This window comes from Euprymna scolopes, chromosome 40 (genome assembly GCF_053919585.1).
Source record: "Euprymna scolopes isolate OS-2025 chromosome 40, ASM5391958v1, whole genome shotgun sequence".
NCBI lineage: Eukaryota > Metazoa > Mollusca > Cephalopoda > Sepiida > Sepiolidae > Euprymna > Euprymna scolopes.
Window position 1 is genome coordinate 35,040,031 of NC_136521.1, and position 72,089 is coordinate 35,112,119.

At 33.3% G+C, this 72,089-nt stretch overlaps 2 protein-coding genes and 1 pseudogene across 3 annotated transcripts in view; 1 reads left to right on the forward strand and 2 right to left on the reverse strand.

The window, feature by feature from the left end:
- Positions 1 to 2,734: 2,734 nt before the first annotated feature.
- Positions 2,735 to 23,762, forward strand: LOC145265489 (uncharacterized). Of its 2 annotated transcripts, XM_080121366.1 has the most exons (3): positions 2,735 to 2,870; positions 11,761 to 11,810; positions 23,326 to 23,762. In XM_080121366.1, the coding sequence occupies exons 2-3, from the start codon at positions 11,799 to 11,801 to the stop codon at positions 23,689 to 23,691; spliced, it is 378 nt and encodes a 125-aa protein (XP_079977492.1). In that variant the 5' UTR covers positions 2,735 to 2,870; positions 11,761 to 11,798; the 3' UTR covers positions 23,692 to 23,762. The 2 variants fall into 2 exon arrangements, with proteins under 2 accessions (XP_079977492.1, XP_079977493.1); XM_080121367.1 differs by lacking the exons at positions 2,735 to 2,870; positions 11,761 to 11,810 and adding an exon at positions 22,822 to 22,949.
- On the reverse strand, positions 16,779 to 16,916 carry LOC145265882 (U2 spliceosomal RNA; annotated as a pseudogene).
- A 15,016-nt stretch (positions 23,763 to 38,778) lies between the features above and the next one.
- Positions 38,779 to 72,089, reverse strand: part of LOC145265488 (mesoderm-specific transcript protein-like) — a 63,980-nt gene continuing 30,669 nt past the window's right edge. Inside the window, exons 5-12 of the mRNA XM_080121365.1 lie at positions 71,004 to 71,134; positions 67,291 to 67,343; positions 63,974 to 64,014; positions 59,073 to 59,140; positions 56,261 to 56,359; positions 53,169 to 53,245; positions 49,735 to 49,795; positions 38,779 to 39,049 (exon numbers count right to left, since the gene is read on the reverse strand). Of these exons, the coding sequence (XP_079977491.1) occupies positions 38,926 to 39,049; positions 49,735 to 49,795; positions 53,169 to 53,245; positions 56,261 to 56,359; positions 59,073 to 59,140; positions 63,974 to 64,014; positions 67,291 to 67,343; positions 71,004 to 71,134 (654 nt within the window). The 3' untranslated portion in view covers positions 38,779 to 38,925. The remainder of the gene's footprint in view (positions 39,050 to 49,734; positions 49,796 to 53,168; positions 53,246 to 56,260; positions 56,360 to 59,072; positions 59,141 to 63,973; positions 64,015 to 67,290; positions 67,344 to 71,003; positions 71,135 to 72,089) is intronic.

The window sequence follows — 72,089 nt, forward strand, 5'->3', positions numbered from 1 at the left end:
TATTTATATACATATATATATGTATATATATATTTATATACATATATATGTATATATATATTTATATATATATATATGTATATATATATATTTATATACATATATATATGTATATATATATTTATATACATATATATGTATATATATATTTATATACATATATATGTATATATATATATTTATATACATATATATATGTATATATATATATATATTTATATACATATATATATGCATTTGGCAGTCAGCTATGCGAAGGTGTTCTCAGGGACCAGTAGTAGATAGAGAGAGAAAGAGTGAGAATGTGTACGTACGGTCTTTTAACTTTTTGTCCCACATAGTAGCAAATGGCGTGAGGTACGCGCAGTCAGTTCGAAAGCTGGTCCTAAAAGGATTGGAAACAGCTTGTCTCTTCCGTTAATAGGTGTTTCGGGTCGTCTTTTGCGCATGTGTGAATTTCCTTTGAAAGGAAGTGACGTCGTCCATCCGTGTGCGCGTGTGTGAGTACATGTGTGTACGTTAGCGTGTGTGTATATACACGTGAATGTGAGTGTATGTACGCGAACGTGAATAGATGTACGTGTGTGGACGTGGGCGCGTATGTTTGTGTGCGCGTATGTATGTGTGCGCGTATGTATGCGACAAGTAATATAGCTTGAAATGTGAACGCTGTTTGTGTGAGACTAGGAAAGGTTCGCGCAGTGCAACTTTGGCTTCAGGAAGTGTTGTGAAACTTCATCAGCATCTAACCACTAAACTAAGTGTCACCAGTTGTTGTAAAAAAAACTCCACTTTTTATTGCAAATCACGGCCTAGTCGAGAAACGGGTCGTTCTTATTGAAGGGAAGATAATACTTCATAACAGCATTTCTTTTGGTTGTCATTCAATTTGTGAGGCACTTATTTATCAAGTGCTTTTGTGCTTCCAATCTCTCTCAGGAAATCGTCATATACGTTATGTCTAATTCAGAAGCAAGTTGTACGTAGATAGGCTTCGACTAAGGCTCTTAATGGATCGTTGTTAACATCCGATGACCTAACACTACACTCATCATCTTAAACCATCATTGTGCTGTGTATTCAGTCGCGGTTCCTGGGCCAAATGCTTTTTTGATATCGCGAGATGTTTCAACAGCTTTTTGGCCTAGCTTGAATTGAAATAAGAAAATTGTTCAAATTTGCTTCTTATACGTCTTATTCAACGTTCTGAAAAGAAGACATAATTGTTTTAAAAACGATTATAATTTAAACGATTAGATAGAGCGAAAAACGTTCTATAAAATGATACATAAATTAAAGATATTATAACGAAAACTTATTTGAAAATACATCATTTGAAATCAAAATTAAAAATTCTGCAAAAACCTTCCTGTCAACCAAATACATATCTTCCGTTTTCATAATATTTCTTAGGACTAGGACTTCTCCAGAATGTTCTTTTAGATGCGGCAAACTTTAAAATAAAATAAATTACAGAACAAAGATTAATTTTTGGCATTTATAATTTACATACATTTTCGAGCATACTCCCCTCCCCCATGGCTCACACGTATATGGTATAATCTAGAGGTCCAATTTTTACAAACTCTACACATTAAATAAGATGTCATTCAATTTGTGAGGCACTTATTTATCAATGCAATAACACGTCGAATGTTGTCTTTCAAGTGGTCTATTGTGTTTGGTTTATCAATGTAGACATGGGACTTTACATATCCCCCTCCCCAATAATAGTTGCCAAATCTGCAATTAAAGAAAATGGAGTTTTCAGTTTAAAGTTTGCCGCCTCTAAAAAAGTACCTTATATTTTGGTCCTTGGACCATATGATAGAAAAGTTCACAACACTCGTCTACCTGTACCTAAAACTAAACGAAAGTTTCTTTCCGAGAGCTGCCCCCTCTGTGGAACACAATACTTTGGGGCTGCTTCCCAGCAGACTACAATATGATTGTTTTCAAGTCCAACGTAAACAAGTTTCTGTTGAGCCGTCCTCGTAAATAATAAATTTCTACCCAAATTTCTCCCATTATCGTTTATCACAGTGTTCACTCATTAAACCTTACCCTCGAGCTGCCTCTGGACCTTGATAAGCGATGACTCCTTTGTAAAAGAAAAGAAAAAATACTGTAGGGTTGATCGTTAAGGGATTATCCGCTTTTAAAAACAGAAAATAGTTGTTAAGAAAAGCATTATTTAAACTGAAGCAGAAACATGGCCGTTTTCAAGTCTAATGTGAACAAGTTCTTGTTCAGCTGTCCGTGTGAATAAATAATTTCTACTCAATATCTACCGTTACTAATCATTATGGTGTTCACTCATTGACTCTTATCCTTGAGTGGCCTTTGAGTCTTGATAAGCAGTGATCCGGATCCGTAGTTTAAAAATTTTTTCGTCATGAATGTAATAGAATTTCGTAAATAATATGGGGATTACTTTAGTGCTCGTCTAATCAGTAGAAGGTGTGATCATGAATTACATTGTCTGGTTTCACAGTCTGTATATTTTTATCTGGGGGAGGGGCATATAATAAAAAAATTGCTCGATTCTGGGGTAGATGTTAGTGTGAGATTATGTCATGCCAGGCCACCGACGGCAGGTGAGAGGAGAGGGTATTGGGAGGGCCAGCTTTTTACTTACCTTGCTGACGTCACATGACACACAATACAACCGAATATACATATTGGTCTATAAATAAGATGCCGATGCTAACACCTTGCTGAAACATATCAGGTAACACGAATTCTGATCATAGAAGGTTTCTTGTTCAGCTAAATATCAACATTTACCCTCACATTCAAAATAAACAAAGGGACGCAAAACAAATGCAGCGTAAATAGGACGCTGGTTTCTACAACGTAATTATTTATTTGTAAGTATAAATATTTTATTTGCTTTCTATGACATTATTATTTGTCATATTTTATATTTTTTATATTCTTTATGTATCGATATAAAAAAGAAATGTTTTTTTATCATTTATACACGAGGAAAACACACACATACACACACATATATTCAGCATTGTTCTCTTGAATTTTTCATTTACAATTTGTATCTTTGTACTTTAAATTGATGTATGTATGTATGTATATATGTTTGTGTTATATATATATATATATATATATATATATATATATACTGTTTTTAAAATATGATTATCCACTGACACGTGTTTTGTCGTCTACAACTCATCAGAGTGGCTGAATCTAGCGAGATTCGAAATCCGGATCTCGCTAGATTCAGCCACTCTGATGAGTCGTAGACGACAAAACACGTGTCGGTGGATAATTATATTTTAAAAACAATATATATATAACGCTCCCCATGTGGCAGTACCAAATTGGTTAAAGGGAAAATTATTCCCAACTCGTATTTAGGTAAAAATGCACTTTCGTAAATAATTAAATTCTTTCAAAATGTATCGCAAAAACAAGTAACATCTCTCTCTCTCTCTCTCTCTCTCTCTCTCTCTCTCTCTCTCATATATATATATATATATATATATATATATATATATATATATATATAAACTATTTCATTTACTCACATAAATTAATATATGAAAGTATAAATTTATGCGTAAACTTTAAGTATTTACTTCAACAGTGCTCAATACGCCTGAAGAATCCTAGAGTGGATGAAACGCGGAATATTCAGTGTAGCTTAATCGCCATATATATTTTATAACTTATTAACTAGCTCTACCTACGTACAGAATCCTAGAGTGGATGGAATACGGAATATTCAGTGTAGCTTAATCGCCATATGAGGGGTGTGCAATAAGTAATGCCTCGACCCACTTCCATTTGTCTGATCTAGCTGAAATTTTGCATGTGCAATGATTTATATCTCTACGGGTGATATGGCAAATAGCAGCTCTGAATTAAGTGTGGTTTCTGTTTTACAGGTGTTTGAACTGAGTCAGGTGTGAAATGGAGCCTGTTGAATGTCGAGCAGTGATCCGGTTTTTGTATTTAAAAGGACGCACACCACAGGAGACTTTTGATGAAATGAAAGAAACTTATGGTGATAATGCCCCATCATATGACCTTGTAAAACGCTGGCATCGTGAATTCAAACATGGCCGGAAGTCTGTGGAAACAGCTCCCAGACATGGTCGCCCCCCTTCTGCCATTGATGAGACATCTGTCCGTCAAGTTGAGGCTGCCATTTTGGAAAATTGGTGCATTACTATTCGCCAAATAGCCCAAGATGTCCAGATTAGTACAGGGTCTGTGGAAACTATCATTCATGACCATTTGCATATGCATACGGTGTCTGGCAGATGGATTCTCAGGTTGCTCACACCATTCCAGAAGCGAGAACGTGTTGAGTGCTTCAGGATGAATTTGGAGATGTGCCAAGAAGATGAGTCAGTTTTTCAAAAGACTGATTACACAGGATGAAACCTGGGTCCATCACTATGATCCAGAGACCAAAGCCCAGTCAATGCAGTGGAAGTACTTGGACTCATCACCTCCAAAGAAGGCAAGGGTGCAGCCCTCCGCTGGCAAGGTCATGCTCACAGTCTTCTGGGACCAGGACGAAGTAGTGATGACAGATTTCCTGGCAAAGGGTACCACAATTACAGGAGCCTATTATGCTTCACTTTTGAGGAAATTAAAGGAAGCTATCAAAATCAAGAGGCGAGAAGATCAGCAAAGGTAACCTCCTCCTGCAGGACAACACTCCGGTCCACAACTCGCATGTTGCCAGATCAGAAACATTGGCATGTGGTTATGACATCCTACCCCATCCTTCCTACTCTCCTGACCTTGCACCCTCTGACTTTTACCTCTTCCCAGCCATGAAGTTGTTTTTGAAAGGAAAGCGTTTCCCAGATGATGTAGCCTTGATTTCTGAAGTCATGTTGGAGGACCAAGCTGGGGTGTTCTACAAAAACGGTCTCCAGAGCTGCATCAAACGATGGGAGAAATGCATAACTCTGGGTGGTTTCTATGTAGAGAAAGACTAATAACTGTGCCAAGTTTCGTTGCTCTACTGCTATGGGAAGTGGGTCAGGGGCATTACTTATTGCACACCCCTCGTATATATTTTATAACTTACTAACTAGCTCTACCTACATACAGAATCCTAGAGTGGATGAAACACGGAATATTCAGTGTAGCTTAATCGCCATATATATTTTACAACTTACTATATATATATATATATATATATATATATATATATATATATATATATATATATGACATTGGGAATGGTGAAGAATCACCACGAACACCTACCCCAACAAACATCAATCACAAAGCTTGCTGAAAACTTTGTGGGTGTCATACTGAAGAATACTGTCGAGGTACATGATGAACCAGCAACACAAGAATTGCAAGAATGAACAGAAAGGAATACACAGAAAAATAACCCTAATAATAATAATTGTTTACAGTGGTGGTAGCAAGACGAATATTGTGAAATGTTTTAGAAAACTATTTTAGAATACAAGCTCTAAAAAGAAAATAATTTATATAAGCAATCACACAGAAGAAAATAATTTATATAAGCAATCACACAGAAGAAAATAATTTATATAAGCAATCACACAGAAGAAAATAATTTATATAAGCAATCACACGGAAGAAAATAATTTATATAAGCAATCACACGGAAGAAAATAATTTATATAAGCAATCACATGGAAGAAAATAATTTATATAAGCAATCACACGGAAGAAAATAATTTATATAAGCAATCACACGGAAGAAAATAATTTATATAAGCAATCACACAGAAGAAAATAATTTATATAAGCAATCACACAGAAGAAAATAATTTATATAAGCAATCACACAGAAGAAAATAATTTATATAAGCAATCACACGGAAGAAAATAATTTATATAAGCAATCACACGGAAGAAAATAATTTATATAAGCAATCACATGGAAGAAAATAATTTATATAAGCAATCACACGGAAGAAAATAATTTATATAAGCAATCACACAGAAGAAAATAATTTATATAAGCAATCACACGGAAGAAAATAATTTATATAAGCAATCACACGGAAGAAAATAATTTATATAAGCAATCACACGGAAGAAAATAATTTATATAAGCAATCACACAGAAGAAAATAATTTATATAAGCAATCACACAGAAGAAAATAATTTATATAAGCAATCACACAGAAGAACAGTCCCTGCTGCTGACAATACAGAAGCATTTCTTCCTTTTGCCTCGTACTATCAGAACAGGTTTCATGACCTAAAATGCACCAAACATTGATGTTATTGCTTTCCCCCCCCCTTTCCTGTTGCAAAACTCAATCATGTTCTGCAAAGTCCGAAACAAAAACAACAATTTTCCTCTTTGTTTAATCCATGAACAAATATTAAATATATAAAGAACTTCAAACATAAAAACTTTTTTCCAAAATTACTAGATTCGGCATCAAATATCCTGAAAAGGGTTGATATGCTGTAAACCTAAACCAAACCAAACCAAACTAAACCAAATATTTAAATATATAAAGAATTTGAACCAAACCAAACCAAATATTTGAAGATTTAAAAAATTCGAAGCATAAAAAACTTTCTTCCAAAATTATTGTATTCAGCAACGGTTGATATGCCATAAAACAAAACAACCAAACCCCTCTTTTGCATTTCGAGCAATGGCAGTACTATCCTAAGACCTCTACGTTGTTAAAATCCTCGGCTTACTAAATTCACAAAATTAATTCTGTGAAAAAAACAATTGCACCACTTTTATGTCCTTTTACAAAGATTAAAAGCAAGATATAATGATACTAAACCTTATATCTAGAATCCTTATTGTAATATTCATCAAAATTAAATTTAAGGGGTCTAAAAGAAATTGAAATTCAGAGAATATGACTTAAATAATGTTTAATGATTATGGATCAAATTCAATACGAATCTGAAATATTTAAATTTTTATATGGGTAGTTATTACCCATATTATGCCCTCTAAAAAAACTTTCACCCCTCCCCTCCTCCTATAAAAAATCATTTGGCTGTTTTTTTTTGTTTTTTTTATGACATATCAACCCTTTTTGAGTTATTTAATGTCGAATTCAGTAATTTTGTAAAAAGGATTTTATGCTTCAAGTTCTTTATATCTTCAAATCTTTATTCATAGTGTTTGGTTTGTTTTTTTTTGTAGAAAAAAAAATTGCTATTTTTTACTTTGCAGAACATCACTGAGTTTTGCAAAGGGAAAAGAAAAAACAATAACATCAATGCTTAGTGTATTTTTGGTCAAGAAGCCAGTTTTAGACAGCCTGTAGCACCAGATGCCTTAACAGATGTTATTACTCTGGACCAAAAGTGAGCCTGAGAGCAATGGTAACTAAGAGGCAAATTCACAAGGAGAATGGAAAGATCAAGAAGGGGGAGAACTAACCAGATCTCCACTGGTGCAGAAAAAACTAGGATCTTGGGGTAGCTTTTTGCCACCCAAACACCAGGAAATACCAATGACCATTATCAGCGAAAAATCATTGATAAGCGGCTGTTGCAATAATGCAAGGTCATTTACAATGGTTAATAAAAGACGTGGAGTACACTGGAAACCTGAGGAGACTTGTCACTTGAACTCCAGGAAGCTTTGTTGTATGTAATCAGTTGTTGATGATGGCCTGGGTGAGAACTCTTAGTGAGTATATAATAACAGTAATAATAATAATAATAGTAATAATAATAATAATAATGGTAATAATGATAATAGTAATATTAATAATAGTAATGGTAATAATGATAATAGTAATAATAATAATAATGGTAATAATAATAATAATAATGGTAATAATGATAATAATAATAGTAATAATAATAATAATGGTAATAATAATAATGGTAAGAATAATAATAATAATAATAATAAAAATAATAATGGTAATAATGATAATAATAGTAATAATAGTAATAGTAATAATAATAATGAGAAGAATGAATAATAATGATGATGATAAGCACAAAAAGATTTATTATTTGATGTGTGCACTTTAACTCACTGGAAATACTTTTTGGGTAATCTTGCAGAATTTGACCCGAATCCTCAGGATTTTCGTCAATTATGGTTCAGGCTTGACTGGTAGTCACTGGATTAAGCAAAGTAACAGACGCAGACAAATATCAAAACAAACAAACCGAAAAAAAATAGAAACACAATAAATCAAAAATAACAAAAACCTACTGTAAATTTACTGAATATATATATATTCATATATATACATATATATATATATATATATATATATATATATATATATATATATATATATAAAATAAAAAAGAACAAACCGTATTATGTGTTCATCAACGTTTCGTCTTTATTTCGAGACTTCCTCTGGATGAAATAAATAAATAAAGACGAAACGTTGATGAACACATAATACGGTTTGTTCCTTTTTATTTTCTCTATTTTGTCGGAATACTATTTCCCTTATTTTCATCATATATATATATATATATATATATATATATATATATATATATATATTCTTTTAAGAACAGTTGCATTTTGTATTGTTTATTTACTTTTATTTATTTATTTTTTTTTTTTTTCAATTTTTTTATCAACAAAAGTTGGGATTTTTTTTTTTTTTTTTTTTTTTCGCGAAAATATTATTTTTTTAACCATAAATTGTTATGGCATAAAATTTTTTTAAGAAAACTTGCATCTTTGTTTTTTTTTAAAGAAAATTGTCAGTATACGTTTTTTTTTTTTTTTTTGTAAACAAAAGTTGTTTTCATAAGAAAAGATGAATGATTTTTATGAAAACCATAAATTGTTAGGTGAAAGTACAGAAAAGTTTTTTTTGCAAGAAAATTCACAAATTATTTTTTGTCAACAAATGTTAAAAACTTAAACAAAAAAAAATACCCCCCCTCATCCAAAAAATAATTTTAAAAATTACATTTTTTAATACAAAAAACAAACAAAAAATGTTGATTTAGCGTTTCAATATTTGAACAACGCTCGGCTTACTCCAGTGATTGCCATTTGAGCCTGAGCCATAATTGACGGAAAATCCCGAGAATCCGGGTCAAATTCTGAAAGAGTACCTTTTTCTTGTTTTCATTTTTTGGAAGTAGAAAGGAAAGACAATAAAAAAAGACTGTTACAATTTTTATGGCTTTCTTCCCGACAGTTGATACGGGTCTGTCAAACTAATCTTATAAACATATTTTTTTTTATAAAAGACTAAACACTAAAATAAAATAAAATAAACACTAAAATTTTCTTAAATTTCAATAAAGTGCTTCTTAGTCTGACAGGCCAACAGCAATCATCGGGTACTTTGCTTGAAGAGAGCCTGATTATCTTCTCGTTTTGAGAATTTCTACCTGCATATTTCAATTTTCACATCAATACACCGGTATTCTAAGAATTCTAAGAATTTTGCTATACTGTACAAATACTTTCTGGATTTATGAGGTTTTACAAAGACTTGATGCTCCACAAATTTTTTATATCCAATAGTACACTTGCCAAATTTGGTACTTGTGCAGTTTAATCAAGACATTAAAAAATGAAAATATCGAAATATTGTACGTATCCATTATGGAACAAAGTTCTCCGAAAAAAATTTCACTTAATTTCATCAAGTAGTTTTTTTTTTTTTTTTTTTTTTTTTTTTTTTACAGCGAAAAAACGATTTATGATACCAAGCAAAAGGTTTGAGTTTTAGAAAAAAAAAAGCTAATATTAAAGATGGGGAGGGAGTGTTGGCGCTTTAAATTGAGTTATCTATCTCCCCGTGGCATATTCAAAAAATTCCAAGATGGCTGACTTCAATGTGCTCTCATAAAAACGTGTTTTTCTGCTGTAAAAAAAAAAAACTACTCGATCAAATTAAGTGAAATTTTTTTTTCGGAGATCTTCAGTCCAAAACGGATACGTAAACTATAACCTTTTTTCAATATTTTCATTTTTTTAATGTCTTAATTAAACTGTACAAGTACCCCAAATTTTGTGCAAAATCCAACAAAAGTTGATTGCTTCCCCTTCAAATAATATTGTAAATATCCCCTTCTCAATTTTCACAATTTATTTTTGGTTTTTGTTCAGAACTCTCCCTGTCTCAAAAATAAAAAAAATCAAGAAAAATCTGTTTGATGTACGAAGGTGACGAAACGAAAACATCGTATATAAAATATTACGTAAATTGGTCAAGTAGTTTTATTTTGAGTAAGAATTCAAATTTTATGAGTGACTGTCTCGCTTGGCATTTTGAAACAAAAATCTTAAAAAACAAGAGAGATAATTCAACAATACTTAAAATTTGTACAAACTTGCAAGATGCAAGATTTATGTTGTAATGCTTACAAATTCCTATTCATTGTTTTAAAATGATTTTTTTTTTATAAAAATAAAACTACTTGATCAATTTACATGATTTTGAGAATATGATATTTTCATTTCATCATATATCAGTGGGTGAAATGATAAAATTGTCCCCATAAAGAAAACAACATTACAGCTTTATTTTAAAACTTCTATTGAAAAAATCAATGCAGGTAACTTGATTTTGTAGTAACACTGACATCTATTCAATGTAGCCGCCTTCAGCCTCAATCATCGCCTCAATATGGGTCCAGAATTGGGAACATGCCTTTTCCAAAAGAGCTGGTGGGAGCTTGACGAATACCCAGCAGATGATTGCGATCAGGCTGGCTTTGGTGTTGTGGGAGGTTATGTTGGTGATGTTCTCAACGTATGACCAAACGAAGTAGTCCAACGGGTTCAGGTCGGGAATAAGGGGAGCGGGCAGTGATAGAAGGATACAAAGTCATAGCACTTTTTTTGAAGCCAAGCCTGGTCCTTTTTGGATTTGTGGGCCACTGCCAAGTCCTGCTACCACACCAACGGTCTGCCAGTGGTCACCTGATTACACCAGGGGATCACCACATTCTTCAGCATATCCAGGTACACTTTGGTGTTGACTTTCAAGCCAACTTCAAAGATGCGACGAGGCATGATGTGGTCCTCACTTGAAATCATGCAAAAGACCATAACCGTGGCTGGAAACTTTATTTTCATCACTCTGAGAATGTCCCTGTTATTCATGGCAATCAAGCGATTCATTTTGAGAGTGCTGGCAATGGTCCTGTTGTCATAATTTGGATTGGTAGAGTTCTACAGTGTTACATCTCCGATCTTGCTCGGTGAACATTTTATCTCTTTCATACATTACAGAAGGCTTCTATCGCTCTTATGATTTGTACACAGCTGGTCAATTTGTAGATGCTCTGCAACAAAAAAAGAAACCGGTTTTTCTCAAATGGAAATGGAATCATGTTGTTTTTTCTAGGGCGACAATTTTATCATTTCATCTTGTAAGTTATACAGATTTTCCTTTACTGTTTTGAAATTCTGGACAAGAACCTTATTTTTTTTATCTTTGCATTATACAAAAAAAATGGTAATCGCAAAGGGAAACAACTCGTGATTTACTTGTTACTGTTTCTTTATTCTTTATTTTTTACAAATATTAAAAAGTACTTTCATCAATTTTTTTTCCAAAATCCAACAAAAGTTGTGATTAACTTTTTTTTTTTTTTTTTACATGATTTAAAGATCAGTGATCAGAAGAGGACTCGAATTGTCCTCCCACCTCCATCAAGGGTATTGAAAATGTCTCCCTTCACAATTTCCAAAGTTTGTTTTGTTGATCTTTGTTCAAAGAATACTGATCGCAGGGGGAGATAACTCATGTTTTACTTGATTGTTACTATTTTTTTTTTCTTTTCTGCCTCTTTATTTTTAGGAGACAAAAAGAAAGAAGCAAAGTAACCAACACTCAAGATGAATGCATTTGTAAGTAGATTTTTTTTTTTTTTTTGAGGAATGTTTGGAATTAAAATCAATATCAATGTATTATACTAGGACTGTGACAACAGCATATTCTTTTCATTCTTTTGATTCTCAAATCCGACACAGTAAGACATGGTCAATCAACTGAGAACTACATCAGTCTATATAAAAATATAAGATATTAACAGATATATACTCAAGAGTTAAAGCAATGAAAAGAATATGCTGTTGTCACAGCCATAATTATTACATAGTAATAGAGAAAAAAGACATTATAATAATTTTTTCATCAAAAACAGAAAATAACGATATCAGGAACACAAAAACCTGGATTGGAAACCATGAGTAAAGTATTTACAAAATTCCATTTCGTTTCAGTATAACTCCACTGCGTTTGTACAATGAGCAGTACTTCTGATCTGTAAGGCTCGATTTTATAAACGTTTGACTCAATTCTTGTAGCATACTTGTACATTTAAACATGCTTTTCTTTCAATTATACATGCGTAATACTAACTTGATTTGGTGCAACTACACTATAATAGCGAAATTCGGAAAATGAAAAAATCGATTTAATAAAAACAATGTTATTTTTGTGTCAATTTTAACTAAAAGCAACAATATCTACTTAATTGTCAGAAGTACTTAAATATTACCGCATTATTCTTATAAAAAATATGAGTTTTCGATCTTTATCGTAAAAAACCCTTGCCATATTTTGGTTGAGAATACATGACCTAATAATAAGGGAAGTAACTCAGTTATGCTAAAAACAAGGCAAGTAGCCCATATTTATGATTGTTAACAAACAATTTATTAAAAAAAATTGCTAATAATTACACGCCATTTACCTCCCCTCGTGGAACTCGCCAGTTTTTTTTTTTTTTTTTTTTTTTTGCCAAACATTTTATTTTCTCTAATTTTCATCAAAAATGTTTTCTTTAATAGTTTTTTTTTTTTTCTACCTTATCGTTTTTCATAATTTTTGGATATATTCATTACTGTAACATGACAATTAAGTAGACACAATTACTTTGCATTGAAATTCAATATTCAAAATTTTTAATAATAAATAGATTTTTACTCAAAATGGTTCCTCATTTAATAATATTTATATTTAAAAAAAAAAACAATATAAAACGATTTTTATTGCTTGTACACACTTTTTTATCACATTATGTTGTCTGACATTAGTTTATCTAATATATACAGGGTGGAACGATAAATTTGTTGCCCTAAAGAAAACAACACTACAGCTTCATTTTAAAACTTTTATTCAAACAATCAATTCAGGTAACTTGATTATGTAGTAGAGCTGACATCTATGCAATGAAGCAGCCTTCAGTCTCAATCATCGCCTCGACATGGGTCCAGAACTGGGAGCATGCCTTTTCTACAAGCACCAGCAGGAGCTTGGTGAATACTTTATGGATGGCAGCGATCAGGTTGGATTTGGTGTTGTGGAGGTCATGTTGGTGATATTCATTATTTTTGTCCCTGTTATTTGTGGCAATCCAGCCATGCATTTTGAGAGTGCTGGCAATGGTCTTGTTGTTATAAATTGCGTTGATAGAGAGCATAAGTTGTACAGCGGCGCACCTCCAACCTCGCTCGTTGAACATTGTGTCTCTTTCAGACATGATAGAAGGCTCCTATTGCTCTTGGGATTAGTACACAACTGGCCAACTAGCAGATGGTCTGCAACAAAAAAGAAAACTGATTTTCATCAAACAGAAATGGAATCATGTCATCTTTTCTATATGCCTAAATCTAAACACAAATTCCATGAACAAAGCTTCCTTCCTAGAACTTCCTGTCTGTGGAACTCTGTTCCACTAGCCTTCTTTCCAGCTGACCACAATATGGTCATCTTCAAGTCCAATGTAAACAAGTTATTGTTGAGCACCCCCTCTAAATAATCCATTTTTACTCCATTTCCACCACTAACTATTAATACGCTGTCGTCTCAGTGACTACCGTACCCTCATTAACCCTTATCCTCGAGTGGCCTTTGAGTCTTGATAAGCATGTAAAAATTAATCCAAATGGCCCTTCTCCTCTTCTGACGAGAAGCATTTAACTTTGAAATGTCATAGCCTAAAGAGGTTTTTCTCTTATTCTTTCATTATTGACCTGATGATATAATAAAGTTATATGTCACTTTTATTCCTCACCTTTTTATCAAATATATTTAATTGCTCCTCTTAATCGTGTTGAGCTTTCTCTATCTTGATAAGTTTGCTTTATTAAAGATATATACTTTGATAACTTCATTGTATTGAAAAAGTTGAAGTTATTGAACTAAAATAAGTATTAACCTGGTTGAAATTAATTCGTATACGTCCTTTCAAAATTTAGAAAAAAAAAACGAACATTCAGGACATAGTTTAAAAATTGCAGCTAAAAACAAACTCAATAATCAACAGTTTACATCAATCAAAGTTTTCCCTGAAAGTATCCTGCACCTCTATAAGGCCACCATTCGCTCATGTATGGAGTATTGTTGTCATATTTGAGCCGGTGCATCTGCTAGACAAGGTTCAAAAGAGAGTCACTCCTAGACAAGGTTCAAAAGAGAGTCACCAACCTAATAGGTCCTGAACTGTCATCCAAGCTTCAACCTCTGTCTCATCGACGTAATGTAGCATCCCTCTGCCTGTTCTACAAGTACTTTAACAGTGAATGTTCTGACGAGCTGCAAGCACTTGTACCTCCTCTAGGTAAATACCCCCGAAAAACCCGACAAGCAGTACAATCCCACCCCTTCACAGTTGAGATCCCTAGATGTAAGAGACCCTTCTACTCCAGTAGTTTCTTCCCCAGAACCACTAGACTTTAGAATTCCCTTCCAGGTTCCTGCTTCTCCAACTGTACTGACATGCAGAAGTTCAAGTGTAACATGAACCAACATTTTGCTGCCCAACTCCCCACCTAGTACCCCTGTAGCCTGTGTCCTAATAGTAGCCCCTTACATCAAAGTGGCAATGAGCCTTGTTTGGGGTGAAAATGTGATTTAAAAAAAAAAAAAAAAAAAAACGTACCATGCAAACCATATTTCTCATAAACTCTCATTTCCAAAAAAAACATTATTTTAAAGATTCCTTCCGATTTTTTTCAGCGTTTTTTTTTTTTTCTTTGAGCTAAATATTTCTCCCCTTGCTGGTCTGCCATCCATGACACACATCCGTGGCACCACTACTACGCATGCAACCTTGTGCATATTTGCACTTTCTTATGAACGCTTTGCATTCTGATTACAACTTCATAGTCTTGGAGGATTCTAATATATAATAGGAACTTTGATTTGACTCTGAGACCAACTGAAACCTGATTTCTTCTGCCCGTTTGCAGGAATATATATAAATATTGATACTTCTGCAGTATAAGTGCCGAGCTACCATCAGAATTTTCAGTTTACAGAAAAATGCTGAAAAGTGCTGGAACAAAAAATTATGAAGAAAACATTTGTTTGCTATCATTGATTTATTATTGAAAATAAAATCTAAATATTTATCTTGAACCAAAAAGAAATCGGTACTTCTACACTATTGGGACGAGATTTTATAGTCGATAAATGGAGTTTTCAGATAAAAACAATGGTTTCAATTAATTTTTTTTGTCAATTCTGTACAATGGTAACTTCCAAATTATGCAGGCGGAATTACCTGAATATTACTGAATTATTTTTAAAAATAACAGCTTTAATCGTGATAGTAGGTGAAAAATTGCCTCCATCTTGTTTAAATCGAAACGGAAAATTATCTTCTTTTTGAGCTCTTCTGTGTCTTACGATCGTTTTCATCAAATTCTAATGAGAAATGCATAGATACCATTGTTATTATGTGAAATTCAGTTTAATGATTTCCGAAATTTCGTCCCAATAGTGTAGAAGCGCCAAGATATCATAAAATGAAGAAAAAAAATTATTTTAAAAAATCAAGAAGTTTTTATTTGCTATCAGTTGTTTGTTATTCAAAAAAATAAATAAGTTTTGTAAAAAATTGTCCAATAATTATTCAAGAACATTGTTTTTGTTTTTCAATTAATTAATCCATTCAATTAATTATAATTATAATATTGTAACTTCAATTAATTAATCCATTCAATTAATTTTAATTATAATATTGTAATTTCAATTAATTAATCCATTCAATTAATTATAATTATAATATTGTAATTTCAATTAATTAATCCATTCAATTAATTATAATATTGTAATTTCAATTAATTAATCCATTCAATTAATTATAATTATAATATTGTACTATCAATTAATTATCCATTCAATTAATTATAATATTGTAATTTCAATTAATTAATCCATTCAAATAATTATAATTATAATATTGTTATTTCAACTAATTAATCCATTCAATTAATTATAATTATAACATTGTAATTTCAATCCATTCAATTAGTGGTTTTTCTGTGTTATTATAGCAAAATTCGAAAATTTAAATATGTACAGCTGACGAACAACCTTAGTTGGTGCACCGGATATCGACTCCCACCTTATGACTTTGTCTTCCGGTATTTATTGTGTATGGATCAGTTAATTCGTAGGTAACACAGGTAGTCTGCCACAACATTTCTACAATATCTCTCCAAATGATCTCTGTGTTTAACAAAAACCCTTGCGATTGGATGCCTAACAAGCAAACCATATTTCTCATAAACTCTCATTTCCAAAAAAACAAAGCCGATAGCCATTAGTCGTGTGCTCTCGTGTAATGAATGAATGCGTGAATGTAGGATTGACATGAAATTCTTAAAGATAAACTAAAATGACCGAAAAATGGACTGAAATGACTTAAATAAATAAAAAGTAAATGATTTAGAATGACTTTAATGAACTTAATGATGAATTGAATGACCTTAACAATGACTTGAATGCTTAAAAAATAACTGGAATCCTTAAAAAACAACTTGAATGATCTGGAGAATGACTTGAATGGCTTTGAGTGGTTGTAAAGTGGGTGATCATTTTACATTAAATGAATAGAGAAAAGTGATCCCCCACTTTATATCACAAAGTTACAAGCATAAGTACAGCATGTAGTAAGAACAGATACTACACTTATATCTTGGCCAAAAGGCCAAGAAAAGGGTATTTATTTGCTCCCTCACCGAGCAAATTAGGCACAAGGCCGATTTTTAATGTGAGGAGTGAAGGGGAAATGGGGACCAACTCCCCGGTGAGTAGGGGAGCTGGATAGTGACAATTGGTATGAAGAGTTGCCCCTACATTGACCAAGGTCTTATATGTGGGGTTTCCCCACATATGGTCTTTGCCTGCAGCATCTGCTGGAACAGATGGTATTTATTTGCTCCCCCACCGAGCAAATTAGGCACAAGGCCGATTTTTAATGAGGAGTGAAGGGAGGGGGAAGGGAAAAAGGGGACCAGCTCCCGAGAGGTGGGAAATGGGAGCTGGTTAAAGGTCAGGCATGTGGGGTTGCCCCCACATCTGGTCTTTGCTAGTCATAGCTTGCAGTATCTGCCGGAACAGATGGTATTTATTTGCTCCCCCACCGAGCAAATTAGGCACAAGGCCGATTTTTAATGTGAGGAGTGAAGGGGAAATGGGGACCAGCTCCCCGGGGAGTAGGGGAGCTGGATAGTGACAATTGGTATGAAGAGTTGCCCCTACATTGACCAAGGTCTGATACGTGGGGTCGCCCCCACATATGGTCTTTGCTTGCAGTATCTGCCGGAACAGATGGTATTTATTTGCTCCCCCACCGAGCAAATTAGGCACAAGGCCGATTTTTAATGAGGAGTGAAGGGAGGGGGAAGGGAAAAAGGGGACCAGCTCCCGAGAGGTGGGAAATGGGAGCTGGTTAATAGTCAGGCATGTGGGGTTGCCCCCACATCTGGTCTTTGCTAGTCATAGCTAGTCATAGCTTGCAGCATCTGTCGGAACAGATGGTATTTATTTGCTCCCCCACCGAGCAAATTAGGCACAAGGCCGATTTTTAATGTGAGGAGTGAAGGGGAAATGGGGACCAACTCCCCGGGGAGTAGGGGAGCCGGACAGCGACAATTGGTATGAAGGGTCGCCCCTACACTGACCAAGGTCTCATATGTGGGGTCGCCCCCACATATGGTCTTTGCTTGCAGTATCTGTCGGAACAGATGGTATTTATTTGCTCCCCCACTGAGCAAATTAGGCACAAGGCCGTTTTTAATGTGAGGTAAAAACCAGCTCCCCTAAAAGTAGGCAAAAAGGGGACACTCTGGTTACCAAAAATAATAATTGTCCCAGTATAGAGGGTTTCCCCTCCATTGACTGGTACAAACCATCTCAAGTGCAGCATCTGCCGGAACAGATGGTGTTTATTTGCTCCCCCACCGAGCAAATTAGGCACAAGGCCGATTTTTAATGTGAGGAGTGAAGGGAGGGGGAAGGGAAAAAGGGGACCAGCTCCCGAGAGGTGGGAAATGGGAGCTGGTTAATGGTCAGGCATGTGGGGTTGCCCCCACATCTGGTCTTTGCTAGTCAGAGCTAGTCATAGCTAGTCATAGCTTGCAGCATCTGCCGGAACAGATGGTATTTATTTGCTCCCCCACCGAGCAAATTAGGCACAAGGCCGATTTTTAATGTGAGGAGTGAAGGGAGGGGGAAGGGAAAAAGGGGACCAGCTCCCGAGAGGTGGGAAATGGGAGCTGGTTAAAGGTCAGGCATGTGGGGTTGCCCCCACATCTGGTCTTTGCTAGTCATAGCTAGTCATAGCTTGCAGTATCTGCCGGAACAGATACTACACTTTGATCTCGGCTAAAGTGGGACTGATTAGATTGACAATTCTTTTTTGGATTTTATCTAAGAGGGAGAAACTAGTGGTAGATGCACTAATCCAGATGTGGCAACAATACTCCATGCATGGGCGAACGGTGGCCTTGTAAAGGTACAGGATACTCTCAGATGTGAGTAGTCTTCTAGCTCGATAGAGGGAACCCACCTTTTTTGCAGCAGCCTTTGCAATGTCCTCTATGTATTTGTTCCAGTTCATATTGCCCGCAAATGCTAGGCCGAGGAGTTTGAAGGTAGAATTCTCAGGTAGGGTGCTATTTGTCATGGATATAGGGGGATTGAAAAGCATCTTATAATTGTTAAAGGAGAGCAGCTTAGTTTTACTAGCATTAAATGTTACCATCCATTTGCGGCCCCATTCCATTCTATAGTCTGGAGGTCATTTTCTAACAATTCTGCCATTGTTTTAGATTTATGTACATCTGTTCTCCCCTCATGCATCTTATTGTGTGGTATCATCAGCAAATATACCCATCTCGGACACAATATTATAAGGGAGGTCGTTTATGAATATCAGGAATAATAATGGCCCAAGGATCGATCCTTGAGGCACTCCCACATTAATGTTATGTTGCTTGGATGTACGTCTGTCAATGACAACCTGTATGCTTCTATTGTCTAAGAAGGAGCTAATTATATTTACTATACGTCCAGTTATACCGTACGATTTAATTTTCATTAGCAGCCCTTTATGCCAGACTTTGTCAAAGGCCTTATCTAGTACATGGTAAATGCGTTCAGAGATGACTGTTAAAATATCTGCAGTAGAACGACATTGCCTGAATCCATATTGTTTGTCAGAGAGATGATTTGCTTTTGCGAGGTGATGAACTAGTGCTTGATTAATTAAGTCTCAAAGATTTTAGTAAAGAGTGGGAAGAGACTAATGGAACGATAATTGAGAGGGTCTGTTCTTTCACCAGAATTCTTGTACACTGGTACCACAGAGGCCATCTCCCAGCTATTAGGGAAGCAAGATTCAGCAAGGCATTTATTGTAGAGCTTGGAAAGTATGTTCTAAAAGTATCTTTGAATACCATTTTTATCAAAAAATTTTTTTTAAAGGAATCCCGTTTTTCTTTTTTTAAACATGTTTTAGCACATCATGCTTTTTTTCTTTTTAACTTCTTTGCATGAATTCTCTTGTGCTTGAGAATAGTGTATTCACCAAAGTGAGCGATTCCTTTTTCTTCTTCTGGAGAAGAAAATTAACCAAATATTCCTTGCACTTATAGTGCGAAGAACAAGTTAATAATTTTTCATGTATTTTCAATAGTTTTCCTTTCAAGTAATTACTGCCTTCCATAGTTGTTGTTGTTTCCCCATATTTTGGCTAATCCTCTGACCTTCTTTGGGTAGGATTGAAACCGCTATCTTCATACAATGCTCACTTGGAATTGTAGAGACTCAACGCCTCTATCCATTGCGCTATAGGCTCTGAAATACACTGAGAAAGGATAAATTTCCAGGTTTATCAGAATTTTATAGTCGTTTTTTTTTCTGGTAGCTTAGAAAAACTTCTTGAAATAAATTTTCAATTCTTATTCTGTTATATCGTGTGATGCGTTAGATCAATATAGCATAAAATATCTTACCGCAGGGAGTCCAGCCTTCATGTGGGTATGTTGCAACTTATGAGAAAAAAACATAACACTTTATGAACAAATAAGGAAACGTTTATTGTGAAGACACGCACACACACACACATGTAACTACAATTCAAAAAATAATAGATGAAAGTTAGAAGTCCAAGTACGTTAACATGAATGAACTGGGATGATGTTCGTCTCGCCATTTCAAAGTCACTTTGTTTCCTCTCCACTGTCCCAACTTCCGGTTGTTAATCTCGTGAAATGTCACGAGAATTTAAAGTTTAGGACTACGGAAAAAGGGAGGCGACTTTGCCCAAAGAAGTAAAGATTTACTCCCCTTTGCATTATGCTTTTGTTTTATCCCAACATTTTCCAATTCTTATTTAGAGATAATTAAAATATTCTGCCGTTACACGAATTTACAACTAATTTTCATGTCTTAGTTAAGACAGAGTTATGATAAGATTTTCTTCCTGGTCAAAGACCTTGACAAATATGCCATATAGCTGAGACATATTTAAACACACCTTTACACTTTCAGCAACTGTCTTTTACTGTGAATTATTAACTGTTGAGTGGAAAAATAAGTGGCTCGTCCAATCAAAACGAGATCACAAGTTGTTAAAGAGTATGGAAATAGAATAAATCAGAGAGACGGTGGAAAAGAAGGAAGAATAAGAGAAAGAAGAAGAAAATGATGGAATTAAAATTTCCGCAATCATTAGTTTATTATTGAAAATAAAATCTAAATATTTATCTTGATTTGAACAAAAGGAAATCATAAAAACAAAAATATCATAAAAATCATTAAAAATATCATAAAAAGAAAAAAATCATAAAATTCATTAAAAAAATCATAAAAAATCATTAAAAGAACCATAAAAAATCATAAAAAGAAAAAATCATAAAAGAAAAAATCATAAAAAAACATAAAAAGAAAAAATCATAAAAGAAAAAATCATAAAAAAACATCATAAAAAATAAAAAGAAAAATATCATAAAAGTTATAAAAATATAAAATAAAAATCGTAAAAAAATAATAAAAAGCATAAAAAATCATTAAAAAATCATAAAGAAAAAAAAACCATTAAACAAATTATAAAAAAATTGAACAATCATAAAAAGAAAAAAATCATTAAAAAATATCATAAAAAGAAAATATTATAAAAGAAAACATCATAAAAATCATTACAAAAATCATGAAAAGAAATAAGTATAAAAAAATCAAGAAAAAATCATAAAAAATCATCACAAAAATAAATTATAAAAGAAAAAATCATAACAAAATCATAAAAAGAAAAATATAAACATTTATAAAGAAAAAAATTATAAAAAGAAAAAATCATAAAAAGAAAAATATAAAAATCATTAAAAAATTAAAAAAAGAAAAAATCATAAAAAATCATAAAAAAATCATAAAAAGAAAAATATAAAAATTATTAAAAAAAGAAAAAATCATAAAAAATCATTAAAGAAATCATAAAAAGAAAAAAATCATTAAAAATATCATAAAAGAAAACACCATAAAAAATCATTTAAAAAATCATAAAAAGAAAAAAATCATCAAAAAATCATCAAAAAAAATCATTAAAAGTATCATAAAAAATTATAAAAAGAAATTGTAAAAAGAAAAAATATAAAAATCATAAAAAGAAAAATATAAAAAATTATAAAAAATAAATTATAAAAAGAAAAAGATCATAAAAAGAAAAAAGAAAAACATCATAAAAAGAAAAAAATCATAAAAAGAAATAAGTCATAAGAAATTCTTTTGTTTGCTATCATGTATTTGATTTTTTTTTCTTGATTTGAATTTTAATTTTTTAAAAGTTTTGTAAAAATTGTCCAATAATGTTTTCAATTAATAACATAAAATAAATAAAAATAAGTTTATATCAATCAAAGTTTTCATATATATGCAGTATAAAGACCATGCTATCAGCAGAATCGTCTGGGCAATTTTACAGAAAATGCTTAACATCTTAAACTTATACAAAAAAATCATAAAATAAAATATTCGTTTAATATTGTTTAAAAATTCATCTCGATTTGAACAACAATAAAAAAATCATATAAAGAAAAAAAAATCATCAAAAAGTCAAAAGAAAAGTTTTTGTATATTATTTCTTTTAATCCTTTCAGATGAGGCTTCATAATTTGTGAATTCACATTTTTGCAAACTGCTATCCTCATCTCCATGGTTATTGTTGTTTCACCACGTTTCGGCCAACTCATCCTCTGGCCTTCTTCAGATGATTAACCGCGACGGGATAGGCATGCCGAGTTTTGTAACTGTATTCCCAGTAATTACTGCCTTCCATAGTTGTTGTCTCATCACGTTTTGGCCAACTAATCCTCTGGCTAGTTTTGGGTAGGATTGAAACCGCTATCTTCACACAATGCTCACCTGAAATCATAAAGACTCAACCCCTCTATCCACTGCGACACAGGCCCTGAAATTTCACTAATTAAAAACTATCAACTTTGTGGGTGTTTTTTGTGTATTTCAGGGCCTATAGCGCAATGGGTAGAGGCGTTGAGTCTCTACAATTCCAAGTGAGCATTATATGAAGATAGCGGTTTCAATCCTACCCAAAGAAGACCAGAGGATTAGCCAAAATATGGTGAAACAACAACAACTATGGAAGGCAGTAATTACTGGTGAAACAACAAAAACTATGAAGATGAGGATAACAGTCTGTAAAAAATGGTTACAGAAAATTTTTTGTTTGCTATCAGGTATTTAATATTCAAAAAATAAATATTCAGCCATAAAACTATTTTTCTTGATTTGAAATGTAATTTTCTAAAAGTTTTTTTTAAAAATTGTCCAATAATAATTACTGTTTCCTTTTTTCAATTTTTCATTGAATTTGTTTCAATACATATTTTTCATTGAGAAAATTGGTCAGCGATGCAAAAAATAAAGGACGAAACCTTCATTCTAGCTCTTTTCAGCAGCTGACAGGACAATTCTGATGATAAAACAGTCCTTATACTGTATAAGTACCTAACAGTATCTATTTGAAAAGTTTAAAACATATTAATTGTAACTTCAAATATTTGAACCATGCCCCGGGAATCAAAAAAAAAAAATTATTTTTTATTTTTCTAGTTTCAGAACCACACGATTGGCCTCATCTTTTTCCTGATGCCATGCATCGTGCCGATTGTGATCTGTATCATCTATGGTTTATGCAAATACGATTTCAAATTTTGCTGCAAACAGTCCAGCTCAGATTATGAACAATTTGACACGGAAGAAGAATCATCGATGCAGTCGTTAGTGATTTTATTGCCAGGAAAACATTTACAAACTCAAGATGCAATTCTTTTTGACACTGAAGATAGCGTCGAACAAGACCAATTGTTCTCAAAGAGTGAAGAATCAATGAATTTGATCAGACAAAAAGCTAAAGAATTGGAGATGGTGTTGGAACCACAAATTTTAACGAGAGAAATGAATGCAGAAAAATATTAGATTTAAAACTGTTGACGAATGTTTCTGTATATAAATTAAAATAAAAACTATACTTATGTCATCAATGTGAATCCAACTATCCAATTTTATTTTCTTAATGAACAAAATCAGTAAAAATCTGCTTAGAATTTAAATATTCAATTAAAATATTATGCAGCAGGGCTATCCGATATTACCCCCCTCCCCAAAAATAAAACATAATTTCTACACCCCCGTCTTATTTGCTCAGCCCATTCCTCTCTCTAGATATACATACACAACTCGCACAGCATAAGGAAAATAATTCTGTAAAAAAAAAAATCCCTTTAGTAAATGGTTGCAAAATAGACTATTTGATAACAGTAAAATACACCTTGATAACATTAAATGGTATAAATAGTACAGGTACATGGTATCATAAAAAACCTAGACACCTCAAAAGCATGTCATCCCGGCTGTGCTATTAAAAAAAAATGCTCTGCTGAGGTTGCTCCAGTTCTCTCCAAACTTTAGAATAAATGCCTTAATGAATCTTGCTTTCCCGACTGCTGGAAAACTGCTTCTGTGGTACCAGGCTTCAAGAATACTGGTGAAAGAACTGACCCACTAAATTATTACCCCATTAGCCTCCTCTCGCTTTTTGCCAAAATATTCGAGTCCTTAGTAAATCAAGCCCTAGTCCAACACCTAACAGCTGCTAAACTCCTGACCGACAAACAATATGGATTTAGGCAAGCCCGTTCAACAGCAGATATCTTAACTGTAGTCTCGGAGCGTATATACCGTTCACTGGACAAAACAGGGGAAGGTCATCTAGGCTTCAGACTCTGTCCCATCGGTAGCCCTTGATATATCTAAGCTTTTGACAGGGTATGGCACGATGGTCTTCTAAGGAAAATTAGATCATATGGTATCACTGGGAAGAATACATAATGTAATTAAATCCTTCTCTTAAGTAAGAGAAAAAATCCAAGTTGTCCTCGATGGTCGTACATCTAAACAATATGATATAAATGCAGAAGTACCCCAGGGGTCTATCCTTGGGCCTTTATTATTCCTGATATTCATAAATGACCTTCCTGATAAAATTGTTTCGGAGATGGGTATATTTGCTGATGACACAACTCTCTACAACAAGGCATGAAGGGAAAACAAATGAACACATATCTAAGGAAATGGCAGAAATACTAGAGGATGACCTCCAATCTGTAGTGGAATGGGGACAAAAATGGATGGTCAGATTCAATGCTGCCAAGACTAAGCTTGTTTCCTTCAATAACTACAAGAAACCTTCTCTGCCACCAATAACAATGGCCAAGAACACATTACCTGAAATTACTTCTTTTAAACTCCTTGGCTTAATGTTTACATGAACTGGAATAGATACATTGAAAGTATGAACTGGAATAAATACATTGAGAGCATTGCCAAGGCTGCTGCAAAGAAGGTGGGCTCTCTCTACTGTGCTAGAAAATTACTTATGCCTGAAAGTATCCTGTACCTCTATAAGGCCATCATTCGCCCATGTATGGAGTACTGTTGTCACATTTGGGCTGGTGCATCTGCTGCTTGTCTCTCACTCCTGAACAGGGTTCAAAAAAGAGTTGCCAACCTGATAGGTCCTGAACTGTCATCTAGGCTTCAGCCTCAGTCCCATCCACGAAATGTTGCATCCCTCTGCCTGTTCTACAAATGCTTTTAATGGTGAATGCTCTGATGAACTACAAGCACTTGTACCTGACGTGAATACTCCCAACAAACTTGATAAGCAACTAAGTCCCACCCCTTTAGAGTAGAGATCCCTGGGTGTAAGAAAGCTTTTTACTCCAATAGTTTCTTACCCAGAACTGCAAGTCTTTGGAACTCCCTTCCAGGATTCTGCTTTCCCAACTGTACTGATATGCAGAAGTTCAAGTGATTGCACTTACCACAGTAGCACTTTACATCTGACCACTACCATAGTACAACCTTGTTTCAAATTTGACCACTATCACTGTACAACCTTGTTTCAAACAGTAGCCCCTTACGTTTCAAATCTATGACAATATCACCTATCGCAGTAGCCTCTTGTATATTAAATCTAACACCTGCCATAGTACAAACATGTTTCAAACAAGCATCTTGCTGCTATTCTCCCTTCATAGTGCCCCCACAAATTATGTCCCTGATAGTAGCCCCCTACTTCATAGTGGCACTGTCTTGTTTGGGGTGAAAATTGAATTTAAAAAAAAAAAAAAATGGTTATTTGACCCCAAATAATGAGTCTTTTTTTTTTTTTTTTTAAATTCTTAGATATTATACATCCGAGGTTTCACTAATTAAAAACTGTCAAGTTTGTAGGTGTTTGTTGTGTATTTCTCAAGTTTTAGCTGGAAGTACAAAGCATATATTTTCCCTTTTATATAATAGTTATCTGGTGGCGGTGGGGATGTAAATATCATCTAGGATCACATCTGCTGATGAGACGATCACGAAAGTGTCCCCACATATCATTGAACAATACTAAAACAAAGAAATCAGAGCTTAATTATTTTCCCTCTAAAACAAAAGAAACTAATTGTTAAAAGCAATAGGTATGTCGTCATTAAGTTTTAAAATGTACTTGTCAGTGAATTAAAAATATTTCGGATCAATTACGTTAACACACCGGCCTTTCACCAGATCACCGAAGTTAAGCAATGATGAGCTTGCCCAGTACCACATGAGTGACCATTTGAGAAGCGTAGACACGGTATGTACCACGTCGAGTTGTAGAAACTTCCAGGTTGGTATCTAGAGAAGTACCCCTGAATCAAGATCGAAAGCAACAGGAAACTACCGTCTTTACTTGTCTTCCCAAGATTACCATGGCTCTACAATTTGGAGAGCTGTTGTCATCGATGCTGTTAAAACAGCAGAGACACTGCATGCATGCAGGTTTTAAGGACCTTAAAAATAAGGATGAAAGTGACGAATTTGGGTCTACATTGATTCTTCAAGTTGATCTGTGCATGCTATAAAAAAAGTGAATAAACTTGTTGAATTGAGACCTGAATAAATCGCTTTCATCCTTGCTTATTTCTGGTGTCCTTAGAACCTAATTGATCCAATATTTTAGTTGGCCTCCTTGTGCAGGTCAATATCTTTACAAAGAGGCCAATTGAAATATGCATACAAAAATTTAAATGTAATGCGAACAAGCGTCTTGTTACTCAACTCCCTACCCAAGTTGCCTCTCTATAAATCTTGTTCACATACTCTCAACTACCGAGCTAGAAAACTTTTCATACCTGCCGATATCCTATATCTCTATAAAGCCACCCATTTGTCCATGTGCAGCATATTGTTGCAACATCTGGACTGCTGCATTAACGACTAACTTCTCCATCTTGGACAGAATGCAAAAAAGAGTTTCTAACCTAATAGAGCCTACACTATCTGTAAAGTTCCAGCCCCTGTCCCATCACCACAGTGTTGCATCCTTGTGCTTGTTTCACAAGTCCTTCCACAGAATGTGCTCTGATGAACTTGCAGTACTTGTACCCTCTCAACGAGAATGCCCTAACCTATCCAGACCACTCGCCTTTGGAATTCCCTCCCTCTTCCCCTGACCATGCCAACATACAAAAATTTAAATGTAATGTGAACAAGCATCCTACTCATGTTGCATCTCTGGTTCCTATCACGGTAATGTTTTCACTTTAAATATGGTCCTCATCACATTAGATACTTACATTTTAAATCTGGCCCCTATCACAGTCGCCCCTTACATTTCAAATCTAGTAGCACTTTACATCTGACAATTACCATAATACAACCGTGTTTAAAATTTGACCCCTATCACAGTAGCCCCTTACGTTTCAAATCTAGCCCCTACCACAGTAGCCTCTTGCATCTTGAATCTAGTCACTACCAGAGTACAACCATGTTTCAAATCTGACCCATATCACAGTAGCCCCTTAGGTTTCAAATTCAACCCCTATCACAGTAGCCCCTTACGTCTTAAATCTGGCCACTATCACAGTACAACCTTGTTTCAAATCTGGTCCCTATCGCAGTAGCCCCTTCCATTTTAAACCTGGCCCCTATCACAGTAGTCCTGTATGCTTCAATAGGTGAACAAAAGTAAAAAAAACAAAAAAAACTCATAACTGGTCTGTGTGCATCCACTGCAGATGCCGTATTTATGCACTCATTGTCTTCATCTGATTCAACAGATGAAGACGAGTGCACAAACACGACCTCTGCAGTGAATGCACACAGACACCCGTTATGTTGAACCCGCACCCTGTCAAGTCACCAATAATTGTTGATAGAAAGACCATTGAGGAAGTTGAAAGCTACATCTACTTAGGAAAGAAAATTATGAAAGATGGAGATCTCCTCCCTGAGATAAAGAGAAAGGATAGCATTGGGATGCGCAGCTTTTGGGAAAGTGAGTAATGAGAAGTTGAAAAGCAAATATGTTAATCAAAGGGAAGATCTTCAATGAATATGTACGACCTGTGATGATCTACGGTAGTGAAACATGAGCCCTGATGTCTTGCCAAAGTGAAATCTTGGCAGTGGCACAAAGGAAGATGGAGAGGATATTGTTGGGCATCACTCTACAAAACAGAAAGACAAACATCTGGATCCGCCAACAAACAAGAGTTATTGACATCAATACTGCCATCAAAACATCCAAACAAAGATGGGCAGGGCACGTAGCCAGACAACATAACAGATGGTCCATCAAGACAACAGAATGGACACCTTGTGAACATGAGGCCAAAGGGAAGACCAAGAATGAGATGGAAAGACGACCTGATACAACACATAGGTCCCACATGGCAGCAGATAACTCAGAACAGAGATAGATGGCTAAAGTCCAGGGAAGGGTTCCTCATTGACTGATAAAATCCTTCGTCACAATGATACCCATTTTCTTCTACCTAACCAGACCCGTGCATGCCACTGACCCCTTATTTACTGCTGCAATATTTTTGGCGTAATATTTTCTATAAAACAAATATTTAGACAATTATATTTATAGCCAGGTGTGATAAGAATGAACCAATCAAATCATTGTATAAAATATACTGAATCTCTTTGAATTTTTCAGTCATAGCATTTGGTATGAGCATTACTTTTGGAAAATATCAAGTGGGTCATAATTACAGCATGGAAGCTTGTCTTCAAGATGACATTGTTATTTCAAAGACGTCAGCCATTTCTTGAGTCATTCTTCTCTTAGCTAAATATTTCTCTAATTGCAAGCCTCATGCTCCTCGTTGGAAAACTTCTTTGCTTCTAAGATATTTAAGCTAGTTCTAATATTATATATGCAATTATTTTTATATACCTAGATATTAGTGTTTCATGCTTATGCGATCATCAGTGCAAGTGATGATAGTCAACACTGGATGAAGGATTCAAACTCTACAAATAAGCTACCTTTAGCTACATTAGCAAGGAACATATCTCATGGCCACGAAATTAAAGGAAATTTTAACATTAATGAAGCTTAATGTTTAATACAAATGATCTTAGGGTGATCAACAGGAAGTTACGATCTTGCACACAAGGCCAGCTGACCGACTTTTTCTATTTCCCCAGACAGTGCTCAATTTTGTGCAGTGAGTGTGTGTGTGTGTGTGTGTGTGTGTGTGTGTGTGTGTGCGGGCAAATAAACGAATCTTTGTTCATTTCAATTTTCCCTGTGCATTTTGCAAAAAAAATATATTGTCAGCAACGGCACAATTTCAAATATGCCTACACACTTTTCTCAAACAACAAAAGTAAAATAACATTTTTGGCGGACGTAGTTGAAAGCACATCACATGACACAAGCAACCAATGAGAAAATTAACAAAATAACCTTTTAATGATTTTCCAAAAGCCAAAATATCAGCAGAAGCGGTCGTGCTCTGGAGCCAGCCAAAAATGTATAAAACAGCCGTCTACGGAGCCATTTCAGCTTTTTCTCCCTCTCAGCTCACTTCGAGACACAACGAGAACATGGTTCTCTTGTTCACAACATCGTCACCGCCAATACTGCAAACACCACGCGAACACTAAGCAAATGACTTGTGCACACATTCATTCTGCACATCTTCTAAAGTAATAACAACAAATCACTTTCTTCACGATGACTTTCCTCGTGGACTCTTTGAGTAAGGCGAACTTCGCCAGATAAACACAAATTTTAAATTCATTTTATTACTTTCACACAGGACTTCAACCTTCAAAACTCATTAATTCCACGAAGGACTTTCACCTAACATTTTTAATTACAATGACTTTGAAAGAACTTTCATTGATTGGACCTTTGTGTAGTCACTTTATTGTTTATGTTAAAAAATAAATGCGGTGCATTTTAAATCAGAAAGAGGTGTCGTTTAGTTTCATACTTTTTTTTTTTTTTTTAATTTTGTTTGGGGCGAGGAAATTTAATTTCTCTTAAACTTCTGACCTCCACTACAACTTTAAGAATTATTTTTATTTCTTAAAGATAGGGTCATTTAGAGTAGACCTGGCTAGCAATCACAACAAACCACATATTAAAAAAGAGATTAATATTTTAAAGATGTCTCTCCATTTCTAGGGTAATCCCTCTTCTATTAGCTAAACATTTCTCTCACTGCAGAACTGTCGTCTGAATAGATTGCAACTATGCACCTAACTAAACATGCAGCATTGCGCATATTTATAATAGGTTGGTTGGTTGTTTTTGTTTTACGGCATATCAACCCTTTTCGGATTATTTAAAGCCGAATCCAAAGATTTTGAAGAAAAATTTTTTAAATAGAATATATTTGTTGTTTTCACGTCAGTTTCTATTTAACCCATAGTTGGGACCCTAACAAGTACTACCACTCCGGGTCAGAGTGGATCTGGGAGCAATGGTAATTAAAGGGTGGCTCCACACTCCCCAAAGCCCACAAGCTGGGGCCTCACCACTGGATATAGTTTAAGGTCATATCCAGGACCCCCATTGAGGGACTTTTACCCTCTGCAGGGGGGGGGGGCAGTCGGCGTATTCTAATGCCCCACCGACAGGGCGAGTTTATAATAGGAGAATACAACAAAGAATTTTACACTGGTTTACCACCTGGAGACTTACCTTTATAATGTTACTTTTTAGGGTTTATTGAGTTTGTTTCAGACGTAATCGAGTCTGCTGCGAATGAATATCAAATTTATGAATTTCGCTGATGAGAATTGTTTACAATATTCTGATGTTTATCCTAATAGTTTTCTCTCGCTGCCATTTTCTTTCAACTTTCGTTCATGACAGTAAAAGATCATTGTATTAAAAATGTATTGCAGTCTCCAAAAATTATATTTTTAAAATGTTCTTTTTTATTAAATGTTTTCATATTTTTTTTTCTTTCAGTCAAATAGTGAAATATTAAAAAATTACGCACGATCTATCATCATTTGGAACATGCGCAGTAAAAGTTGTGGGTCAGTTTTTACTGCAGACAAACAATTGTGTTTCCAAATTGTCACCTATAACGTTTTCTCCAAATTTGCACCTACAAAATTTTCTTTCAAATATTTTTTTTTAAAAGTCTACTTTTTCCAACTTTATACCCCCCCCCCGCACATTTACAGAACTGATTACAACTGAAAGAAACTCAATAAACACTAAAAAAACAACATGATAAAGGTAAGTCTTCAGGTGGTCAACCAACGCAATTTAACCAAATTTTACTTAACACAAATAATTAACTAATCTAGCACGTATCACCTCACTCTAGTGATATTAAACTGATTGTTAAAATGGTATTTTCAACATAAGTTTAAATTAAGTGGTGGAATGGAAAATTACATTAGTATGATACCATTGGAGCACAGGGCGGAGCAGGTGCTAGTGTGATTGAAAGAGTTAGGAGTGGTATTTTCGATATAAGTTTAAATTAAGTGGCCAAACTTTCACAAGAAACACTCGTCTAGCTTAAAATACTATCAATAATTCCCTCCACTCTTTATCTGTGCCTAAACCTAAACATGAACAAAGCCCTTTTCTTAGAACTGCACGCCTGTGGAACTCTCTTCTTTCCAGCTGACTACAATATGGTTGTCTCCAAGTCCAATTAGTATGATACCATTGGAGCACAGGGCGGAGCAGGTGCTAGTGTGATTGAAAGAGTTAGGAATGGATGGACTAAGTTCAAGGAACTTTCGTTATTAATCATTAAAGTATTCTTCTTTTTTAGAACCATGAGAATATTGGCACTCTGTAGCTGTAAACAAAAAAAAAGAAAAAAAAAAGAAAAAGAGGATGGTGATTCGATTGAATCCTCTTTTATTACCATATATTGCCGCAATGTTGCATCTCTGCTTTTTTTTTTTTACAAGGTGGTCACCACTTATCAAGGCCCGGAAACCACTCAGGGATAAGGGTTATTGTAAGTACAGTACGTTAGTGTGGAGATTTAATAAAGTGTCTACTTAAGGGGGCGGTTCATCAGGAATTTTGTTGTTGTTGCTTGTTTATTGATACTGGTTTTGGCTAGACAAGTGTTTTTCGTGAAAGTCTGGCGAGGGGTGCCATAGATTGAAGTTCAGATGAGCACTTGCCATGAAAATAACGATAAAGCAAAGACAGACTTGCAACGTCTTTTCTGTGGGAAAGAAGTTGCAAGAAAGAGAAAAGGGCATCCCCCACTAAGCTATGAAGTCTATCTTGAACTCTTTCAAGGCAGGATAAGCTGCTTCTAGCAGCTCCTGCCCAGATGTGGCAACAGTACTCCATCGTTGGCCGTACCTGGCTTTTATACAGGTAATACTTTGATAAAATGTGCTCCAATGAACTCATAGCACTGGTGATCTCTTGATGTAAATACTCTGATGAAACCAACAAGCAGCAAAATCTCACCCCTTTCACTGTAGATGTTCCCAGATGCTGAAAAGCTTTCTACAACAGAGACTGAAATGTTATTTTGTTTTTTTTAAATCATAGTTTCAGTTAAGTAAGTTTGATCTTTTGCACTTGTGCTGAGATTTTATGAACATCTTCAGGTTGTATGTGTGCTGCCATTATTGTGCCGCAACAAAGATTTGAAAGAAACTGTATTGAACAGGACAATTTTATTTCAATAAAGTATTAATTTTTCTTTTGATTTGAAATATAATCTATTTTTTTTTTTTTAACCGTTACTTGCTAACATCCATCGATGTATTCTTTGTTATGCAATCACAAGGAATAATCCTGATTTTTTACTGGTGAAATAACTATGTGTCGGTTGGCACTAACCCTATTCGGGATTAACTGGCTTCCTCCAAAGGAGGAAATTTCATGGGAATATCAAATCCACAAGTGGTCCCCAGTTGCATGCATATCCCCATTAGGGCAGATGATAACATTAGATTTTTGCAACTTTTACAGGGATGTGTTGACATCCTATATACAGCGCCTGGAATTCCCAAATTGGTCACCCATTTTAGTAATAACCAAGCTCAACGTTGCTTAACTTTGGTGATCTGACAGGAGCAAGTTTGTCAAAGTGATTATGCCATATAAATAACCGTATGGTCATAAGATGTTCAAACAAAAAACTTCAGATTATATTTTCTTAAACCCAAGAAAAAAAAAAAAACCTGGTGAACGTTCTCCGAGTAGGATACACAACTTTCTCCAAAATCTAATGTTGGTGAAGACAGTCTGAGCAAATCCAACGAACATTAATTTTCACTCTAGGCTTGAAACCTATGGTACACTGTTGATTGGATCATCTCCATAACATAAAAATAATAAATAAATATTATACTCTTACTAATTATTCAATAATCGAGCACTGGAAAAATGGTGGGATCCTTCTATCGATCCAGTAGATATCTCACTGCTCATGCAATTTTCTATCTATATAAGAGCCAGGTACGTCCAAGGATGGAGTACTGTTCCCACATCTGGGTAGGAGCTGCTAGAAAGGACTTATCCTGCCTTGATAAGAGTTCAAAATAGACTTCGTAGCCTCGTAGTAGATGTCCTTTTCTCTTCCCTGCAACCTCTTTCTCATAGAAGAGATGTTGTGAGTTTGTCTTTGCTTTGTCGTTAGTTTCATGGCAAGTGCTTGACAGAGTTTCAATCTATGGTCCCCGCCTCGCCAAACTTTCACAAGAAACACTCGTCTAGCTGAAAACACTATCAATAATTTCCCCCACTCTTTATCTGTGCCTAAACCTAAACGTAGATTCCATGAACAAAGTTTCTTTCTTAGAACTGCACTCTTGTGGAACTCTGTTCCTTTTGCCTGCTTTCCAGCTGACTACAATATGGTTGTCTTCAAATCCAACGTAAACAAGTTCTTGATAAGCTGTTCCACTTAAGTTAACAAATTTACCAAATTTCCATTACTAACGATTACTATATTGTCCAACTGACTACTGTTGACTACTGAAGTTGTAGGTGCGCTGACCTCATTAACCCTTATCCTCGAGTGGCCTCTGTGCCTTGATAAGTGGTGATGCCTATGTAAAAAAAAACAAAAAAACTCTACTGGATTTTTACCAAATAAAAACAAATCTTCATTGGGAACAGACACTCATTTCTATGCTTATCTAAATATATAAACGGCTGTCTGTCTGTCTGTCTGTCTTGTCTGTCTCTCCATATTTTCAAACTCTATCTCCACTGAAACTAAAAGTCGCAGAGCGGTGCTAGAGGCCTTAAATGATTGGATTTTTTACAAGCCGTCTTTTTATGTTAAAATTGTTTTAAGGGGTCAAAAATGGGTCAAAATTGAAAAAAAAATCGTTAAACATTTTGTACATTCATCTTAATTTATTTTTAATTGATTTATGTGCGTGTCACAGTACAGTGGTAACGTCACTAGTTTTGAATGCTAAAGTTTCAGTTTCGATTCTAGCTGATGGCACCTAAATACTTTTTTTATTTATTTATTTTTTTTTCCTTTTGAAATCATGACATTATAAAAATATATACAAAATCTGGACAAATTAAAATATCATATTTTAGCTATAAGATATAAATAGTAAATAATGGTTAATTAATGAAATGCCCTTTTCAAAACCAATATGCAAATATGAAGAAGTTTCAGTGGATGTCATGTTGGCTTGGCAGACAAAATGCAAGCTTGTGATTAAAAGACAATCATAAAGTCAATTCATGATGGTCCCTGGTGTGGTGCGTCATTAACACACCAAGGGTGTCACGATAGCTGCATGTGGCAGGCCTATCGCTCCCCTCATCTTTATGGCGATTGGTTGATACCTGCATAGAAGGTGGGCTCTCTCTACTGTGCTAGAAAGCTACTTACGCCTGAAACTATCTTGCACCTCTATTAGGCCACCATTCGCCCATGTATGGTGTACTGTTATCACATTTGGGCTGGTCCATCTGCTACTAGTCTCTCAGAGACAGGGTTCAAAAGAGAATCGCCAACCTGATAGGTTCTGAATTGTCATCTAAGCTTCAGCCTCTGTCCATCGACGAAATGTTACATTCCTCTGCTTGTTCTACAAGTATTTTAATGGTGAATTCTCTGACAAACTACAAGCACTTGTACCTCCTTGATGTAAATACTCCCGATAAACAACAAAAGCACAGTAGAGATCTCTAAGTGTAAGAAAGCCTTCTATTCTACTAGTTTCTTCCCCAGAACTGCTAGACTTTGGAACTCCCTTCCGGGGATTCTGCTTTCCCAACTGTACTGATATGCAGAAGTTAAAGTGTAATGTGAACAGACGTCTTGCTGCTCATCTCCCTTCATAATATCCCTGCAACTTATGTCCCCGATAGCAGCCCTCTACTTCAAAGTAGCACTTTGCCTTGTTTGGGGTGAAAATGGTATTAAAAAAAAAAAAATATATATATATATATATATATATATATATATATAAAGCAATGTTTCAGTTATATTTTTATTCAGTCGTAATAAATTTATGAACTACTAAAATTTTTTAAATGTTTTATTTGAAATTTTAACAAGATACAAAAAAAAGAAATAAACTGATGATAAATTTACAAAATGATGTACATGCTGTGATGTAAATATGAACTTCTCAGAAATATGGACAGGTTTTATTGATTTTACTTTTATATAACAAAAATGAAAACAAATTATAAAATAAAAAATTTGTCTTATATATTATATTATGTTATATATATATATATATATATATATATATTTCAGGTTAAAAATATCCAAAAGTAAAAAATATTGAATTTCAACATGGTTGTTTATAATGCACAATGAAAAGAGCAGGATATTATTTTATTCAATTTAGGTAAACAAAGTTACCATAAGTCACCACAATAAATTTACTGTTTCAGTCTTAAAAACATTGTCAGGCGACAATAAACCTCTGTTTATTTTTATCTGGGTTTATTATCGCTTGACAATGGTTTTTAAGACTGAAACAGTAAATTTATTGTAGTGACTTACTGAAATTTTGTAAATACTTTCAGATTACAGATTGTATGATACTATAACATTATAGCTCCTATAAATATTAATATCAATATTTATAAGACAATCTCAACCAGATAAAGAAGCTCAATATAGAAGATAGAGCAATAGTATAAATGAAAACTTGGAACTAAATTCAGTAAATCAAAAATTTATGACAAATTTATTATTCGACAAGAAATACAAATATTTAAAGTGTACATTTTTAATGTAAAATTCTTGTATTCCTTGTGGAATAATAAATTTGTCATAAATTTTTGTAATTTACTGAATTTAAGTTTCAATTTTCATTATATATATATATATAATTACACGAGGTGCCTTTAATAAGTTTCCAGACTTTTTTCATATGGGCACTTTTATTGATAGTAAACACATGAAACTTACTCCTCTTCAAAGTAATCTCCTCAGTCTGCAATGCACTCCTACCATTCCAACAACTTCTAGAAGGTCTCATGGAAGTCCTTTTCTGTGAGCATGTCAATAATCCTCGTCACAAACTCTTTCATCTCCTCAATTGTCTCATAATGACAGCCTCTAAGGTTTTATTTCATCTTAGGGAATAACCAAAAGTCACAGGGAGCAAGGTCTTAGGCCCATCTTGGTCAAATAGTTTGTGATCTTCTCTAAGCATCATTGGGACACTTATGCCACTCAAAAACTGATGCTCGATTCATGCAAGATGGTCCAAAAGCACTCTGAAGCATTCCATACGTTTCTGTGGCATTTTTTCCAAGTTTAAAACAGAATTTTATTGCATATTCTTCTCTAAAATGTGTCCTCACGTCCAGATCGCATTTTTGAAATTCATCAGCTGTGACACTCAGGCTTTAGTAGAGTGTATTCCAATTTCTGCTGTAGCTGTTCATTTGAACCTAAAAATCACAAAAATTAGCCAGTCACCTCTTAAGATGTATCACAATAACATACTGAATTTTCAAGAGTCTATGACAATTTACAATGCTTGTAAAAAAAAGTCTGGAAACTTATTGAAGACATCATGTATATATATATATATATATATATATATATATATATATACACACACACACACACACACACACACACACACACACACACAGAGTAGAACCCCGAGATACAGCATTAAAAATTATTAACAAAATACAGTACACTATATGATACGCATGTATATCAAATAACATTATAAATAACATTATAAGGTGGGCCAAATACCATAACCAGGGGTCAAAAAACATTGTACTCTACATCGTAATCTGAAAAAAAGTATCCTAGGGACACTGTATCCCGGGGGTCTACTGTATGTATATATATGGCATAAAATTCATTAACAACTTTTGGCTACACATTTTCAGACATATTCCAGTTTTAGTTGGGAATCAGCTGAACTTCATAATAGAAAGTTCTTTGTATGAAGGTGGAGCATAAAGTATGTGAGCTAAAATTGTTACATAAACCAATATATGTATATATACACTAAATAAATACAATATATATATATAATACTATTGAACACTCGGTACTTGTACAGTTTAATCAAGACATTAAAAAATGAAAATATTGAAAAAAGTTTAAATTGTATGTCTCCGTTATGGAATGAAGTTCTCCGAAAAAAAAAAAAAAAAATTTCACTTAATTTCATCCAGTAGTTTTTCTTTTACAGCAGTGAGAAAACAATTTGTTATGATACGGAGCAAAAGGTTTGATTTTTAACTTCAACATGCTGTTATAACACATGTTTTTCCGCTGTAAAAAAAAAAAAAAAAAAATACTCGATCAAATTAAATGAAATTTTTTTCTGGAGATCTTCAGTTCAAAACGGATACGTACAATATAACATTTTTTTTATATTTTCATTTTTTAATGTCTTGATTAAACTGTACAAATACCGAACACTCTTATACAGACAATAAGGATTGCTGAACTCTTTTATTAACTACTATGAACAAAACTTAAAAACAGTTCTTTTCACGTGCCACTATGTAAAACCATTATTTTAATCGTATGTTTTGGCTTCTTTGGACTAATGCTCTCATTTTCAGTGTTATTTTCATAATGTTCCAATTGATGTAACCTCCAACAATCTTCAAGTGCATCTTGTTGAATTCAGGAATATGCACAGAATTTATGAAGTGAACATTTTATTTAATACATGGGGGTAGCATGCTCTTAATCTGTCAGCCATGACTGGGTAGAAATCTTAAATAATTTGAGAGAAAGATTTCAGAGTTCGACAAGATACTTCTGAAGAAGGTAGGAGGTTACATCAACCGAAAAGTTGTGTAAATAATGCTGAAGAGGAGAACAGTAGTCCAAAGAATAATAATAATCCTTTTCTAAAAATTCAGAAACATAAAAAAAAAAAGTTTTAAATTAAAAATTAAAGAAAATACTAAATTGAAAATAAATGGAAACCTTATAAAAACAAATGAAAAAAATAATCAGAATAGAAAAATTTGAATCAATAAAGTAAAAAATTAATCAAAATATTTTTAAATTGAGAAAAAAAATTAAGTAAATAAAATAAATATAAATTATGTCAAAAAATAAAGTGAATAAATTGCGTCTTAACTAAATATAACATAAAAAATAATTAAATAAAGTAAATAAAATTGCTAGCAAAATATTTTCACATGAAAAATATAAAAGATAAAGCAAATAAAATTGATTCAATTAGAAAAAATATTTTTAAAATGCTTATAAACTTAAATAAAAATTTCATATACAAAAATAAAATAAATGAATGTAAAATTAAGAAACAAAATTATAAAAAAAGTTAAATTCTAAATGAAAAATATAATTTAAAAAAAACTAAAACAAATTAAAAAAATTAAAATAAATAAAAGTAAAGCATGTTAAACAAAAATGTTGGCACTTTTCAAGGTAGAATATTTTTCAAAAATTTCTTATATTCTTGCATTACATTTTCTGGGTCCTCCCATTGGGGATAATGGCCAATATTTTCTCCTAAAACACTGATTTTATGTTGGGGAACCAATTTCCTAAAAATAAAATAGAGTGAATAAAGAATGAGAATTTTTTTTTTTTTGAAAAATGAATAACAAAATTGAATTAAAAAAAATAAACAAAAATTATAGATATATAAAACAAATAGAAAAAAAGAATAAAAAATATAAAAAAGGAAAAAGACAAATGAAGAAAAAAAATAAAAACAAAAAATATAAATGAAAACAGAACAGAATGAAAGAAAAAAACAGATGAAAAAAATGAAAGATAAAAACGAAAAACAAAGATGAAAAAGTAAAAACGCAAAATGAAAGAAAATATAATGAAAAACAAAATATGAAAGAAAATGAAAAAAAAAGAAAAAACGAAAAGTAATTGAAAAAAGTAACAAAAGAAACTGAAAAGAAAAAACCCAAAAAATGAAAAGAAAAAGATGAAAAGAAAAAAAGAAAAAGATGAAAAGAAAAAAAGAAAAAGATGAAAAGAAAAAAAGAAAAAGATGAAAAAAAAAAGATGAAAAAAAAAATAGAAAAAGATGAAAGATAAAAAAAATGAAAGAAAAAAAATAAAAATGAAAGACAAAAATAATGAAAGAAAAAAAAAAAAGGGAATGATAAAAAAATGACAAATGGGCAGTTTTCTATAAGGAGGGGGTCGCTTTTTTGTTGACATTTTCGCAAGTCATCATCTCCATTGGATTGTTAGCTTTAATTCCAACGCTCACGACTTCTAGTTTCACCATGGACACATCAGCTAAGACGTTATGGGTTCGAGTCTACATGCCTGCCTACTACCACATTTTAACACCCCTCTCCACCCTACTGTTGTTTACCCCACCCCCCGCTACTACAACTTTTTTTTTTAAACACTTCCTGGGGTTCCTTACTACACCACCTCAACACACCTGGGCAATGCCGGATAGCATAATGCTAAATTATTTTTCTTCTAACTGTATATTTTCTTAAAGGTATCTAAAAAAAAAATAAATAAATAAAAATAAAAAAAATAGTGTATTTTTAGTCAGAAAGTTTAAAATTAAAAACTCTATTTTTTAGTTTTTAAACATATTAAACAAATCATTTTTACGGGGGATTTTTTCTAGTCTGTTCTCTTTATAAATAAAAATTTTCACAGTATTATTCAATTATTTCGGAGGGCTTTTTATTCTTCGATGGCGAGTCAGAGAAAGATTAGTAAGGGCTTTTCGGTAGAAAAAAAGCAGAGAACATTGTGGCGATGGGAGAGACCTTGCTAGATTTCAAAATCAAATTTAAAACTATGTCAAGACATGAAAGTTATCCCCAGATGTGACAGCAGTAACCCATCTTAGGATGTATCTGACTATTATATCTATACCTTTAACATGAGTTACTTTAAATATGTTAAGCTAGTCTATGATGAAGAAGCAATTCCAGAGTTTGACAAAACGCATTTGAAGAAGATCAGAGGCTACATTTGTCGAAATGTTGTAGTAGTTCAAAGAATTCAAAATCATACAAACTAGCAGGACCTGTGGAAATTCAACAGCCGCATCTTTCATATGTAATATATTGCTGCTGGGCATTCTGTGGATGTTCAGCGTGAATGGAGACCCAGAGATATTATTGTAGCCCTTTTGTTAAAACTGTAAAAGTATTTAAGTAATCTGGTTAATGTAGTTTCAAAATATATCTGGTTATTACGGTTTATCTTCAATATCCTTATAGTAGTCTGCAACATATTTCCACTGTATGGATGCCTAACATGAACAGAAACCCCACAATATCATTATACCCTCTTTATACAGAAGAGATACTACCCTTGGATCCTAGCCAGAAGACCAAGAAGGCATATTTTAATTTCACATATGGCCTAAAAACGACATTATTCTTTTTTTATTTTAATTTTTTTTTTTACATTGCACCTTCAGTGATCAGGAGATCCTATTTATTAAAAAGGAGGATAGAAGGTGATAACATGCTATGAACATTCAATCAGCATATCTATTTACTAATTTCAGTCTGTAGTACGTTATCACCTATCTACCGATCGGATAATATGTAATCTAATAGTTAGAACAGAGGTCATTTTCTAAGGTTCCACAAATTGCCTTTGATATGTGTGCATGCATTTTCCCCCGCATGTCTGAGACAGAATGTGGTGTCATCAGCAAATATATTAACCTCTGAGACACACCTGCTATTAATGTCGGGTTGTTTGGATATATGGCCATCAAGCCCCCCACTCCCCACTCTCAGTGATAGGAAGTAAAAAAAAAAGGGGGGGGCTGGGTGAAATAAGTTTATTGTCAGAACAATGGAGAAGAAGTTGTTCACATAGGCACACTCTTGCACTTGGTTCACTGGGTATATTTGTGCGTTAAAGGTACTACGATATTAATATATAGATTGTGAATACTTATCTAAAAAAAAAAAAAACTGTCACAGTAAAATGTAACTATATTTCGATCCTAGATATCGTCAGATCATCCCTTTTGAGCATTTTTCTCACACCTTTTTTTTTTACTCTTTTTCACCCCAAACAAAGCATTTTGTTACATGGAACATAAGGGGTTACTATTTGGGATCATGTCTAACAGGGGATTGTAGGGAGTTGAGTAGCAAGATGTTTGTTCACATTACATTTAAACTTCTGCGTGTCATTACTGTCAAGGAAGCAGGAAACAGAGAGGGGATTTCAAATTCTAGCAGTAGCAGAAGCTTATTTCCCAGAACTGCCCATCTGTGGAACACTGTTCTGCTGGCATGCTTCCTGGTTGAATACAACATGGTAGCCTTCAAATCCAATATAAACAAATTCTGGTCAAGCTGTCCCCAAAAATAATCAAATTCTACCCAATTTATACCATTAATGATTACTACACTACCACCCCTTGCATTCATTAACCTTTATCCTTAAGTGGCCTTTGGGCCTTGTTAAATGAGGACTCAAAAAAGGCTTTCCAGCATCTAGGGGCCTCTACAGTTTCATTAAAGTACTTGTAAAATAGGCACAGGGATGCAACACTGCTACATGGAACATAAGGGTTACTATTTGGGATCATGTCTAACTAACAGGAATTATGGGGAGCTGAGTAGCAAGATGTCTGCTCACATTACTTTTAAACTTCTGCATGTTATTAATGTCAGAGAAGCAGGAAACACTGAGGGAATTCCAAATTCTAACAGTAAGAAGGAAGAAACTATTGGAGTAGACTATTACCATCATCTAGAGATCTCTATAGCGAAGGGGTGAGATTTTGTTGCTTGTTGAGTTAGACAGAAGTATGTATGTTGAGGGGGGCACAAGTACAATGAGTTCATCAGAGCACATTCCATTAAAAAGTCCTTGTAAAAGAGGTACAAGGATGCAACATTGTGGCGATGGGAGAGACCTACTAAATTGGAAACTATCTTGGACTAGGATGGAGAAACTAGTAGATGCACCAGCCCAAATGTGGCAACAGTATTCCATGCATGGGTGAATGGTGACTTTGCGGAGGTCTTAAGATTCCGATGAGTAGCAATTCTATACAAGCCCTGGATATGAAGACTTGTTAGCGGGTTGCAGTTTTGTACAAGTCCTGGGCTTTATGCTGGGCAAGCAAAGAGCAAAAGAAACTTCTCATTTTGACAAGAAAAATTATGTTCCGGAATGCGAAAAGTTTCAATTTTTATTGAGCAATTTTGGTTTCTGATTGGTTGAAAACAGAACATGAATTAATTTTATTCGTCATTTCTTATCGGCAGTGTTTATAAATAGAATCTCCCAGAGTTCAGGGACCATACCCCATATTATAAATCAAAAAATATTGCAACACTCCCTATAATTATATAATGGAGAATTCCCTGAAGTTTATGTTTAATTCTGATCATTCATATATATATATATATATATATATATATATATATATATATATATATATATATATATATATATATATAACTACTTCATTTACTCATATAAAATATACAAAAATATAAATTTATGCATAAACTTTAAGTATTTACTTCAACAGTGCTCAATACATAGGGAGAGCTAGTTGTTTGTTTGTTTGTTTGTTTGTTCTGTTTTACGGCATATCAACCACTTTGGGGTCATTTAATGCCGAAAGGTTCGTTATGTTGTGTTAAATATTGGTTTGTTCTTCTTAAGGTTTTTCTTTTTTTTTGGGGGGGGGGGGGTCTTTCCTTATATTTTTGAGTATATTTTAGTTTCTTTCAGAAAATTGATAATTTTTTGGGGATCAATCTTGTTTAATATTGTTTTCAGATTTTTTTCTTGGTAATACTTTGTTCGGATTTGTTCAAGGTCAATGCAGTTTGTCAGTATATGGTGTATTGTGTAGGGTTCTTGACACGTTATACAGTTTGGTGTCTCCTCCCCTTTTAGTAGATGTGAGTGGGTGATGTGAGTGTGACCTATTCGCAGTCTGGTCATTACTACCTCTTCCTTTCTTGTTAACTTTTTGGTGTTTCTCGTTCCAATATTTGGTGTTATTTGGAATAGTTTGTTTTTGGTGCATGAGCTCCAGTTTTCTTGCCATTTTCTCTTCAAAAATGTGTTTATTTTAGTCTTTAGGTCTGTATAGGGGATTTTTCCACTTATGTGGTTTTGTTGCAGAGTTTCCTTTGCTGCCTTATCTGCTTGTTCATTCATGTATATGCCGATATGGCTTGGTATCCAGCAAAAGATAATGTTTTTTTTCATGGTTATGGCATCTATTTTGTTTAGCAATTTTGTAATAAGTGGGTTTGTCATTTTTTTTTCTTTTAGAGATATGAGTATTGAAAGTGAGTCAGTAAATATGATATATTTTTGATGGTCATCATTGGTTATTATATTCAGTGCCGAATCTATGGCTGTTGCTTCTGCGCTGAAAATAGAAGATTCGTTTGGGAGCCTTTTCTTTAGTTTTATTTTTTTGTGGATGGCTGCGCATCCTACTTTATCTCCATCTTTTGATCCGTCAGTGTAAATTTGTGTATATTCTTTGTATGTATTCTGGATGATAAGTAGTTCTTCATGGAAGGTTGATGGGTGGGTTTTCGTTTTGGGATATTTATTTAATTTTAATATTATGTGTGGTTGTTTGATCATCCAGGGTGGAGTTTTTGATTTGTTATATTTATGTATTTTTGTAATGTCCATTTGGGCTTCTGTGAGAAGGTTTTTTATCCGGAGGCTGTAGGGCTTGATGATATTTTCTTTCTTGTTGAAGAGATGTGTGTATTGTGGGTGGAGGGTACATTGGTATGCAGGATTTGTTGGACACGATACCAGCTTTAGGTAATATTGTAGCGCTAACTTCTGTCGTCTTAGAATCAGTGGAGGCTCATGGGCCTCTATATAGAGGCTTTCTACTGGAGAGGTTCTAAATGCTCCCAAGGCTAATCTTAATCCTTGATGATGGATTGTATTTAGTTCTTTTATGTAGGACTTCCTTGCTGCTCCATAGATGAAGCATCCATAGTCCATTTTAGATCTGATTAGAGTTTGGTATAATTTCAATAATGTGACTTTGTCTGCACCCCAATCGGTGTGTGCTAGGACTTTGATCAATTGCATTGTCTTTTGGCATTTTGCTTTTAAATATTTTATATGCGGTATAAAGTTCAATTTTTTATCGAATATAATACCTAAATATTTATGTTGGTCGGTGAGTGGGATGTTCTTGTTATCCAGTTTCAGGTTGGGGTCGTGGTGGAATTTTCGTAATTTGCAAAAGTGGATGCATTTAGTTTTTTCCTCTGAGAATGTAAATCCATTTTCTATGGCCCATTTGTTTATTTTATTCAGACAGAGTTGTAGTTTGCGTTCGGCTGTTTGTATATATTTAGATTGGTAGTATATAAGTAGGTCGTCCACGTATAGGGCGTTTTCAATTCCTGGGTCTATGTTTTTTATGATATTGTTTATTTTAATGTTGAAGAGGGTGACAGACAGGATACTGCCTTGGGGGACCCCCATTTCTTGATCTTTTTGGACTGAATAAGTGTTGTCCATCCGTACTTGGAAGTTTCTATTTGTTAAGAAATTTCTGATAATTTCTGGCATTCTACCCCTAAGTCCTAGTTCATACAGGTCTTTTTGGATTCCGTATTTCCAAGCGGTGTCATACGCCTTTTGCATGTCAAAAAAAATTGCTATTAGATGTTCTTTTTTTGCAAATGCTTCTCTTATGCGTGTTTCCAGTTTTATTAAGTGATCGGTGGGGCTTCTATTTTTCCTGAAACCCGACTGGCTTTCTGTAATTAGATTTTTGCTTTCCAAGTACCAATTTAACCTTTCGTTAATCATTCTCTCAAAAGTTTTGCACAAACAACTAGTTAGTGCAATGGGTCGGTAGTTTGTTGGGTTTGTATGGTCTTTTTTTGGTTTGGGTATTGGGATTACTGTTGCCTGCTTCCAGTTTTTTGGAATGTTGTTAGTTATCCATATCTCATTGTAAATTTGTAATAAGTAGTCCAGTGATGGTTTTGGTAGTTTTTTGAGGAATTGATAATGGATCTCGTCGGGGCCGACTGCTGTATCGGGAGATTTGTTTATTGCCTCCTCTAGTTCTGCACTGTTGAATAATTGATTGTAGTTTTCTTCATTTTTTGATTTGAAGTTTATTTTTATTTTTTCTTCATTTTTCTTTATAGCTTGGAATTTTTTATTTTGGTTTTTTGATGATGAGTTCATTGAGAATTGTTCTGCTAATTTATTTGCGATATTTTGTTTGTCGGTAATCTTTGTGTTGTCGCATATAAGGTGTTTAATAGGGTTCTTTGTATTTTTTCCTGCTATTTTTCTGACCATCTCCCATACTTTTTTGGGTTTTGTGTTTTGATTAATTTTTGTTACATAGTCTTTCCACGAGTTCCGTTTTGATTCTTTGATAGTTTTCCGTGCTTTGGCTTTGCTGTTTTTATAGGTGTCCAAATTTTCTTTCGTTGGACTGTTTTTGAATTTCCTTAGGTTTGCACGTCTGGCTCTTATAGCTTCTTTGCATTCTTTATTGTACCAGGGTTTGTTATATTTTGTAGTAGTGGAACTTTTTGGTATGTTCTCCTCGGCTATTGTGAGTAGGGTGTTGCTGAAATATGTGATGTGTTCTAAGTCAGGATTCGCTTCAGGTATTAATCTGTATTGACATGTATTTTGGAAATTTTCCCAATTTGCCTTTTGTAAATTCCAGCGGGGTGTTTTGTCTTCTGGCTTGGGATTCTCGTTTTCTATTATGATTGGGAAGTGGTCACTTCCGCATGTATCCTTATGTGTTCTCCAGCTATAATCCATGTATATAGTTGGGTCACATAGTGTTATATCGATTGCTGATAGGGTTCCCGTTGGTGGGTGCATATATGTATTCTCTTTGTTGTTGAGTAGGCATAGATCATTTTGGTTAATTATTTTTTCTATGGTTTGGCCTCTTTTGTTGTTTTTTTTACTGCCCCACCATATATTGTGACTATTGAAGTCTCCCAACAGTAGAAAAGGTTTAGGTAGTTGTTTGATTATATTGTTTAATTCTGTTTCGTTTATTGTTTCATTTGGTGGTATATAGAGTGAGCATAGGGTTACTGTTTTGTGTAGTGTTGCAGTTATTGCAACAGCTTGCATATTTGTTTTTAAGTTCACTTTGCTGTGTGGAATGTTTTCGTTTATCAGTATTGATGATCCACCGGTGGCTTTGCATGATAATTTGTTTATGTGGTTGTATATTGAGTAGTGTTTTATGTTAATTTTGTCATTTTCTTTTAAGTGTGTTTCCTGTAGGCAAATTATTGCAGGACATAAGGATTTGATAAGTATTTGCATTTCTTCGATATTAATTTTTAATCCTCTTATGTTCCACTGTAGGATTTTGTTAGTCATGGTTTATATTTTCTTTTGGTTTTGGACTGTTGGTGTTTATGTCTACGTCCATAGTTTCGATGTTAGTTTGGGTGTTTCTTTTGGAAGTGGATGGTCTGTTTCTTGTTTCTGGTGAGAGGCTTTTTTTGGGTTTTGGTCTGGGACTTTTAGATTTACTTTGTCTTGACTGTCTTTTTTGGCTACCAGTTTCAACTAGTTCAAATTTATTTTCATTTTCAATTAATACTAATTCTGTTTTTTGTTTGTCATTTTGTTTTTGGGGGGTAGTTTTTTTGTTGTTCTGTTCTATTTCCATTTTTTCTGTTGTTGTGTGTTTATTTTTAACATCTGTTTTTGTCCTTGTTAGTGACTTGGATCTTTCACGTTTTGATAATTGAGGAGGTTTCATTTCTTTAGAGATTGATTCCTCAATATTGATGGAAGTTTTTCTGATTTCCTTTGTTTCGTTTTCTTTTATACTGGGTTGTTCGTTTCTGACTTTTATTTGGCTGTTAGAATTTATTTTCAGTTCTGATAAAAAAGATTTTAATTCTTCAAGTATGTTCTTTAGTTCTTTTGCTAGGTTTGCAATTTCTGGAGCAAGGTTTAGTTCATTGTAGTTGTACATTTTGTTTGCTTGTTGGGTTATTGTGGCATATGAGTTTTTGGTGCGATTTGTGACTTCTTTGCGGGCTTCTTGGAAGGTTATATTTTTTTGATATTTGATTGTTATTATTTCCTTCTCTTGCTTATATATTTTGCACTGTTTTGAGTGAGAGTGGTGCTCTTCTTGACAGTTTGTGCATTTGGTTTTATTTGGACAGTCTTCTTCATCGTGGTCTGGGTTTTTTTCACTGCAGTTTCCACATGTGAAGAATCTTAGACATTGGTCTTTATTATGTCCAAACTTTTGGCAGTTGTAGCATTGTAAAGGTTTTGGAATGTATTGTTCTATTTTCGTTCTTTCATAACCTATATTGATGGTCTCTGGTATTTGAGGATAATTGAATGTTAATATATAAGTGTTTGTATATATTACCTCTCCTTTTTTTTTAAATGTGATTCTTTTTACATCTGTGACCCCTTGGTTTTTTAGTTCTGTTTTGATTTCTTCTGTTGTGCAGACGGAGATTTCCTGGTTTTTTATGACTCCTTTGGAGTAGTTTAGTGTTTGGTGTGGATAAGCTTTGATGTTTGTTTCATGCAATTTTTGTAGTTGAAGTAGAGTTTTGGCCTGTTTTTTATTTTGTACTTCTACCAATATGGTACCATTCCTTAATTTTTTGACATTTTTAGGTGTTATTTTGCTTGATATTACCTTTTGGATAATGAAGGGTGACATTTTAGTTAACAGTATATTAGACGTTGCTTCTAGCACGATGAATCTTGGAAAGTTTGTATCTTCATTGTCGCTGTCAGAGTCTATTTCTGTGTGTGGTCTCTTGGATTTTTTGGCATTCATAATAATTTTTGAAAAATTCATCAGCCATGCTCCCCACCCTCCTCGGAGCCCCTTATGGGGAAGAACTATGAGGGGGTAAATCCCATTCGCCTCGGTTCTCCAGGGCTACATAGCTGGTATACTCAAACATGGGGAGGTTTCCAAGCATTCACAATATATGGTTATGCCCACCCAAGTATGGGATTTCCCTGTATTTTTATTATTCCTGATGGTTACCTTTTTCCCAGCTTGATTGACCCTTCAGCCATCGCTTATTAACTCAGTTTATTGTTTATGTTGAGTGTTAGTGTGTTTTTGTTTGGATTGTCTGAATTAGTGCTTGTCATGACCAACCGATTGATTGGATCGGGCCTATCCAACCTCCCGTCTAGCCTAGTAAGGGCCAAAGTGGTGTGTTGTAGTATCATGTTATTATTTCCTAGGCATGTTCCACTCAACCACCAGGATCCCGTTCTTAATGCATTACGGGTTGCCACCAACGGTCAACTGGTGGTCCCATTGAAGGATTTTTACCCTCTGCAGGGGGGCAGTTGGTATGTTCTATCGCCCTACCAACTAGGCAAAAAAAAAAAAAAAAAAAAAAAAAAAGGGGGTGAGGAGGTGAAGGAAAAAGAAAACGAGGGAGGGGAAGGGGAGGAGAATGTTGTTTTTGTTTTTGTTTTCGCAGAACATGACTAAGTTTTGCAAAAGGGAATAAAAAAACAAAGACATCTATGTAGGTGCGTTTCATCTCAGGAAGTCAGTAGACAGCCTGATCTGGTAGCACCAGGGGAGAGCTAGTTAGTAAGTTATAAAATATATATAGCGATTAAGCTACATTGAATATTCCATGTTTCATCCACTCTTATGCATAAGCCTGAAGAATCCTAGAGTGGATGAAATGCGGAATATTCAGTGTAGCTTAATCGCTATATATTTTATAACTTACTGTATATATATATATTTAGTAATGTGATTGATAATTTAAAATTCACATTAGAATTAAAAATCTGTTTCATAAGAAGGATCAACAACAAAGCCAATAATTTGTACGATCGTTTCGGAAACGATGTTTTTATTGTGATAGACATTAAGCCACGGACAATAATTTTGACATATAGTTTTTTTTAAACAAAGTCTCCTCATCAGCAAAAATATTGGGTGGGTGTTTTTATATGTTAAGGACACCATAAATAAACCTAGCAATTTTTAAGTAAGGCAGATGTATCTTTTAATTGCTCGCCTTTTGTTCATTTATAAGCTACAATGAACATCCAAATGAATGCTTTGACGATAATTACGGTTTTCAAATTTGTAAAATAGGAGTTACAGCATGTAAAATAAAATAGAGTACTCTCAAATGTGAGTAATTTTCTAACATCATGACACTCCACAGAAAAAAATAAAATGAGAAAAAGACAACTGAAAAAAAAAAGATAAGAAATGATAATAACTTACATATAATGATCAATAAATGGAGTTGTGTTGATTGGATCTGCTGGTCCATATATAAACAAAACTGAAACAAATAGATGTACAATCATGAAAACAAATAGATGTATAATCAGTTCATATAAAAACAAAAAAATAAAACATAAAAACAAATGTTCATATAAAAACAAAAAAATAAAACATAAAAACAAATGTTCATATAAAAACAAAAAAATAAAACATAAAAACAAATAGATGTATAATCAGTTCATATAAACAATATACACACAAGAAAAATCTGAAAGTAACTGTTGCTAAGACTAAAGTGGTTGTAGTGTTGGAAAACTCCTCAATAGTTTTTGTGCTCAGTTTTTGGAAAGGGAGTTAACTGCAATTCAATTTGGCACCTGCCTAGAATTCTTCTTATATCAAAAAACAAAAATAAAGAAAATCTGTATGATGTATGCACTCATAGCAAAAAAAAACAAAAAAAAACACCACCACCAACAACAACGTGATATTTCAAAAGTCACATAAATTGATTGAGTAGTTTTATTTTTGAATAAAAAAATAAAATTTGATGGGAAAGTAAGGATGGAGTGTCTTGCTCTGCCATCTTGAATAAAGAAAGGAAGATAACCGAAATTTCAGCCTTTTAATTACTATGGTTTACTATTAATCGCTTTAAATCGTTAAAGAAAAAAAATGATTTTTATATTAAAAAAAAAACTACTCGATCAATTTTTGTGATTTTTAGAATATGATCTTTTCGTTCCATGACAGATATGTACATCTACATTATAAAGATTTTTCTATATTTTTGTTTTTTTAATTTTTTTTTAAATTTGGACAACCACCCTAGTTTTTGTGGTGATTGTAAGCATTGGCTATACAAGAAATGTGGTTGAAATTACATGTGCGCAGTTCAAGACAATGTAAGAGATGGATGATAATTCAGATATGGAGAAAATATATTTGGATTGCGAAGATATTCAGGTTTTGTTACCTGAATGATACCATTGGAGCACAGGGTGGAGCAGGTGTTCGTGTGATTGTAAAATTCAGGGAATCTCTGCCATTACTAAGTGTGTTACTACTGTTGGCCAAGTAAAGAGTCTATCAAGCATCTTTTTTTTTTTAATTTTCTTCCTTTGAAGATTGTAATGCTGGGTATGGGGCAGCCAAACCGACTGCCAACATTGCCCTGCTTTTTACTGAAATTAACCGAGAGCTCTTTTTAGTATCCTTGCTGTTCCCTTAAGTGCAATTGTCTGGATCTCTTTTGCACTTAGTTTGCCAGGAATATTATTTAGGTAGGACTTCAGGTTCTTCTTCATAAGCCGTATGGCACCTATAATAACTGGTATGATTGGTATCTCCCTAACATTCCAGTTTCTTTTCATATCATATATGAGACCTTGGTATTTGGTCTGTTTCAAGCATCTGTATGCAGGTGATGTATAGAAGTGAAAACTGGACACTGAGAGTTGGGGATATGTGTTGCATGGATATAAATGATATGAGAATAATATGATGGATGTATTACAACATCATCACGTTGACACACCGGTTCCCGCTGGATCACTGAAGTTAAGCAATGTTGAACCTGGTCATTACTAAATGGGTGATATTTGAGACTTACAGGTGCTGTTTGTGCTCTCTGCTTATCTCGGCATTGTTTCCAGTCATCCTGGACTTCTTCTAGCCACTGGACTCAAACAGTGCCGATTCAGGAGAGGTTTGATTGGAGATTGTGCAACCCTTGCCTCATGATTACATGTGCAGCTGCCCCCTGCAGGGGGTGTTCTTTGTCTTTCAAGACTGGACAGAGGCATTGAATTGAATGATGGATGTGTCATATGAGTCTTAAAGACAAACTAAGATTTGATAACCTCAGAGGAAGATTAAATCTGGATAGTATAGGGAGATATGTGCAGAACAGGAGACTTTGATGGTATGGTTACATGGAAAGAATGGATGAAAATTCTTGGGTTAGTAGATGTAGGACAGTTGAGATAGCAGGTTCAGTTTGCAGAGGAAGGTCAAGTGAAGCATGGCAAGAAGTGATAAAAATGGAATTGAGAGAAAGATAAAGACTTGGCCAGAAATAGGTTAGTTTGGAAGTGAATTTCTAAAAGTAGTCTAATGCATGCTAGCATGTTATGATGATGTTGATGATGGTGATACTGATGATATGCAGTATGGCGGGTTGATTTTGGAGTAAATCTTGATTATCAGTCATGGCTGATGGAACAAAAGCATGCTAACCCTGTGAAGTAAATGAAGAGTTCCATTCGAAATTCCGTTCAAATTTCTGAGTTTAACAAGATACACCTGAAGAAGGTCGAAGGTTATATTGACCGAAATGTTGTGAAGATTACACTAAAGATGAGAACAGTAGTCCGATGAATTCAAATAATATGAGTAACCAATCCTCATCTCAAAAAATTCAGAAACGTTAACTCTTGAGTGTTTGACATAAAATACTTGTTAAAACCTCCACAAAATATTTCATTGCGAACTTTTACTGCTACACAAGAAAATTAACATAAAAATTAAAATTTTCAAATTCTTTCACAATTATGAACAGACTTTTTTAAATTTTGTATAAGATTTTGCCGATTTGCTGTACAAGCTTGATATGATGGCTTGACATAACTTACAGACAGATATATTCTTATATCTAATTTTTTATGTATTTAAAATGACTTCAATCTGACTAGTAGGATGACCCGATGTTGCCCAGAATTGAATGATTATCAACATGTTTTGCACTCCCATATTTTTATTGTCATCAAAATTGTTGAAATCGATTGATTCCCTGCTCTAGTTGAGGACCCATTGTGGTGCACTGGGAGGAAGCTTACATGCTTCTTACAGTGACTTAGTTAACGATACAGTGTAGTCTACATTGCACTATAGAGAACCTACTGTTGATTTTTTAAAATTATTTTTCTATATAAAGGCTTGAATTAAAGTTGAAAATGCAAACGTCAAGTATTATACTTCTTTGTGCTCTGAACAGAAACATTAATTTTGTATGCGGCCCTGTCATATCAAAGAACCCACTGTTAATTTTGTGCATACATGGCATAATAGCGTTGACATAATCGTCAGATCCCTAAAGTTAAGCAACATTGAGTCTGGTTAGTACCCGATGGGTTACCATTTAGAAATTCTAGGTGTTGTATGTGCTCTCCATTTATCTCGGCATTTGTTTCCAGTCGTCTTGTACATATACTTCATTTGCCACTGGTATTTAACAATATCGACTCAGGAGATGTGTGGCTGGAGATTGCGCACCTCCTGCCACAAAAATTTCATGCACCCCTTTGTGGGTATCCATAGTCTGTCAAAGACTGAAGGAGCCCTACTGATAATTTTATATATTCCTCATGTATTATTTTAACAACACCGAGTTGCACAGCCAGTAAAAAAAAAAAAAAAAATCAATTCCTTACCTGGTAGTGATGTTTTCTTTAGTGCTCCCACCCACCTGTCTTTGTATGTGGTTCGTTCAGGGATAAATTTTAAAAGTCTGTAAAATAAAAAAAAAATAATAAAAATAAAAAAATGTAAAGAAAAGAATAAAAATGAGAAAAAAAAACACAATAAAGAAGTAAAATCAGTTAGATTATAAAATACTAGACCATTTAGTCCATCAAAAATGGGCAAAAGTTATAGCCTGTTGACTTAGAATGAGTGTTTTATGTCAAATTGATGGTTGAATACTACTGTTAAATTTGTGCTCATTTTTACATTAAATACTAATCCCTACCAATCCCAAATTGTGCATCGGATGGATACCATACTATTTAGTTTGTTGCACCTTATCATAAAGGACCATACAAAATTTCAACCAAATCTTCTAGCAGTTTCCAAGGAAAAGTAAAACTTAAATACTAATCCCTATTAATCCTTGACTGTGCATTAAACGGATACCATAACACTTAGTTCACTGCACCTTATCATAATAAAGGTTCATATTGACCTAGTAGTTTATGAGAAATAGTGGAACAGACAGACAGACTAAGCGAAATATAATATAGATACTTTCTTTTTAAATACGTTTTTGTAGTGTGAGCAATTATCTCCTATCCACCGTATCCCCAGGTGGTAAATAGGAAAATAGCCTTCAAACAGAGGATGGCTGCGAATACCCAATACCTAGACCAACTCCTCAGTTTACTCAGTATGTACATGGGATATGCTTCAATCAGGTATATCTTCCTGAAATACGTAAATAAAACTAGCAGGGGCGCCCAGCTTTGTCTGGTCATGAAATACACTTAGATATGATATCCTAATTTGTCCAGATTTTGTATATATTATTATAGAGTCGTGATTTCAAAAGTAAGAAAAAAAAAAAAAAAGTATTTGGGTGCCATCAGCTAGAAAAGCAAAACTAGAATTCAAATCTAAGATGAACGTACAAAATGTATAACGATTTTTTCAATTTTGGCCAATTTTTGACCCCTTAAAAAAATACTTTTACCGATTAAAGACTCATAAAAGAATAGTCCATAAAGAATGTTTGAGGCCCTTAGCATAGCTCTGCAACTTTTAGTTTCGGTTGGTTGGTTGGTTGTTTTACGGCATATCAACCCTTTTCGGGTTATTTAATGCCGAATCCAAAGATTCAGAAGAAAAATTTTTTTAATAGAATATATTTGTTGTTTTCACGTCGGGTTTCTATTTAACCCATAGTTGAGACCCTAACAGGTACTACCACTCCGGGTCAGAGTGGACCTGGGAGCAATGGTAATTAAAGGGTGGCTCCACACTCCCCAAAGCCCACAGGCTGGGGCCTCACCACTGGATATAGTTTAAGGTCATATCCAGGACCCCCATTGAGGGACTTTTACCCTCTGCAGGGGGGGGGGGGGGGCAGTCGGCGTATTCTAATGCCCCACCGACAGGGCCTTTAGTTTCGGAAAAGATAGAGTTTGAAAATATGGAGACAGACAAACAGACTTGTAGCCTTTTATATATTAGATTTAGACTTGGTGATTGTTGGCATTTGTTTTCCTGATATCTTTCTAGTTAGAATTATTTCTATAAAGTCATTGGGTACTTATGGGAGGGAACACATGAAGGTTGCCAACATTCCTAAGTGAAAATGTTGCTTTGGAACAAACTACTTCACTAACTCAAGCAGTGTTGAGGTCACCATCATTCACCATCACCTCCGTTGGGCAGGACACATCCACAGGATTGATCTTTCTGGGTTTCCAAACAAAAAATCCTGTATGGTGAGTTGGCTATCAGAACCAAACCACAAGGAGCATCTAAAATGTGCAACAAGAACCAACTAAAACGCATCCCAACACATTTCCTTTTTATGCAAGGTTAAAAATTAGGGTAAGTGGAATTGTCCAATTAGAATTTGAGTAAGGCTATTTGTCTTGGCAGTGACGTCACATAAACAGAAAACTGCCAGTCTTATGTGGAAAAAAATTATATAGGAACTTTATTACATTATGAAGTCCATAAGGGTTACAGAAAGTGGAATAAGGGAGGAACCTCTTTAGGTCATGGCATTTTGAAGCTAAATGCTTATCGTCAAAAGAAGAGAAAAAGCTGGCATTCTACAAATGTAAAGGTAAGAAAACAACACTGACTTTAAAAACAGATTAGAAATGGGAAAAATTTTTACATTAAAACTGGAAAAAGTATTTTATGAGGGGGGAGGCATAAAAGAGATAGGGAACACAAAAGAACAATAAATGCTAAAAGAAGGTACAAAACAAGATATAAGAAAATGAAATACTAAGATTTTTTTTTTAATCTATAAAAATATTTGGCAAAAATCTTATAAAGCTTAAAAATTTTTTAAACTTCAAAATTTTTTTAAAATTTCAAAAATTCAAATAAACTTACAATAAATTTTTGCTGAAAAAATTTTAATTATAAAATATAAATAAAGCAGGACAAATTAAGAAATGGAAAAAGAAAAATAAGAAAGTTAGAAAGTAAATCAATTGAAGTTATTGATAATTAGGTGAAGTCCAGGATAAAATAGATAGAATATATATAGAAATAGAGAAAGGTAGCAATGGGTTTAGATAGCTGCTGCCTCCTCCATGTGAGGAGTGGTTGAGTGTTCTATGAAGACAAACCAAACCCCAAAGAGATTTTGCATTTGTGATGTTTCTTTAGTTATAACGTTTATGAAAGCAAATATTTTCTAAAAGGACAAACGTCTGCATGTGTATGTTGCTAAAACTTGAAAAATACCCCACGAGCCTCTACAAAGTTGTTAATTAAAAAAAAAAAAAAAAAAAAATATCTAAAATTTAGAAAAAAATTACTTAATTTTATCAAAAAATAAACATGATTTTTAAGAAATAAATTTTTTTTTTTATAGTGATTTCCACTAATCATTTAAAACCCCTTCATAATATTATATTCTTTATCATTAAACTGATAATCTGTACATCTTGGTAACCCTAATCCTCAAGTAATTTTTTGCCTTGATAAAGGTGACTCATCAGTAAAAAAAAAAAAAAAAAAAATGAAAAAAAAAAATAGAAAAGAAAAATAAATCTGTTACCTGTGACTGATGCCAGTTCCATGCTGTTGTTCCATTAACGACCAAAAGTCCTTGTAATCTTCATCTGTTGGTTTATTGGAACCAAATGTTTCTCCAAAACTGAATAAAAAAAATCCATTCGTGAGACAAAGAGAGAACGATAAAAAGCCAAATATTTATCTGTTTGAAAAAGAATGAGAAAGAGGGTGCTATATAAGTAGAGACAGAAAGAGAGTGTGCGTGAAGCACATGAAATAACAATGAAAGAGATAACATCAAATATTAGTGAGTTTAAAAAAAGAATGAAAAAAGTGTGTGTCCTATCAGTAGAGAGAGAAAGAAAAAGTGCACATGAATTCGTAAAATTTGGTTGTTTTTGTTTTACGGCATATCAGCCCTTTTCATATATATATATATATATATACTTCAGAATAGTTTTTATTTAACAATCAGTTGTTATGGAAACGTGAGATTGTAGGTTTACAAAATATTACTGGCAGTAATATTCTATAGGTTATCCAATCTAAATAAGAATTGCTCGATATGCAAGATAGACAAATAAATTAAATTGTGATTCAATGAATTTCAAAAAACTTTCATTGAAATGAAATGAAGTGGTTGAGTTTCATATCAAAGAATTTTTATTATTCTAAGCAAGATAAAGAATGCTTTAGAAAATTAATCTCCTTAACTTATAGGGTTTCGATGTCAAATCCAGAGATTTTGAAGAACAATTTTTTAATAGAATATATTTGTTTTTTTCAAGTCGGTTTCTCTTAGGACCCTAACATGTATTACCACTCCGGGTCAGAGTGGACCTGGGAGCAATGGCAATTTAAGGGTGGCTCCACACTCCCCAAAGCCCGCAAGCTTGGGCCTCACCATCGGATATAGTTTAAGGTCATAAGGTCATATCCAGGACCAATTGATAATAAGAGACAAAAGAATAACTTCAAATATGTGTTAGTTGGTTCTTATCCAGAATTCCAACTATATTAAAAACAAAAAAAGAAAAGAAAAGAAACTGTATGATGTATGTGCCCATGATGAAATGAAAAGGTCATACTCCAAAAATTATGTAAACTGACCAAATAGCTTTAACATTATATTAATTTATTTTTTTTATTTCGGACTACTAGTCTCATCTTTATTAGTTGTTGTTTTTCATCTTTTATTGGTTTGTTTATTCACAACGTTTCGGCCAACTAATTCCTCTGGCCTTCGTCAGGTGGTAACCGCGACGGATAGGAACTTCGAATCTCCTAACTGCATTCTCAGCCATCACTGCCATCCGTAGTTGTTGTCGTCTCACCACAAAAAAAAAAAAATGAATTCCAATTAAGGAATAATATATATAGCTTTAACATTAACTAAGAAAATCAATTTTATGAATAAGTAAAAAGGTCACGTCGTCGTTTTGAAGAAATAAGGGCAGATAACTCTGCAATAATTCAAACTTCCAAGATCAGCCTCCTAATGCCTCATTAATTGCTTAAAAATGATTTTTTTTTATAAAAATAGAACTACTTAATCAATTTACATAATTTTTGGAATGTGATGTTTCGTTCTATCACGGGTATGTACATCATACAGATTTTTCTGTAATTTTTTTTTAAATATAGGGGGATTCTGGAAACCACCAAAACTCTGCAAAACTCATGGTTACCAGAAGGGCAGATAACCGTGTCTCCAGTGCAAGGGAGTGAACTCTTTACACATTAATTTTTAGACTGAGAACTTGAAAGTTCACAAAGAGACTTGTACAGGATTCAAACCTCAGCAGACGAAGAGTTTCAGCATTTTTTAAATATTATTTTTTCTTTCTTTATTCATTCCTTCCTTTTTAATTTTTTGTAGCGTAGCGCCCCTTAAAAAAAACTACAGTTCTTGTCCAGAATTCTCCTTATATTAAAAACAAAAATAAAAGAAACAATATGTATGATGTACGTACAAGTAATAAAACAAAAGTATCATATTCCAAAAGTCATATAAATTTATCAAGTAGTTTTATTTTTAAATAAGGAAATCAAATTTTACTCATGTAACAGAATAGCAGTTGTTTTGTCTGATATTTTGAAAATATCTAAAGAAAAAAAAAAAAAAAACACAAAAGGAGATAATTCAAACTTGCAAGATTTATATTGTACTAGCATTTCAGCCCGGCGTTGCCCGGGTGTTTGGAGGTGTATGCTGAGCAAAAAAAAAAAAAAGATTAAATTTTTTTTTAATTTGACCCCTATTATGATCCCTTAAAATTTATAGTTTCGGGCTCAAATCACTTTATTAAATTAGATCCAGGTTCAAGGAACCTATATCTGAAATTTCAAGTGTCTAGACCCAAAATTGTCGGAGGAGTTTGGTAGAGTTCTTAAAGGTCAAATCGTTGAAATTTGACCCCTTAACAGCCAAATTTCTGGCTGACACCCGTCACATCGATTTTCCCAAATCTCAGTACCCGGTATTTCAAATTTCGAGTCTATAGACTAAAAATTGACAGAGTTATTGCGTAGGGAAATGTACACAGACAGACAGACAGACAGACAGACACGTTCACTTTTATAGATATATAGATTGCCTACGAATTCCCATTAATCACTCCAAAATGATTTTCTTTATAAAAATAAGGTTATTTTATCATTACACATAATTTTTGGCACATGATATTTTCATTTCGACACTGATATATAAGTGATACAGATCTCTTTATTTTTGGTTTTTAATATGAACAAAAATCAAAATCATATCCATTGCTTTTGACTCTCACACTTTTGGATTTGAAGAGTTCAAATGGACAAGAATCTATCATGCAAGAAAATAAAATAAAAGCACTTACGTAAATCGGAAAAGTTGATAGAATCCAAGTTTGGAAATAACACACCCTAAAATTGGGATGAGTAAAATCTGTGAAGAAATAAAAAATAAAAATTCTGCTAAACAAATAAAAATGATGCTAAACAAATAAATAAAAATTCTGCTAAGCAAATAAAAATGATGCTAAACAAATAAATAAAAATTATGCTAAATTAATAAAAATGATGCTAAACAAATAAATAAAATTATGCTAAACAAATAAATAAAAATTATGCTAAACAAATAAATAAAAATGATGCTAAACAAATAAATAAAAATTATGCTAAACAAATAAATAAAAATTATGCTAAACAAATAAATAAAAATGATGCTAAACAAATAAATAAAAATTATGCTAAACAAATAAATAAAAATGATGCTAAACAAATAAATAAAAATGATGCTAAACAAATAAATAAAATTATGCTAAACAAATAAATAAAATTATGCTAAACAAATAAATAAAAATTATGCTAAACAAATAAATAAAAATTATGCTAAACAACTAAATAAAAATGATGCTAAAAAAATAAATAAAAATTCTGCTAAACAAATAAAAATGATGCTAAACAAATAAAAATGATGCTAAACAAATAAAAATTCTGCTAAACAAATAAAAATTCTGCTAAACAAATAAATAAAAATGATGCTAAACAAATAAATAAAATTATGCTAAACAAATAAATAAAAATTATGCTAAACAAATAAATAAAAATGATGCTAAACAAATAAAAATGATGCTAAACAAATAAATAAAAATTATGCTAAACAAATAAATAAAAATTATGCTAAACAAATAAATAAAAATTATGCTAAACAAATAAATAAAAATGATGCTAAACAAATAAATAAAAATTATGCTAAACAAATAAATAAAAATTATGCTAAACAAATAAATAAAAATTATGCTGAACAAATAAAAATGATGCTAAACAAATAAATAAAAATGATGCTAAACAAATAAATAAAAATTATGCTAAACAAATAAAAATGCTAAACAAATAAATAAAAATTATGCTAAACAAATAAATAAAAATTATGATGCTAAACAAATACATAAACATTATGCTAAACAAATACATAAAAATTATGCTAAACAAACAAATAAAAATTGTGCTAAACAAATAAAAATTATGCTAATCAAACAAATAAAAATTATGCTAAACAAATAAAAATTATGCTAAACAAATAAAAATTATGCTAAACAAATAACAATTATGCTAAACAAATAAATAAAAATTATGCTAAACAAATAAATAAAAATTATGCTAAACAAATAAAAATTATGCTAAACAAATAAAAATTATGCTAAACAAATAAATAAAAATTATGCTAAACAAATAAATAAAAATTATGCTAAACAAATAAATAAAAATTATGCTATTTTATTTGTTATAAATAAAAAACAAATAAAAATTATGCTAAACAAATAAAAATTATGCTAAACAAACAAAAATTATGCTAAACAGATAAACTAAAATTATGCTAAACAAACAAATAAAAAATTATGCTAAACAAACAAATAAAAATTCTGCTAAACAAACAAATAAAAATTCTGCTAAACAAACAAATAAAAATTCTGCTAAACAAATAAACAAAAATTCTGCTAAACAAATAAACAAAAATTCTGCTAAACAAATAAACAAAAATTCTGCTAAACCAATAAAAACTATGCTAAACAAATAAATAAAAATGATGCTAAACAAATAAATAAAAAGGATGCTAAACAAACAAATACAAATTATGCTAAAAAAAATAAATAAAAATTATGCTAAACAAACAAATAAAAATTATGCTAAACAAACAAATAAAAATTATGCTAAACAAACAAATAAAAATTATGCTAAACAAACAAATAAAAATTATGCTAAACAAACAAATAAAAATTATGCTAAACAAACAAATAAAAATTATGCTAAACAAACAAATAAAAATTATGCTAAACAAACAAATAGAAATGATGCTAAACAAATAAAAATGATGCTAAACAAATAAATAAAAATGATGCTAAACAAATAAATAAAAATTATGCTAAACAAATAAATAAAAATTATGCTAGACAAATAAAAATGATGCTAAACAAATAAATAAAAATTATGCTAAAAAATAAACAAAAATTATGATGCTAAACAAATACATAAACATTATGCTAAACAAATACATAAAAATTATGCTAAACAAATACATAAAAATTATGCTAAACAAATACATAAAAATTATGCTAAACAAACAAATAAAAATTGTGCTAAACAAATAAAAATTATGCTAAACAAATAAAAATTATGCTAAACAAATAAATAAAATTATGCTAATCAAATAAATAAAAATTATGCTAAACAAATAAAAATTATGCTAAACAAATAAAAATTATGCTAAACATATAAAAATAAAAATTATGCTAAACAAATAAGTAAAAATTATGCTAAATAAAAAATTATGCTAAACAAATAAAAATTATGCTAAACAAATAAACAAAAATTCTGCTAAACAGATAAACAAAAATTATGCTAAACAAACAAATAAAAAATTATGCTAAACAAATAAAAATTCTGCTAAACAAATAAAAATTCTGCTAAACAAATAAAAATTCTGCTAAACAAATAAACAAAAATTCTGCTAAACAAATAAACAAAAATTCTGCTAAACAAATAAATAAAAATTCTGCTAAACAAATAAAAATTATGCTAAACAAATAAATAAAAATTATGCTAAACAAATAAATAAAAATTATCCTAAACAAATAAATAAAAATTATCCTAAACAAATAAATAAAAATTATGCTAAATAAATAAAAAAAAATTATGCTAAACAAATTAAAATTATGCTAAACAAATAAAAATAAAGCTAAACAAATAAACAAACATTATGCTATACAAAATAAATAAAAATTGTGCTAAAATAAATAAAAAAATTATGCTAAACAAATAAATAAAATTATGCTAAACAAATAAAAATTATGCTAAATAAACAAAAATTATGCCAAACAAAAAAATATGCTAAACAAATAAACAAAAATTATGCTAAATAAATAATAAAAATTATTCTAAACAAATAAACAAAAATTGTGCTAAACAAATAAATAAAAAATAAAAATGTTAAATAAATAAAAATATAATTACAAATTATGCTAAATAACAATAAAAATAAATATGCTAAAGAAATAAAAAAGTTAAAATTAAAAATTATGCTAAATAAAGAAGTGAAAATAAAAATCATGCTAAATAGATAAAAAATGTAAATAAACATTATGCTAATAAACAAATATATAAATAAAATTATAAGTAAAAATTATGCTTAATGAAATAAATGACACTAGGTTGTTTTGTGAACAGTGTTCAATCAGCAGCAGCAAATATTTTTTATAAAAATATCAACTGTTGATTCCATAAAAATACAAAGATTTTATTTCAGCCACCTGAAAGCTCAGAAAATGTACTTTCTTTTTGAAAACTCATATTTGCCCAAAATGAGACAAATTGCCGCTGAGACATAAGGAACTGCTGTAAATTAGGGATTATGTCTAGAGGGACACACTAAGTAGGGAGTTGAGCAGCAAGATATCTGTTCACATTACAATTAAATGTTTGCATGTTTGTGCAATCAGGGAAGCAAGACACAAGGAAGAAATTCCAAAGTCAAGAGAAGAAATGTTCAGATGAGAAGGCTGCCCAGCATCAAGGAGGGGGGAGGAGGGGAGAGGAGGACCTATACAGTGAAGTTGTGGGATTTTGCTGCCTGCCGAGTTAATCAGAGGTGTGCTACGAGTCTGCTGGAGCACATTCCATTAAAGTACTTGCAAAATAAATACAGGAATGCAACACTGCAGTGATGAGGCAGGGGCTGGAGCTTGGTTGACAGTGCAAGACCTATAAGATTGGAGACATTCTTTTTGGACCTTGTCCAGTAGAGAGAGACTAGTGGACCATATATGATTGATGCACTGCACCATATATGGCAACTAAATTCTATGCATGCGTGAATAGTGGTTTTGTACAGATATAGCCACAGATAGCCCACCTTCTTTGCAGCAGCTTTGGCAATGTCTTCTGTGTATTTGTTCCAATTTATGTTACCTGTGAATGTTAAGCCAAGCAGTTTGAATAATAAACTCTCAGTTATAATGTTATTAACCATGGCAATCAGTGGCTGGTAAAGTTCTTTGTATTTGTTGAAGGAAAGGAGTTTTGTCTTAGTAGCATTAAATGTTACCATCCAGTTATGTAGACATTCCACTACAGACTGGAGATGATTTTCTAAGGTTCCACAAACTGCCTTTGATAGGTGTTCATGTATTTTTCCCCCACATGCCTGGGAAAGAATGTGGAGTCATCAGCAAATATATTAACCTCAGACATAATTTCGCAAATATATCAACCTCTGAAACACACCCGCTATTAATGTCATGTTGTTTGGATGCATGGCCATCAACCCCCCCCCCTCCACCTCAGTGAGAGGAAGTAAGAAAAAAAAAAAGGATGAAATAAGTTTATCAGCAGAACAATGGAGAGAAAGTTGTTCACAAAGGCACACTCTCTTTCACTTGGTTCACCGGGTATATTCGTCAAATTGTTTATAAAATTATTTTTCACGAGTTCAGTTGTTCCCATAATTACTGGAATGATGAAGATCTTCCTAAGATTCCAGTTTCTTTTCATGTACATAAGACATTGGTATTTCATTATATTTTCTCTCTCAGCTCTGTTTTAACCCAGCATCATTCGGGACACTAACTTCTACTAAGGTTGCTTCTTTCTCTTTCTTGTCCTATATCACTATGTCAGGTTTAATAGCCCTGTTTTCTAGGTATATACTGTAGGTACTGCATAGTCGATCGATCTTCATGTGCATACATGTGTTTGATGATACTTTAAGAATCCAACTCACCTTTTGAATTGGTCTGGGATTGTTAGTTTCTGGAAAAATACCTGTAGAGTAAAAAAAAAAAAAAAAAAAAAAGGTTTAACCAGGTAAACGCTGTTTGTAACAATGAAAACATTATGACATGAAATAGAAACATTGTAAGTCATTCTGCTTATGGTGAAATTCCAGTTTTTCTTTTTGTAATTAAAAAAAAACTTTTTTATGAGTAACCTCCACTCTATAATAAAGAGTAATATGTATTTGTACACACACACACACACACATTATATATATATATATATATATATATATATATATATATATATATATAAGGTGTCTTCAATAAATTTCCAGACTTTTTTTGTACAGGCATTTAAAATTGCAGTAGATGCTTGAAAATCCAATATGTTATTGCTATACATTTTATGAGATGACTGACCAATATTTATGAGTTCAGGTTCAAATGAACAGCTACAACAGAAATTGGAATGCACCTTACTTAAGCCTGATTGTCACAACTGGTGAATTTCAAAAATGCAATTGGGACGTGAAGACACTATATCATTCTTATATGCAATAAAATTCTGTTTTAAACTTGGAAAAAATGCCATAGGAATGTATGGAATACTACAGATTGCTTTTGGACCATCTTGCATGAATCGAGCATCAGTTTTTGAATGGCATAAGAGATTCAAGGAAGGCAAGGAGTCTGTGAGGGATGATGAGAGGCATGGGAGAAGTAAGGAAATCAGAAAACCAGAGTTGATTGGCCAAATAAAGAATTTCATGGATAAGAACTTGTGTGTTTATAGAGAAAATAAGTACAGTTTGATGTCAGTGTGGGAACTGTACACACAATTATTCGTAAGAAACTGAAGATGCAGAAGTTTACGTGAAGTTTGTCCCAAGAGTGCTCAGAAGATCAGACTATTTGATCAAAATGGGCATCAAGACAGTATCTCACCATCCTCTCTGCAACTTTTGATTATTTGCTAAGCTCAAGGAACATTTGGAGGCTGTCGTTATGAGAACTGAGGAGATGAAAGAGGATGTGACGAGGTCATTTACTGATGTCTTGAAGAGCGGAGAGGGTAAAAAAAAATTTATAAGTGAATGTAAATACCTGGAGAGGAGTTAGCATTTCAGCAAGCAGTTCTAGGAAAGAAGCTGTGTTCATAAAATTTGCGTTTAGATTTAGGCAGAGATAGAGAGTGGGGGAATTGTTGATAGTAGTTGTAGCTAGACAAGTGTTTCTTTGTGAAAATTTGGCAAGGGGGGGGGGAGACCATAGATTGAAGACCAGATGAGCACTTGCCATGAAAATAACGGTAGAGCACAGACAGGCTTGCAATGTCTCTTCTGTGGGAAAGAGGTTGCAGGGAACTAAAAAGGGCATCATCTATTAGGTTGTCTTATTGTAAGACACCACAGTCACACATGTTCTCTCTTCAAAATCTCAGAGCCATACATTATCCCCACCCCTTTAAAAGGTTGCTGACAGTCATCATAATCGTCTATATTTAATATACATACATCTATTAAACTGACTTTAATATCCATCTACCCATTTTATGTGCTTGCAGGTGTTGGACAGATTTAAAAAAAAAAAAATGACATCCACACTAAACTATCTCTGGCCAAGTCTTTATTTATCCCTTGTTCTCAAGTACATCTTAATCAAAATCACCCATGTTTTTCTTTGTTTCCCCCTGTGGACAAACCCTGCTACTTCAACTGTTCTACATATACTAACTCAGGAACTTTAATCCATTATTTTAATGTGGCCATATTATTAGAGTTTACTGTTCTGCATGTATCTCCCGATACTGGCCAGATTTAATCTTCCTCAGAGTTCACTAGATCAGTTCTATAATTTCCTTGTATAGCGATAAAGTTAGCAAACATATATTGTATGCCAAACAATCAAGATTTACTCAAAAATCGACTGGCCATGCTGCACGTCATTTATCATTACCATCAATTTAACATTCATTTTACATGTGTTGAATGACTTTTAGAAATTGATTTCCAAACTAATCTATCTCTGGTCAGGTCTTTATTAATCCCTCATTCTCTAAAGTACATCCTTATCATTTCCTTCCATGTTTTCCTTGACCTTTCCCTGTGAACCGAACCTGCTACCTCAACTGTTATACATCTACTAACCGAGCAACTCTTATCCATTCTTTCAACATGGCCCTACGATCAAAGTTTCCTGTTCTGCACACATTTCCCTATACTTTCCAAATTTAATATTTTTCAGATGTCATCAAATTTAAGTTAAAAACTTAAAACTCACATTACAAATCCATCAAAAACTCACATTACAAATTCATCATATTATTTTCATATCATTTCTCTCCATGCAACACATATCCTCAACCCTCAGTTTCACTTTCATACATCATCACACTGAGCAAACATGCCTGATAGAATCTTCTCTTGACCGACAAGTTCTCACTATTAATGGCAGAAGATCCCTCAACTTTTAATTTTTGTAATCACACAAGCACCTGCTTCACTCAAGCAACAAAACTTCTGAATGACCTCAATATAACCCCCATCCAAATATACTTCTCCATATCTGAATTCTCATCCATTTTCAACATCTTAAACTGTACACAAACTGGTTATCATCTCTCAATCTACCTGTAATTCTACTGCATTTCTTGTACAGATTTAATCTTCCTCTGAGCTTATCATATCGAAGTCTGTTTTTAAGAAACAAATACATTTGTAACGGAATTCACTAGGAGTGGATTAAGATGGCTTTAAGCAAGTTCGCTGTGTCACATATCAAGGTGGCTCAGCCATGCCAATTGGCAACTGAGGTCTTGGCATACTTCAGTCATTACCAGTTTCATATACAACATAATCAAATTGACACAACAGTCCTTGAAGTTAAGCAACGTTGAGCCTAGTCAGTACCAGATAGGTGACCATTTAGGAATACCAGGTGCTGTATGTAGGACTTCGACACCTCCCTGTAAGAACTGCAAAAACCTAACATCATCATCTCCCCTAACCGAGATATGCATGCGACTGGGGATCGCTTGTGAATATTTCCTAGACATTTCCTGCTATGAGGGAAACCAGTTCAACCTGCCTACATGTAATGCCAATGGCTATTTTTTGATTTCGGCGAAGAACACCAAAACTGCACCAGCTCTAAATCTGTCTTCACTGTTCTAATCCAAATCATTTTCCTTCCATGCAACGCATGTCCTCAATCCTCACTGACCAGGTTTCACTTCCTTACATCATCACATAGTATACACATGCTTGACAGACTCTTATAGACTAATTTACATATCGATAAAGAAATAGATTTTTGTTCTTACCGCCATTCATCATCGTGAAAGACTTAATTTTTAGTGCACTGTTCTTTTTTTGCCTGTAAACAAAAATAAAAATAAAAACAAAAATAAATAAGTTACATCTTTAAAGACATAAAATAAAAAAAAACAATTTGTAGACTGTAGTGTAATATAGATAAAGTATTTGGTAAAATTCAGTTGTAAGTGACACTCTTCTTGGCTGATGGAACGAGAACATACTACACCCATGTATTAAATAAAGGGTGTCGTTCAAAATTCTGTGTAGATTCCCCGAGTTGACAGAAAGATTCCCACATTTGACAAGATACTGGTACCACAAAAGCAGTTTTTCCACCGACAAAATGTTGCATCCCTCTACCTGTTTAACAAGTAATATTGGATGCCCTTGCTCAAGCCCTTGTACCCCCTTCACGTAAATACCCCCGGCAAACAGCAAAATCCCATTCTTACACAGTAAAGATCCTCAGATGCCAGAAAGCCTTCTATTCTAATAGTTTCTTCCCCAAACTGCTAGACTTTGTACTTCCCTTCCGGGCTCCTGCTTTCTCGATTGTACTGACATGCAGAAGTTCAAGTGTAATGTAAACAGACATCTTGCTGCTCAACTCCCAACATAGTATCCCTGCAATTATGTTCCAAATAGTAGCCTCCTACATCAAAGTGCCGCTGTGCCTTGTTTATGGTGAAAATGCAATAAAAAAAAACACCTAAAGAAAGTCAGAGGTTACATTGACTGAAACATGAAACTAACACTCAAGATGAGAACAAGTAGGCTGAAGAATTCAAATAATACAAAATAAATTACAACTTTAAAAACAGATTAAAAAGAAATAGTTTCACGCTAGTAGGACATTATAATCTATATTTAATATGCCTACATCTATATTTAATATGCATACATCTATATTTAACTAGCAAATGTACCCATTGTTGACTGGGTTCAAAAACAGCCTACAGAAAATGGACTCTGATTTATGAAAGCATGATAGGTTATGAAAAGGAAGGGTTGTAAAGAGATAGCTTCGAATTTGGGGGTATCAAAACCAAAGCAAAATATGATGAAAGTAAAAATAAAATAGATAAACCCCATAATTTATTATACCATACCTGTTCACACTGAAACACTTATCACAATATTCTGTGGATCCATATAAAAAAAAAACCTTGTTAAACTTTGTGACATATTTACATTCTATGGAGGTCAGGTGCGAACGAACACCCCATAATTTTATTATACCATATTTCTTCAAACTGAGACATAATTATCAAAGTATACTTACGCAGATAGATATGAAAAGTCTTTATTAAAATTTGTGCCTATTTCCATTCTATGGAGGCCAGGCGCGAACACAGACCCCACAATTTTATTATACCATCCCTATTTAAGTTAAAACATACTTATCAAAGTATTCTTATGTATATCTATATCAAAAACACTTGTAAACGTTTTTTTTAATTTTTTATTTTCATACTTTGTGGACCAGGCGCGAACGCAGACCCCACAATTTTAATGAACTACCGTTCTGCCAGATCAAACATACCCATTCCTGTGTCTCGATACATCTATCATTATATGTAATCAGTTTTTTAAAATAGTCAACCATATAGGAGCCTATTCGTGACCAGACACACACACACACACACACACACACACACACACACACACACACACACACACACATTCAGCTTTATATTATAGATGTACATACATCTATATTTAATGCACATACATCTATATTTAATGTGCCTACATCTATATTTAATGTGTCTAAATCTATATTCAATATGCATACATCTACATACATGATTTGTGGTTTGATTATCTTATTTTACAGCATATCAACCCTTTTTGGGTTATATAATGCCGAATCCAGTCATTTTAGTAAAAGCGTTTATGCTTCAAGTTATTTTTATTTTTAAATATTTATTTGTAGTGTTTGGTTTAGTTGTTTTGCTTTTTGGCTTATCAATCCTTTTCAGGTTATTTAATGCTGAATATGGTCGTTTTGATAAACGTTTTTAGGCTTCAAGTTATTTATATTTTCAAATAGTTATTCAGAGTATTTGGTTTTGTTGTTTTGTAGAAAAAAAAATTGTTTTTTTACTTTGAACACCATGATTAAGTTTTGCAAAGGGAAAAGAAAAAAGTAATGACATCATTATTTGGCGGATTTTAACCCAAGAAGCAGATACCTTCAGACAGCCTGATCTTGTAGCACCAGCACATTCATTTGTGTACAGGTTATGCTTGAGTTAATTGGTTTCTATATCAACAATAGCATCACATGGACCTGTGGGTCAATGGATAAAGAATAATCAAAGTGACAGTCTTCTGGAGGTTGAAGGTTCAATCCTCAGTAAAGACAATACTAAAATTATACAGGGTGGCACGATAAAATTGTCACCCTAGAAAAGACGACATGATTCCATTTCTATTTGATGAAAACTTTTTTGTTGCAGACCATCTGCTAGTTGGCCTGTTATGTACAAATAAGAAGGATAGAAACTTTCTATCATGTCGGAAAGTGATACAATGTTCAACGAGTGAGATTGGAGATGCGTTGCTGTACAACTCATGCTCTCTATTGATCCAAGTTATGACAACAGGACCATTGACAGCACCCTCAAAATGCTGTGCTAGATTGCCACGAATAACAGGGATGTGCCCAGGGTGATGCAAACAAAGTTTCTAGCCATGGTTATGACCTTTGGTGTGGTTTCAAGTGAGGGCCACATCATGCCACCTCACATCTTCGAAGTTGGCTTGAACGTCAACACCAAAGTGTACCTGGATATGCTGAAGAGTGTGGCGATACCCTGGTTTAATCAGGTGGCTGCTGGCAGACCCCGGGTATGGCAGCAGTACTCAGCGCCAGCCCACAAGTCCAAAGAGACCCAGGCTTGGCTTCAGAAGGAGTCCTACGACTTTGTACCCTTCTCTCACTGGTCCCTCCTCCTCCGACCTGAACCCACTGAACTATTTCGTTTGGTTATACGTCGAGAACATCAGCAACATGACCTCTCAACACCAAAGCCAGCCTGATCGTCGCAATCCGGCGAGCTCCTGCTGATACTTGTGGAAAAGGCATGTTACCAGTTCCAGACCCATATCGAGGTCGTGATTGAGGCCAGCTCTACTATATAATCAAGTTACTTGCATTGATTTTTTTTCAATAGAAGTTTTAAAATAAAGCTGTAGTGTTGTTTTCTTTATGGCGACACTTTTATCGCTCTATCCTGTAATTAAGAATTACTTTAAATGGCTGACAGTATGAGAGCATTATATTTTTATACATAAGTGTTTGCAGTTATTCTTTTTAAGTACAGCGTTGATAAATATATATAACATGAATAGGGTCTCTTTAATTCTTAAAACTTTTTCAGCACTTAAAGGTGCCATGTGGTACAGTCAATACATTCCTCTCCTTGTTTGACTCATAACAAGGGAGGTAAATATTTTCTGAAAACTTTGGTCAATTTAGCAAAACTCAGTTTTCACTAATTGTCTTCGAAAACTGTTTTTTTTAATCAATTATCTACCTTATCGCTTTTTTTTTTGTAATTTTTGGATATGTTCATTACTGTGATGTGACAATTAAATAGATCTGATTGGTTTTACTTGAAATTCATTATTTCGATTTTTTAATTTGTTTCTTATAACGAAGAAGAACCCATTTATATTTAACAGACATAAGAAAATTAAATAGATTGGTTACCTTGCAAGTAATTCAAGACCGACAGTATTGCCAACATCATGAGCGAGGATATGGTAATGACTGATGCCATTGAAGGTTAATAAAGATTCCACAATATCAGCTTGTTCCAAAATGCTATATGTATGATGCCTCTGAAAGAAAAAGAGGAAGAAAAACCAAAACTCTTTTAGGAATTTTTTTTTTACATAGGAATAACCACTTATCAAGGACCAGAGATCACTCAAGGATAAGGGTTAAGAGTGTACAGTAGAAATTGGACAATATAGTAATCGTTAGTAATGGAAATGTGGTAAATTTGTTAACTTAAGTGGAACGGCTCATCAAGAGCTTGTTTACGACTTGAAGACAACCATATTATACACAGCTGGAAAGCAGGAAAACGGAAGACGATTACACAGGCGTGCAGTTCTAAGAAAGAAGCTTTATTCATGGAATCTACATTTAGGTTTAGGCACAGATAAAGAGTGGGGGGAAATTATTGATAGTGTTTTCAGCTAGACAAGTGTTTCTTGTGAAAGTTTGGCGAGGGGGGGGGACCATAGATTGAAGTTCAGTAGAGCACTTGCCATGAAAATAACGATAAAGCAGAAACAAACTCGCAACATCTCTCTTCTGTGAGAAAGAGGTTGCAGGGAAGAGAAAAGGACATCCCCTACGAGGCTATGAAGTCTATTTTGAACTCTATCAAGAAAGGACAAGTCCTTTCTAGCAGCTCCTGCCCAGATGTGGCAACAGTACTCCATTTTTGGACATACCTGGCTCTTATATAGATAGAGAATTGCATCAGCGGTGAGATATCTACTGGATCGATAGAAGGATCCCACCATTTTTCCAGCGGCCTTGGCAACAGATTTAATGTACGTGTTCCATTTAAGATCAAGAGTAAAGGTCAAGCCCAGAAGCTTGTCAAAACATGAGGCCTTCCCAAGATGAGAGCCATTCATTTCAATTGATGCCAGATGGGGATCAGAATATTGATGATGTAAAGATAAAAGCTTGGTTTTAGATGCATTAAAAGTAACCAGTCACTCCTTTCTCCATTGTACCACATGCTCAAGATCAGAGGAGAGAGAACTTAGTTGTTTA